The 70,908-nt window shown below is 38.3% G+C and overlaps 8 protein-coding genes across 8 annotated transcripts; 7 read left to right on the top strand and 1 right to left on the bottom strand.

Annotated features, from left to right (window-relative positions):
* The first annotated feature begins 4,386 nt into the window (after positions 1-4,386).
* Positions 4,387-5,731, top strand: LOC116204478 (polyubiquitin). Its single transcript, XM_031536589.1, has 2 exons — positions 4,387-4,544; positions 4,654-5,731. Exon 2 carries the CDS (start codon positions 4,654-4,656, stop codon positions 5,569-5,571), a length of 918 nt encoding a protein of 305 aa, XP_031392449.1. The 5' UTR covers positions 4,387-4,544; the 3' UTR covers positions 5,572-5,731.
* A 5,213-nt stretch (positions 5,732-10,944) lies between these two features.
* LOC116206132 (thiamine thiazole synthase 2, chloroplastic) lies at positions 10,945-12,538 on the top strand. Its single transcript, XM_031538906.1, has 3 exons — positions 10,945-11,553; positions 11,662-12,022; positions 12,131-12,538. Exons 1-3 carry the CDS (start codon positions 11,003-11,005, stop codon positions 12,296-12,298), a joined length of 1,080 nt encoding a protein of 359 aa, XP_031394766.1. The 5' UTR covers positions 10,945-11,002; the 3' UTR covers positions 12,299-12,538.
* An 11,377-nt stretch (positions 12,539-23,915) lies between these two features.
* LOC116204275 (pentatricopeptide repeat-containing protein At4g21170) lies at positions 23,916-25,619 on the top strand. The gene has a single exon (XM_031536353.1). The coding sequence runs from the start codon at positions 23,916-23,918 to the stop codon at positions 25,617-25,619; it is 1,704 nt and encodes a 567-aa protein (XP_031392213.1).
* Positions 25,620-25,822: 203 nt separating this feature from the next.
* Positions 25,823-28,421, top strand: LOC116204274 (pentatricopeptide repeat-containing protein At1g52620-like). Its single transcript, XM_031536352.1, has 4 exons — positions 25,823-25,882; positions 25,955-26,043; positions 27,943-28,000; positions 28,197-28,421. Exons 1-4 carry the CDS (start codon positions 25,823-25,825, stop codon positions 28,419-28,421), a joined length of 432 nt encoding a protein of 143 aa, XP_031392212.1.
* A 5,213-nt stretch (positions 28,422-33,634) lies between these two features.
* Positions 33,635-35,784, top strand: LOC116204762 (pectinesterase-like). Its single transcript, XM_031537035.1, has 3 exons — positions 33,635-34,143; positions 34,260-34,788; positions 34,924-35,784. The coding sequence occupies exons 1-3, from the start codon at positions 33,694-33,696 to the stop codon at positions 35,613-35,615; spliced, it is 1,671 nt and encodes a 556-aa protein (XP_031392895.1). The 5' UTR covers positions 33,635-33,693; the 3' UTR covers positions 35,616-35,784.
* Positions 35,785-51,303: 15,519 nt separating this feature from the next.
* Positions 51,304-53,266, top strand: LOC116203063 (CRIB domain-containing protein RIC10-like). The gene is made up of 5 exons (XM_031534729.1): positions 51,304-51,626; positions 51,839-51,957; positions 52,070-52,167; positions 52,400-52,505; positions 52,694-53,266. Exons 2-5 carry the CDS (start codon positions 51,900-51,902, stop codon positions 52,903-52,905), a joined length of 474 nt encoding a protein of 157 aa, XP_031390589.1. The 5' UTR covers positions 51,304-51,626; positions 51,839-51,899; the 3' UTR covers positions 52,906-53,266.
* A 127-nt stretch (positions 53,267-53,393) lies between these two features.
* On the top strand, positions 53,394-55,266 carry LOC116203062. The gene is made up of 2 exons (XM_031534728.1): positions 53,394-53,962; positions 54,086-55,266. Exons 1-2 carry the CDS (start codon positions 53,739-53,741, stop codon positions 54,411-54,413), a joined length of 552 nt encoding a protein of 183 aa, XP_031390588.1. The 5' UTR covers positions 53,394-53,738; the 3' UTR covers positions 54,414-55,266.
* A 1,297-nt stretch (positions 55,267-56,563) lies between these two features.
* Positions 56,564-64,393, bottom strand: LOC116203934 (polyadenylation and cleavage factor homolog 4). The gene is made up of 8 exons (XM_031535918.1): positions 63,871-64,393; positions 63,175-63,276; positions 62,787-63,041; positions 60,054-60,668; positions 59,139-59,310; positions 58,389-59,050; positions 57,523-58,068; positions 56,564-57,233 (listed from the first exon to the last, which is right to left on the bottom strand). Exons 1-8 carry the CDS (start codon positions 64,192-64,194, stop codon positions 57,186-57,188), a joined length of 2,724 nt encoding a protein of 907 aa, XP_031391778.1. The 5' UTR covers positions 64,195-64,393; the 3' UTR covers positions 56,564-57,185.
* Positions 64,394-70,908: the final 6,515 nt, after the last annotated feature.

Here is a 70,908-nt window from a genome sequence, read left to right as displayed (position 1 = left end):
AATATTTTATCTAGCCAGGATATGGAAATTGCCCAGTTAAGACAATCTTCTTATCAAATCTCTGAGAAATCTCCAAGAAATGCAATTCTCTATCCAAGAAAACACCTCTGGACGCTTAGTAAGGGTACCGGCTATGTTTCGCGTGCCTTGCACGCACATTTAAATCGCATAAAAAAGAAATCATCGCAATTTCCTTACATGAGCTCCCTTCCCTTGTGTGTCCATCTATTCCCATGTCCGATTTGATTCACTAAGGAAATAATCGCCAGCATGCATGTAGAATCGCTATCCTTCTTGTAGGTTGTTCAGGTTTGTGCATCGATCTCATCTTGGAAAGAATCATGATTCTTTCCTTTTGAGAGTTATTCAGCTAAAACTCTCAGTTAATTCAAATAGATCAGTCATGTTAGAAGTTACCATAATCTCTTCCTCAAATAGCCAACTCACCAACGGCTGTCCGGATTAGGTAATGCCATGGATCCTCGAGTCGGGTCATCAAGCGTTCGATCATGGGCCACCTTATAACAAGGGCCTCTTCGTGTATCAAAAAATGCGAATGTCGACTCATGGGCCTTAATTAATCCCAAAATTTGACCAACAAAGCTCGTCCAAATGTCAAATCAGTCATGATCTTGTAACGTCCGTTAGGTGTGAAAAACGAGCGTGAACCATACTTTTCAAATGCAATCAAGCACAATTAATTTTATCCCTTTCACACACTCCTATGTCTCATCCAGCCCATTGTTTTCCAGAGCAAACCAAACTAGCTAGATAACTGATCGATGGGAACCAGGCATATTGCATTCGGTCTCGGTCCAGTTCTTCATTTGAATTGTTTTGCAAATATATATATTAACTTCCGACATGAATTAGAAAAAAAAGTGAAATAATATGATTTCTCTACAACACAATGATTTTAAGGCAAAAGTAAGCTATCTTCATGTAAAATTACTTGAATTGTTAGTGCAGTACAAGTAAACTAAATGATCTTATAAGGGGAGATTAATCTCTTGGTCAAAGATTAAATTTAACTTCGGTAACTTACTGTATCTCCCCCATATCCTTTTTTGTAACAGATCAGTGATAATGATCTGATTAGCAGATCCAATCTTTCGGTTGCACTCTCATACATATAACTCAATAATGCACCTTGCTGATGATATTAACAAGGATAAATTATTCTCAATTCCTTTAGATCTCAAGTAAAACAGACGTTAATGTGCTACGCAAGATTTGTCGGAACTTTTTTTTTTGCCTATTTAAAATCTCTAAAAAGTATAATTATATTTTAATAATTTTGTAATATGTGTACATTTTCTATAATGATTTAAAAAGATATTCACTAATTTAGATATAATTAAATGAAATAATTATTAACAAAGAAATATACTTACATGCTAGTATTTTACTCGAGCATTGCACAGAATTTTGCCATGACTTGTTTTCTAAAATAAAAAAATAAATAATTTTTAAATATGTAAGTTTAGATTATATGTTTATTTGTACTTATAAAAGAATTATTTTATTAATTTTCTTCTTAGTTGCACATGCTTTCTATAAAAAATTTAAATTTACTATAAACATATGTATATATTACAAATGGTTTAATGTGACTGGTAAAATGCAAATATTTAAATTGGTATTGTAAGGTGTGCAGTTGCTCATACTCAAAGCCAGGCCGCTAACTTAAAACCGAATCCTGCCCCGGTGGACCCCCATGATTGGATTAATGACAATCCCAGCTGGAATTCAGGGAAAATATAACGGGGAAAGGAAGAGGATCGATGATTACGAAGCCGGTGTCACAGCTTTTTTTTTTTCCCATTTTCCACAGACGGAGCCAATGAAATAGTAATAATATAGGGGTGTTAATGACGGAAGGGAATGGATTCGAAATGATGAGGAGGCCCCCGACCTTTGGAGCAATTAGAAGGAGTCAGCCTGTCTCAATGTGTCTGTTCTCTTCACCCCCTATTCCTTTTATGTATCAGTTTGTTTTTTTATCGTTGGAGGTCCCCAGCCGTTTCCTCCAAGCTCGGGCCGGGGGGCGCTTTTTTTCGATGGGCTCGTGACCTTCAAGAGGCATGGGCTTTTTATATTTGGGCTCGATATAGGTTCTTATTTCCAGGCCCGTATGAGAGCTTCTTATAATTTTAGAGTAAGAAATATGAGATAATCGTTCTTGAAGGAAGTTATAAATTAAACTTATACATAGAAGAGTAAATAAAAAAGGAAGGCATCAATTAGAAGATAAAGGGAAATAATTGGCTAGTGAAATATCGGAGAGCTAAAGGAAGAAGTGTTCATAGTTCATGTAAAAATCTGAATAGTGAATACTAAATTATCAAAATAAATTCTTTCAATTTATTCTACCGAAAATAATTCTTCCAGTTTATAAGTTTGAGTAAACATACCTTTTGTAGTTTTCTTCTTTTTAGAAAAAATTTCCCAAAAAAAAATGTTGAGTTCTCCAAAAATAAATCGACCGCAAATAAAAATGGTTAAATCAAATTACCATCACTCCCTTCTTTTGCAAGTTTTAGTGCGTCTTGATACCGTCACTTCATTCTTTCCCAAGTTCTCTCCTTTTGGTCCTTATAGTCCTTGACAAAGAAGAAAATATCGACCAATATGACTTTATTCAAGCGATTCGTTATTTGTTCCGTTTAAGTTAGGTATTGGGTTCGAGTTATTGTAAATACAAAAAATTTATCATGTGAGAGCATTACTCTTTAATAGACCGACTCGCCTTGACTAAATTAATCGAAACCCACTTGAACTTTCGAATATTATTATTTACACCAAAAAAAAGAAAAAGAAAATCTTGGCTCATTACCTCACCAGTAAAGCAACTAATAGGAACTTGTCAACTCAAATAGAGGGGCCTCGTCAGCCTCCGCGTCCTTTAATGATGTTTATGATCAACGTTTGTGTTATTATGTCAGGAAAAATACGCACAAACTCTCTCTCTTCATTTATCGTTTGCGTTCTACGGATTCTTCCATTATTCATCTTCTCTCTCTTCCTCCTCTTCTTTCTCTTGCTCTTTACGTCTGTTCTCCTTCATCTTTCTCTCCCAACGAAATTGAGAGACACCATCTTGACGGCGTCCATGGAAGTCCGGTTTCGCTGTAAATAATGAAAGCATTGAAAGGTTTTGATCAACAAACCATTCTTCCTTCCTCCCCTAACTCTCCTTGCACAGAGCTCGAAAATTGCTCCACACAATGAGGATTAATTATCTTGTAATTGGACAGAACATCAGACATAAAAAAAAAAAATTGGATTTTTTTTCAGCAATTGTCCTCTTTCACGTTTTTGCCCGTCATCTCTGTCGGAAATAGAGCAATGGCTCTCTGGAGTATATAACGCCTAAAGGTTTAAAAGCTTCAATGGAACCGGAAGCTCCCCCATCGGCCATCACCCTGTGGAGGGAGGGAAGGATGAGGATGAAGCATTCGAAATCGACACTGTTCATCATCCTCTCCACTTGACTCTCTCTCCCCGCAACAGATCAGCTCTCTCTCTCTCTCTCTCTACAGTTGAACTCAGGCCACACCTTCGTGTATCTCCGACGACCTAGAACTACGTATAGGGCTCTGATTTCTGTGATGACGGGATACGTAGGCGCTCCAAATCGGAACTCGAGCCCTCATTGACACGACAATCCATTCCCAACCGGTCCATCAAAGATCTATTCTTCATCAAATTGGTGCTTTCGTTGAGAGTCTGGGGCCTCTGAGCTATGATCGAAGTTGAAATAGTCAATCAATCGAAGTTGATGGAAGCAGCAAAGAAGGTGATCAGAGTGACGAAGGGAGAAGCAACTTAGTTGAAAAGGCTGATCGGAGCAATCTTTAAGGGAGAAGGCTCAATCGAAGGTGGAGAATGCTCAGCTGAAAATGGAGCATGGGAGGAACAGCTTGGTGGAAGAAGGTGATCAGAAGCGACCAGTAAGCAATCGAAGATGGAGGAAAGCTGGAGGTAGACGAGCTTTCCGATCCCAATGGCGGTGAGGTCCAATGCTCGCCCGACTACCGAAGTCGGACGCACCGGCAACTGGGTTTGCGGCTTAGGATTTGGTCAGAGGCTGAGAGAGAAGGAAAGGCGGGGAGAGTAGACGAGACTGCTAGTATAAGATTTATGTTCCCACTGATGACATATCTAATCGAATCCAATCGAAGTAAAATGTATTGTCACGAATGGAACACAACCTCGGGTAGGTGCACCCAATCCGTAAAATCTTAACGGCCCTTTAGCTCCGTCATCAGCGTCTATTACAGAAGTAAAGAACGGAGGAGGAGAATCTATTCATTGGACCTACTTTACCAATCAAAAATTCCTTTTAATTAAAAAAGTTGCCGTATTAGACTAAGTGCAATACACGTCACACAAGACACTTGTCGAACCCTAATTGGCTTAGCTTTTCCTCCTCGTCCCTATAAGAAACCTCCTCCCCTGGCCTCGTATCTTCATCCCTGAAATTCCATCTCTCTGAAAACCCTAATTCTCGATCATCGCCGTCGCAATCTTCTGTCTCCAAGGTTAGTAATCCTTAATTCGGCATCGTGGTTTCGATTTCAATCCGTTTTGTTGGTGGTTGATTTTGTTGCTGATTTTGATTTGTCTGTGGCTATCCGTGAACGGATTCAGATGCAGATCTTCGTGAAAACCCTCACCGGCAAGACTATCACGCTCGAGGTCGAGAGCTCCGACACGATCGATAACGTCAAGGCGAAGATCCAGGACAAGGAGGGGATCCCGCCGGACCAGCAGCGGCTTATCTTCGCCGGTAAGCAGCTCGAGGACGGCCGGACCCTCGCCGACTATAACATCCAGAAGGAGTCAACCCTCCACCTTGTGCTCAGGCTCAGGGGAGGGATGCAGATCTTCGTGAAGACCCTCACCGGGAAGACGATCACCCTCGAGGTGGAGAGCTCCGACACCATCGACAACGTCAAGGCGAAGATCCAGGATAAGGAGGGAATCCCGCCGGACCAGCAGAGGCTGATCTTCGCCGGGAAGCAGCTTGAGGACGGCCGGACCCTCGCTGACTACAACATCCAAAAAGAGTCCACCCTCCACCTGGTGCTGCGCCTTCGTGGTGGTATGCAGATCTTCGTGAAGACCCTTACCGGGAAGACCATCACGCTCGAGGTGGAGAGCTCCGACACGATTGACAATGTCAAGGCGAAGATCCAGGACAAGGAAGGCATTCCCCCGGACCAGCAGAGGCTGATATTCGCCGGGAAGCAGCTCGAGGATGGCCGCACACTCGCGGACTATAACATCCAGAAGGAGTCGACCCTCCACCTCGTGCTCAGGCTGAGGGGAGGCATGCAGATCTTCGTGAAGACGCTGACCGGGAAGACCATAACCCTCGAGGTGGAGAGCTCCGACACGATCGATAACGTCAAGGCAAAGATCCAGGACAAGGAGGGGATTCCTCCGGACCAGCAGAGGCTGATCTTTGCCGGGAAGCAGCTCGAGGATGGCCGCACGCTTGCGGACTACAACATCCAGAAGGAGTCGACCCTTCACCTTGTGCTCCGTCTCCGTGGTGGGTTCTAAGCCCGATCAAGGTTTCTCCTTTACTGGGATGTGTGGGTTTGGTCTTGTAATGTCGAGGAAGATGAAAGATTGATTGGAAGCTTTGCTGTATCCAATCTGTGAATAAATTTCTGGCACAGTGTGAAGTTTCATTTGAATAAAAATTGGCGTAGTTTCTTTACATTCTGGGTCTAACCTAAATTCCCTTCCCAAACTCGACAAGAGGATTGTCGATATCTGTTCGAATTAAGACATGGATGATCATCCGGTTTTGCAATTTGATATGAGATTGGTACTGCATCTCTCCCGAAGATGCGTTCGGTTCTATGCGGGATCATCTGCTGTTAAGCTGAGCAGTTCGAAACATTTTTCATAACCTCGGAAAAGAAGATAACAAAGGCAAGAATTCCCGATCAAAACATGTCGGTGGTGTTTGGTTTCATAGTAGAATTTTAAAATCAGATTTTGATTTTGATTTTGAGTGGTATAAATGGAGTTCACCTTTGAATTTGTATGAGTTATATTGTTTTGTTCTGAGAAAAAGTAATAAAAATGGGACTCACTATTTGACTTTGTATGTGTTATTTTGTTTTGTAGTAGGTAGAATTAAGTTAGAATTGTGATTCTAAAATATAATTGCGAAACCAAACGGTCTCGTTTCTGTATCTAGGCCTGTGAAGTCTGTAGAATCATAGTTAATTTGGGGACTACAGACAATGTTTGTCACTCTTTACTAAGCCCGGCCGAAGGTAAGGATCAAGCTCATCACACTACTGACCGGCCAACGAGCCCATGATGAGGGGTATGCCTGCATTTATCGACTACCTTCGATCAGATCGCTTGTTCAATTGGAGTCAATTGGAGTTTTGTGGCCTGTACTCGGTCCGACTATGGAGGGACTGCACAACGATCAGATTACTTGTTCAACTGGAGTCAATCAGAGTTCTTTAGCCTATACGCGCAGTCCAAGTTGGGACTGCACGACATTTGGTTGGAAGTTCCGCACTAAGAAAATCGGTCGTCGAACATATTACATAAGGCACATTGTCGATTTTGTGATAGAGCAGCTTTTCCCAGAAGCCTTTGGCATTTCAAACTTGCAGCCTCGTTTCATGCATCTCTTTCGGCGGCTTGCTATTCATCCACTCAAATGCAGCCAACTTGTCTTCCCCTGTGGATATTAATCGTCATAATAGTAAGCTCGTTTCCTCTCGTCTACAAGGTTAACCTCCCCAATAAATGAGATTCTCCTTTATTGTTATTGCTGCTGTTATTATTATTATTACTATTTCCATTTTTCCGGAGTCCTACGACCTATATAGTAGTACCAAAATAATGAAAAACGAAATAAAGAGTATAAAGTCGTTAGCTTGTATCATTGCATCAACTCTCCTACTTTTAAGTCTCTTCATTGATAAACAAATCCTGTTCTTTGATCAATGAACTTAAAATTTCCTCTATACAACTAGACTCCTCAAAATCGTATCACTCAGAAAAATCTTCCAATTGTTTTCCTGCATTATTTTATGAACAATCAAGTGAATAACAAGAAGAATCAGTAAAAAAGATTAAAGTATTTGTTTGATAACAAAGTAAAGTTTGATTTAAAAAAAGTATGTGAGAGAATTTATCATTAAATTGAAGAAGATAAAAAAGTAATGATTCTGTTGTTGAATTGAATGAAAAATAATGAATAGTTAAAAGAATTTATTATTAAAAATTAATTGTAATGGTGAATAAGAAAAAGTACGTGAGGGAATTTATTATTTAATTTAAAAAATATAATGATTGTGTTTTTGAATTGAAGAAAAAGTTAAATGAAGTGAATTTAAGTTAAATTAAAGATGAGATGAGATGGAAATTTGTAAAAGCTAGCATAAAAATGAAAAAAAAAAGGATAAATGGGTATAATATAGTGATACACGCTTTCACTTAATAACTTAGAAGTTTCATGTTCAACTTTCACGGTAATTTTACCTGTGCTTTTCTTATTAGATTTTCTATTTCCCATATTAAACCCATGAACCTCCTTGTGTTTGGATTGAGACGAAATGGGGGGGGAGGGGAAGGGAAGGGAAGGGAAGGGAAGGGAATTTTTATCTATCTATCTAATACATTAAGTTAAATGAGAGTTCTTTAGCCACATGTAATCATATGGATTCCTACAATAAAATATTTTAAAATCCCATTCTCCTATTTCTTTTAAAGAAACTTTTCAACTGGTAAGATAATAGGATACATATGCAATAAAAAAAATTGGTTGTAAGCATTTTAATAACTTAGAAGTTTCATGTTCAACTTTCACGGTAATTTTACCTGTGCTTTTCTTATTAGATTTTCTATTTCCCATATTAAACCCATGAACCTCCTTGTGTTTGGATTGAGACGAAATGGGGGGGGGGGGGGGAGGGGAAGGGAAGGGAAGGGAAGGGAAGGGAATTTTTATCTATCTATCTAATACATTAAGTTAAATGAGAGTTCTTTAGCCACATGTAATCATATGGATTCCTACAATAAAATATTTTAAAATCCCATTCTCCTATTTCTTTTAAAGAAACTTTTCAACTGGTAAGATAATAGGATACATATGCAATAAAAAAAATTGGTTGTAAGCATTTTAAGAGGAATATGTTATTATTTTGTACTTAATTATATTTGTATTCGTTTCAATATATCTGTCATATTCTTAATAATACAAGTACATGAAATATATTTCAAGAGTTCTTAGAACTTTTTCACTAAAAATGAGTATTTTAAAAATCAAAATATTATTTTCAATTACGTACATTTAAGGATCATATATTACTTATAAAAGACTAAATACTAATTTTTTCTAAGTCTATATGTATGCTTTTTTTGTTTTCAATTTTCTAATTTTCACAATCTTTTATAACAAACTTTTTTTATAGAGAATTCTCTTTTACATTATCATATATTCATTAAATTTAATGTGTTAACATGCATTAATTACATTTCTTATATACGCATGGATTACTTAAAATTTTTATTAAAAGTAACTATGTCCTTGAATTTAACACGCATTTTACAGTTATAAGTTAATGTAACTTTTGAAATTAACGTTAACAAAAATAAATAAAATATAAAAATTATTGATTCAAAACTGTAGACTCGTGCATCACATGAGTGGAATAATCTAGCATAATCTTAAAGGTGGGTAAGCCAAATGGAAGTAAAAGTTTCACCTCCAAAGACTTATTTTCTTTCAACCCCTCGATTTGGAGTTGAATGGAGGTGAATCAATATTAAAAAAATCAGATTTATTTGAAAAGACAAAACAATTCAACTTTTTTAGCTAAAAAGTTCATGTATAGGGATAATATAGCAACTAAACTTAATATTCTTTCCCTTTCCCTCCACTTCCCTTATTAACATATATCCTAACGCGGTCAATTTCCCCTCCCTTCCCTTTCCCTTACTAAGTATATCCAAACATGGTTAAAAATTCCCATTCCTTCCCCTCCCCTTAATGAGTCATATCCAAACAAAGTGTTAATTAGGGGTGGCAATTCGTATCGTGTCATGTTTATATGTGTCGTGTCTAAACGGGTTCGTGTCATCGAAGTCATAACCCGTACACGACACGATTATTAAACGGGTCAGGTTTTGGAAACCCGTACACGACACGTTTATATTCGTGTCAACCCGTTTAGACACGTTTAAACCCATTTATCGAAACATGTCATAATAGGTATACGTATACACGACACGATTATAACCGTTATCCGAACACGTTAACACGACCTGTTTATCCGATCAACCCGATTACCCGGACACATTAACAGAACTTGTTTATTCGATTAACTCATTTACCCGAACACGTTAACACGGAGATTGAGATGGAGGGGAGGGGGATGTGGATGAGGAAGAGGCGGGAACCGCATCCGAGTGAGGCAGCTACAGCGAAGATGAGATCGAGCCGTGAGACGCATTGGCAGGAACGGGAGCCGGCGAAGCAGTGGGCTTCGAAGGGGAGATGGTGGGAGTGGAGTCGACGACGAGCTTGGGAGCAGGGGAGGGCAAGATTTAAGGCGGATCTGCGGATAACGCGAGGTGCACGAAGAGGAGAGCAATGAGAGCGAAGAAGCAGAACTTCGCCATTGATGAATGAGAAGAAGGAAATCAAATTGCAAATGAGATCTGAGGGAGGGTAGTAGAGAAGTAGAAGTAGAAGTGGAAGTGCGGTTGTGCTGTGTTGGATTGGGTGAAAGAAAGGAAAGGAAATTAGGTTAGGAACTTAGGAACTTAGGGTTACATAAGAATATTTTAGTAAATCCAAATACATAAATGGGTTTAATCGTGTATAATCGGGTTACAAGGGTTCAACCCAGTAAGACACGTTTATTAACCGTGTTTAAATGGGTTGGACCCGTTTAGACCGACTATCAAAAATGTCCAACCCAAACCCGTTTAACTCCGTGTCGTATCCGTGTCGTGTTATCGTGTCGTGTGAAATATTACCAGTCCTAGTGTTAATGTAATCAAAAGAAATAGAAAAGAAAGAAGCAAAAAAACAAAAACAATGTTCACGTTTGAACATTTTTTTTCCTGGTTATAAAAGCTGAAGTTAATAAATTGTGAGATAATATCTTATAAACATATTGGATTTTTCTTTACTTTTCCATGTAAGATGCCAAAATCTCAACAAGTATGAAATAAAGGTGCACGTTAGAAAATAAAAGCAAAAATAGGAAGTTAGAGACTCGAGATTACGTAGAGATTGTAAGGCCAAAACTATACATAGAAGTACAAAATATATTATCTACACTACTAATTTAAGAGAATACGTAGAATCATTTGTCTACTTATCAGCCTCAAATAAAGGAAAATTTAAGAAATATATAATTTCAAGACATCAACCTAATATCATTCGGATTTTTGAAAAATATAAAAAATATCAGCTCATCTAATTGATTAATACGATATTATTTCCAAATATCTATTTTTCAAGATAAAATACTATTCCTAATTAGTCTTAAATATTCTATGTATTATTAGGTACTATTTTTATCCACCGTGGAAGTCCCATCAGTAAATTTTAACCAAAAAAGAAATCATTTATTCAGGAAAAAAACTCATTATTCTGAACCCCTTTCTCCTGTCTGGATTTTAGACCTTGACAATTTCCATTTTCCATCTACTGTATAGGCAGTGATCACAACATCAAGGTGGGGCAAGCAAACAACTTGAAATGAAGCAAAACGCAAATATCTTGCTAGTGGAGAAAGATCTTAAAGTAGGATCCTCAAATTATCAACCATTCAATTTCTATCTTCTTCTCACGGGGTCTAACACTTTATGGATCTTTTTGCACGAAGCATTAGATACTTTCTGACCTCTCCATCCTTAAATAGACATCGGCTTCCCCTTCAATTCCTCATTCCCCTTAGAACAAACGAAATCCTTCAACAAACTAAGCATATAAAATATCCATATGGCATCAATGGCCACCACACTAGCTTCATCCCTCTCCTCTAACCCAAAATCTCCCTTCCTAGATCACAAATCCTCCTTCAACGGGACACCCGTCCCTCCCCGGGTCGCCACGATTAGATCCTCCCGGCAGAGCGACAACACCATTTCCGCATCCCTCAATGGTAATTCTTCGTACGACCTTAAGTCCTTCAAATTCGAGCCCATCAAGGAATCCGTCGTGTCTCGGGAGATGACCCGCCGGTACATGATGGACATGATAACCTACGCAGACACAGATGTCATCGTGGTTGGTGCCGGGTCTGCGGGGCTTTCTTGTGCCTATGAGCTTAGCAAGAACCCGTCGGTCCGAGTGGCCATCGTGGAGCAGTCTGTCAGCCCCGGTGGGGGTGCATGGCTTGGTGGGCAGCTCTTCTCGGCCATGGTCGTGAGGAAACCTGCCCACAGGTTCCTCGATGAGCTTGGGATCGAGTACGATGAGCAGGACAGCTATGTTGTCATCAAACACGCCGCCTTGTTCACATCAACAATCATGAGCAAGCTCTTGGCCAGGTAACTTGCAACAACTATATCTACCAAGAGATTTCCATATATAATCTTGCATTTACACAAACTTCATCGCCAATTAATAACCTGATCTCTTACGATTCGGTCTTACAGGCCTAATGTGAAGCTGTTCAACGCGGTCGCAGCAGAGGACCTAATTGTGAAGGGAAACCGAGTAGCCGGAGTGGTCACAAACTGGGCATTAGTCTCCATGAACCACGACACACAGTCCTGCATGGACCCGAATGTGATGGAGGCGAAGGTGGTGGTGAGTTCGTGCGGCCACGACGGGCCGTTCGGGGCCACCGGGGTGAAACGTCTCAAGAGCATCGGGATGATCGACAGCGTGCCCGGGATGAAGGCCCTTGACATGAATACCGCCGAGGACGCCATCGTCAGGCTCACTCGTGAGATCGTGCCAGGCATGATAGTCACCGGGATGGAGGTCGCTGAGATTGACGGAGCTCCCAGGATGGTAAGTAGCGCACTAGTGTTTCAACCAAAAAACCGGAAATTACAGCTCTCGAGGAAATCTCATCCTGATTCTTAGCAAATGCATGACAAATTGATGGGGTGTGTGCAGGGCCCGACGTTTGGGGCAATGATGATATCGGGACAGAAGGCGGCGCACTTGGCCTTGAAGGCGTTGGGGCAGCCCAATGCGATTGACGGCACATTCACTGAGGTTGGAGGCCTCCAACCGGAGCTTATCCTTGCTTCATCTGAGACAGGGGAGATTGTTAATGCTTAATCGAGATCAAAAACTGCGATGAGTCTTTTCTTATTTTCTTCATTTTCCTTTGGTATGATTAGGCATTGCTAAAATAATATAAAAATTATAGAAGTTACCATGCATTGAAGTACTTAATCGTATTGGTATGTATTAGCGAGTAACCGATGGACGAGATTTTCCATCGTGAGTGATGATTTTCTCTTGTACCATAGTTCCAATTATTTATCGGTTCATTTACCTAAAGTTACAAAAATCTAAGTGAATCTTGTCATTGGTCAATAAATACGATAAAAAGTATATTATGATATAACAAATCTGATGGTATATCTTCTACCAGAAAAAAAAAATCATATCGGGGAGAGTGTATGTACTATGTAGTCCATGCATAAATACATGCGTATTTATCTTCTCTAGTTACATCATTGTCTTCTGTTCTCAATATCCCCGGGAAACCCTTCTACAAATTGGCGGGCTGTTCATAGTTGCTATCTGAAAAATATTATGATTCTCGATAATATGCAAAGATATATGGACTTTTGACAGGATATTGAAGAGGAATAGATAATTATGAAAATTAAAATGCAATCAACATATAAATACACGTTAGTCTTTTACTGTTTGTTAAATTATACAAACAGTTCATCTGTGTGAATGAAACAACTTGATTTCTTAAGAACATGATATTTGACTAGCAAAATTTGGAGCCTGAAAAATGAAAATATATGTAACACCCTATAGTTTTCCACAAGGTTGTAAAGTTAAATCCCCTTGCATATGCAACCCTATATATACTGTTATCAGAACCGGACTGGATCGGCCGCTTCAACCAGTTCGAATGAAAACGGGCACCCTCACCGGTCCGGACTATGTAAAGACCCAATATGCAAGGTTGAGCCGTTGAACCCACGAAGCAGCCCAGTTGGGAAGGATTTGATCATGGGACCTCCCACTACCCACTAACATAGTAACTCACTCCTTAACCAACTATGCCATGCTGACTACTGGATTTATTTTCTCAACTATTAAACTTGTTTTTTTTATTATTACGAAGGAAGCTCAAGACCTAAATATATTGAAAGAAAAATTCTAAATAACTAATAAAGGGGCACGGGTAGTCCCACTAAGTATCGAACCTGCGATTTTTAGGTAAACAAACAATGACCTGTGCTATTGCATTACACTTTCTTTTGATTCAACTTTTGAACTTTTATTATAAGGCATACAATAATTATTTTTGAGAGAGAAGTGTTGCATGAATGTATTTTCTTGTATTTCTTAGAGCTATATTTGTTTATATCAATTTTCTTTATAATATAATTATAATCTAATTTATAATTAAACTTGCGGTTTAACCCATCGAACCCAAGTTTGACCAAAAAAATCCTGAATCCAAGTCTCGATTGGTTCGATATTTAGTTTGATTCTGAAGACACTGCTATATATAAAAAGAAAAACTTGTAATTGACGTACGTACTAATACAAGAATCAAAAGAGAATAACAAATCAAGGAACTCTGCCACAACTGACAGAAAGCAACTGAAACATATAGTGGGTTACGAATGCCACTTCAGCAACGAACCTTGAAATTGATCACTGACAAAATGAAGCTCTATTACTTGATCAGGTTTCAACCAACCACATCAATGAAGAGGACTATTCACATCACTTCAATATGTTTACCGTAAAGTAACTATCAACTCTGAATCCCAAATCAAAGGGCAAGTTCGTAGAATTGAGACAAGTGGAATATCCCCAAAGAAAAGGAAAACGAAAAGACAATGAGTTTTCAAGAGCATATACTTAACATCCATAAGTTTTGAGATCAATGAAGCAACTAAACTACAAAGCACATGTCACCTTATGTAGAACTAACAAACGATATATATCTAATAACCTTAATATTAATAAATTTTGAGATCAATGAAGCAAATAAATTTAAAACCAGGCACATGTTGCAAGAATTCTTTCTCAGGGTTTGAGGTAGTCAAAAGAGGATTCAAGTAACTTTTTTACAGTGATATTAACTCCTTGTTTGCCCAAAGCAAAAATGCACTTAACTGTAGATACGTAAACTAACAAATTAATCAGGAACAGGGGCGGAGCCAAGATTTTCATTTGGGGGGGGGGAATTCAAAAAAAATTCAAAGTTCGAGGGGGGGTAAAATACTAATTTTACATTAAAAAAACTCATACTTTTGGGGATAAAACTTTAAAAATTCAAAGTTCGGGGGGCAATTGCCTCCCATGACAGTACATTAAAAAAAATGTAGTAGAAGCTACATTGAGATTGTGGTGTATATAGATCACAATAATAAAGAATCGAGATGAGAAATTGTTGCTCACTTGATATGAAATTAAAAACTCATAACGCAAAGATGTGGGAAGGAGCTTCTTCAGTTCAAAAGCTTGATTCCAAAAAAGGAGTGACTCTTTATATATCCACCGTCATAAATCTTAAAATAAAAATTTGGGTAGAAACATAAAAATATCCAAATTGTTACCTCTCGTAGTGTTTCAAGAAGTCGCTAATGGCTAGTTTATTGAGCTGAAAATCTCCTTGGTCATAGTTTCATCTAGATAGGCATACACTTGGGGGGGGGGGGGGGGGAAGAGAAACCGTTAACTCGGTGTTCTGACAATAGAATTAAGGGAAAAAAGAACACAGATCGTCATCAATACCTTCAGTTACAATGATGAAACCCTTCCCTAGCCGAAAAGTACCAGAAAAGCAATGGACTATCTATCATCACCAAATACATGCCACACACTCACGCTTTGTGATTGTCCAAAAGCAATGGACTTTTTCAATCATTTATGTGGGGAGGAACTGAGAATTAAAGGAACCAGGAACAAATTTTCTGCGAATAATACATAGCAATGAAACCAGACCACATTGGAAGTGGAAGGAAACCACGTGAGATTATTTTCTTTGATGGATAAAATAGCCCCGGTGAAAGTTTAAACATTACCTGTTTCAGGGTCCTACGCATAATTCAATGGAGAAAGGATGACTGCAAATTCAATGTTGATCCAGGGGTGCCAAAATATAATGGTGCGTTTTGTTTTACAGTTAAAGTAACTTTGATTTTGATTGTGAAAAAGAACAAATGATTGTATAGTGTGTTGAGTTAAAGTTAAAGTTAAAATTTTTGATTTGGAAAATGTGTATTTTTGTTGTGTAGTGTGTTGAGTTGAAGTTAAAGTTAATATTTTTGTGATTTTAACTGCGAAATTAAACGGAACATAAAATTGCAAGAGAGATGTGTATGAGCCCCTATCATATATAGGAAAGGGGTATTTGTGGAATTTTATCTAAATTAGAAGGGGTATTTTTGGAATACAAATGTGGAGAAACACCAACAGGAGCTTCACACATTTATATATTGTATAAATTATGAATTTTATTTTATCGTACTATACCTACGTGCTCACTTGTTACAAGAAAAAAAAATTCCTAAGGTATATTCACTGAATATTTGGGTAAGACAAAAGGATTAGTCCCCAACTTTTAGCATGTTCGGTTATTGGTCCCCAAAGTTTCAAATAGAAGAGTTACTTTTTAAATCATCACCCAATATATATAGGCATTTCTCTCCTAGAGATACCTTTCTTCTTTATCCAAAAGAAGGTTGTCTAGATGTCTGCATGGATTTTTCCCACTTATATGACTCAAATCTAAAACCTTACTCACGGGAAATAAACATCGAATTGCTTGAACTTGGTTAACAAACATATAAAATACTAAATACTTAAATTAAATTACTGCACATTTCAACTAAAAAAAATACTAAATGTATTACCATGATATCATCACTATAGACAGAGACACAACTCAATTTATGAGTATCAAATCAGAAAGAGATAACATATATTTATAGGTTTCAATCGTATTTGGAGTTTTTTTTCCTCGAACGGTAATGAGGATCCTTCGTAAATTCATAGGAAAAATGGACACGAGGGAAACCGTCCTACCGAATATTAAAAGAGCGGAATACAACAATTTATCCCGTTGAGAAAACTACAAAGGATAATAATGTGAAAAAATCACAACGGAATATATTATATTCAATTGCATATTGCCATCTTGAAACTGTTAATCCCCGATCACAACCTGCTAGTACATTTCAACATGGACCCCAGTCAAAACCGGGAAGGGGAATCCTCATCCAGTCCATAATTCCATGGTAAAATTCTACTCCACTCAGGAATTTAAAGGAATTCTACAACAAAATAGAGTAGACGTGGTGTCTTGGGCTCGTATTCGAGTGCAAGATCCCCCACAAATCACTACCCCCAGACAGTGACCATTCAACCTAACCCCAAACAGCCCGATCCTAAGGTAGTCAAATCAAAGCAATTAGTGCCTCCTTTAATGGTTCGAACCAGTAAACCCCACCAGGGGATTCGAGACCTATCAGAAAATAAAAAAAATGGACAATTACTAGAAAGGTCGATTTCAGCAGGCGGGAGGTGGGACGAGTCTGACTAGAGACATAATCTTTTCTGGTGATGCGCGAGGATGTTGTCGCAGGGGAGGAGGCGGGGAAATCGCAAAGAAGAGACTGCCACCAGAGGGGACGAGGAGAGCCGGACAGAAGGGAAGTTGGCAAGGAGGAGGGCGCTGCCACTGCACCGCCACCGCCGCCACAGCACTGCTGCCATCGCTGTCAGTTAGAGGATGCCACTACTGTTGCCGCATGCCACATGTCTGACCGAAGAGGAAGAAGTTTACAATCACCGTAGGGGAGGGGGAGACCACACCACAAGCCCCACAACGGAACAGAGAGGAGAAGTAGGAGGAGGGACATTGCAATCACCGGGACGCTGTCAACACCGTCTCTGCCATAGATCTGAGAGCGGGGATGTCAGAGACGACCAAGGACTGCTTCAGTTCAGCTCCGGGAGGAACAGAGACTGATCCACATCAGCAACCAAAGTTGTCAGCAACGGGAGGTGTTAAAACCACGAGAGCCCATGGGACGCGCTAAGCCTGAGTACTGAGGGCAACCTACGACTAAGACGCACCGATGGTGACCAGAACTGATGACGACTCCACTTGCGGCCCCATCAATGTCCATCCGGGGAGTGTGTATGTGTGTCTATTTTTGTCAGGATAAAACCTTGGTTCGATCCAAGCCGTTGGAATCTAAATTACCGGTTTTGTTCATGGTGATATTCTTGGGAAATCATACCTGATTTTGATAAAAATTGATTTTAGCTTGTGAAACCGATTCATTTTAGGAAAACCAACTTAAAATTCCAAAAACCACTAGGAAGTACCCGAGATGTAGCTGGACCTCTAAGGAAGGAAGAGGAGTAGCCGCCTCAGGTGCCGCTTGAGGATGATTATCCAGCCCCTCGCAAGATAATTTTCCAAATGAATTACTCTCATATCCTTGGAAAGCATAGCTTCTTCGTAAAAGAAATGGGTACCCGATCGAAAAGGTAAGCTTGCCATAGCACCCTGATCAGGCCGGAGTTAAGACGGCCTCACTATTCCCTAGCTCATGATTTCTTGAGAATTGTCCAAAATAAATGTATAGACCCTAAATTGCGTATGCATTCACTCAACATTCAATTGCAATCATCTTAGTTAGGTGCAGGAAAGAAAAGCAGTTTATAGCCATCCTCATTACCCATAGACCGAAGCACGATGCTATCTCTGGCTTCATCCTAGTCTAGACAATCAGCACGAAATTTTATCCATTCTACTGAAACCTGAAAGTAAACATAAAACTGGCCCCACATCCGCGAAGGCACCTCACTATGGTACCTTTCCCGGTGCGTGACATGTGAAGCCTCATGACCTGCAAAACAAAAAATCATAAGCGTAAAGAGAGCTGACACCGCAATTGCCAGTCGACTGAGTTTGCAGGATCAATTTTTGGAAAACAATGATAGAATTATAGGATATTTTAGAAAAGTGTAAAGAGAGCTTACAGGCGTAGATTACGGCGGTCGCCTCTGCCAACAGCGCCAGTTGGCTCAGTTTGTAAGAATTCGAAAAATTCAATTGGATTTTTAATCTTTCTGGTTGTCGTTTAAATTCCAGAGATCTACGAAAGGCAACAAATTGTCAAAAACGATTTAAAGTCTCCGTGCTTCCGGATGGTCAACAGCTCTGACCGGTACAATCGGTGTCGTTCACTTCTGTTGACAAGGCCGATTGGCCTTAGTTACCGCCCTTCATCTCTTAGGTCCTCAAAAAATACCGGGTTTACGAAAACATCTTTTAGTCTTTTCTGAAATTAAAGGAGGATATGAGTAAAAGATATGGATTGTCGACAAGGAATTTCAGAATTTTATAAGAACGAGAGTTGGGGTAAAGTGAGGCACATTCCACACATAACAATGGCGGCCGATGCAATTTGCGCCGACTAGCGCTGTCTGCGTGTGGCCGAATGCCGACCAAAAGAAAACTGGAATATTTGCAAACAAGGGAACAATTGGTGTTATGTGAGGCGATAGCTGCAGACGTCAGGGCTGGCACTATTTGCACGGACCGGGCACTGTTTGCCAGAAGAACATAACAGCACTGTTTGCCAGAAGAACATAACAGCACTGGTTGCTACGAGAAATGAGAGAACCTAAGCTTTTCGTCCCAGAACCGGAGTCCTGAACATTACAAAAGCGTATGAAATGAAATGATGATGAAATATCCTGCAAGAAAATAGCGTTAGAATGACAAGAAGGTTTCCTAGCTTCGCTGATTTTCCCTTATGTTATGGACTTGTCATCTTCGGTACCTGCAATTAAAGAGATTTATACAATGTCTATGACCGATGATTGATCAGGATGTTTCACCCTTCAGAACGTTCTCAAGCACTAGGGCTCTCTTAGGACCTATTTTGTGGTATTTCGGGACTTTACTCTCAATTTTCAACGTTCTCTCAGCCTCGAGGGCGTCGACGAGAACCTAAAATCTCTCTCTCTCTTCATATTCTCTCATCCAGGCTGTGTCGATGAGAGGATGTTGACACTGCCCACTCTCAAAATTGTTGCCCCGAGACCAGAGAAATGGCCTCTATTTATAAAATTTCGGGCACAAATTACGACGGTCGCTGCTGTCACTGGCGGCGGTCAACGCTGTCATTAGCGGCGGTCTGCTGAAATGCATGCTCCCGCAAATTTCAAACTGGATTTCCCAACTTAGTATCAAACCGTTTTAATGCCCGGGCTTGATCTGATTGACCAGCTGTCACAACTGCAGCGGTCGGTGCAAACAAGAGCGGTGACCACCCGTAAACTATGCCGGTTACCGCAGTTTGCACGTAACCTAGAAATTCAAATTAGTTTTCCCGCCAACTTAGCAAGAATAGGGTCAAACCGACTCGATATCCGGTCTTGACACCCGGATCCGGATAAGGCTAACTATGAAGGTCAATTGCGCTAACTGGCACTGTCAACAAGGGCGACCGCTGCAATCTACGCCGACCGCCTTTGTTGTTGAGCTAGGCTTTCTCATTCTAACTGGGCTGATTCTGACTTGAGAATGGTCCATTTGGTGAGAACATCCGATCAATCAATCATCATACATGTATGCACGCTCGATATTCAACTGAGATGAGTTCTTCATATCATAGGAGAAACCAGTTGGAACCTGCCGATCCGGTTTGTGAAAACCTGCCAAAAATTGAGTGTCAATTGGGAGGGAGAAGTAGAAGAAGAGGAGAGGATGGAGGGACCTAATTCTTTTTATTTTAAAAAACAGACCCTCATTCAAATCCCGACCTTTTATGTTTTTCAGACTTGCTCCTCTTTGGAGGGGACTCCTCCGAATGAACCATTCCCTCTCTCCAACCGAAAAAGATAGTCACCCTCCATCAGGGGTAGGGGTTGGCGGCTAATCTTATTGCATAGTGAGGTTGTCGTGAACTCCCCTGACACCGGACAAGGCTAATCTTATTGCATAGTGAGGTTGTCGTGAACTCCCCTGACACCGGACAAGGAAGAAGAAACATATACATTATGGTTCCGTCATCGTGTGGCACCTAAAAATTCTGTTGCTCCTATGAATGTCAGTCCCTCCGCATCACTCAAGACATCTAAAAGGCCGATGACTTTCGGAGGCAAGGACATCATGTTGCTGGTAAATCGAGAGTAAAAAAAATGACTAATGATATTGTAAGACCAAGTAGAAAAGTTTCTTTTTGTATGACAAGTTTCTTATAAAAAATGAAGTTTAATTTTTCCTGGTTTGGTTTTTGTAACTTTCTTGCCTCGAAAGCAATGGTTTACAAAGGAGCTACTCAGGCTTTGGTAAAGCTGAGAAACCCAAAACTTCCTAGAAATGCGAACCCTTGAGTTGTGGAGGACGAGGGGGAAGAACCAAGTACGTTACAGTTCCGGCGTCGCACAGCACTTGCGGATTTTGTTGCTCCTATGGATGTCAGACCCTCAACATCACTCAAGACATCTGAAAGGCTGATGACTTTTGGAGGCAAGGACACTGTCCTTGTCGATAAACCGAGAGTCATGAAAATGACTAATGATACGTAAGAACCAAGTAGAAAAGTGTCTTTTTTGTATTTTTGTATGGAAAGTTTCTTATAAAAAATGAAGGTTTATTTTTCATGGTTTGGTTTTCACAACTTTCTCGGCGAGAAAGCAAAGGTTTGCAATGGAGCTGCTTGGGCTTTGGTGAAGCCGGGAACACTATAACTTCTCGTGAAGGTGAACCCTGAGACTCTAGAGGACGGGGAGGAAGAGCCAACTATATTACGATTCCGTCCAAGTGGTACCTGCAGATTCTGCTATTCCTAAGGACGTGAGGCCCTTGACATCAATTGTACCATCTGAAAGGCCAAGGACTGTTGGAGACAAGGAGAATTTCATTTTTGATAAACCGGGAGTCACGAAAATGACTAATGTTAGTGTAAGAACTAAGTTGAGAAGTGTCTTTTTATTCGGCAACTTTCTTTAAAAAATATGAAATTTAATTTTTCCTAATTTGGCTTCTGTAATATTCTCTCCAGGAAAGCACAGCTTTACAATGGAGCTGCTTGAGCTAATAATGAACTCCAACTCAGAAAAATTAAACCGGACAATGTATTTAAAAAACTTGCGAACAGATCAATAATTGGGTCCTGGAGCAAACTCGATATGAAAAGTATTAAATGTTACATCTTTCTCTCCATTTTTCTCCACTTGCATTTATATATCTGTAGATGAAGCTTTTTCCTCTAATCTCCAAATCTTCTCCCGCTTGTGTTGATTTTTTTTTTTAATAGGATCCCTCTTGTATTGATCTTTACCACAAACCTAGCCTGATAGGAGGAGCAATCAAGCAGGCACTGGAGTTGCAAAAGGAATTAAACCAAATGCAGCATTCAAAAAGCCGGTAAACATGATGAATGTAATTGAATTAGATTTTAAGGAGAAAAACATTCGACTGTCCAATTACATATATCGTACTGCTTGAGTATATTGTTTTCCTCTCTAATGCTTCTTGTGCTTGAAGGCTAAGGGTATTCTGGGATCAGCTCCTACCGCTCAAGCAAGATATGAGACTTCAAATGAGATATCACCAGTGTCCAAAGTGCTGCACGCAGTCGCTGATGAGGCGAAATTACCTGAGAAACCCCGGTCATGGTAAAGTATGGACCATACAAAGATGACATGGATGACATCATGACATGAAGCTTTCTTAGTGGCAAATTACGCCGTCTTTGTGCTTCTTGATTTCTTCTCAAGTAATAGCAAGCAATCACATGAAGTTTTTTTAGTGGCGAATTGCTCTTCTTTTATACTTAGACAACCGGTGCAACGCAAGCCAAACTTGAAGCTATTGCGAAGAGGCTAAGAGAAGCATATGACAAGGCTGAAGGCGGTTCTTTCTCTCTTTTCGTCATCCCAATGTCTTAGCTCTATGAATTTCTTCATCTGTTCCGACTTCTACTTCCTATTTCTTTGGTGGGGTTGGATCTTCGAGAATTTAAACAGAAAAGAAGATGCAGAAGATGCAGATCGTAGAATCGTTCCTCAGAGAAAGGGCACCTCCATGTTGATCCAAAACGGAAGTATATGAAATGGCACCCAGGGCCCAAAGTGAATATTTGTTCCAAGCTATCATGAATCTTTTTTTTTTTTTTGGTCATTACAAGAGAGGCCCATGGCCGAGAGCCCCGTATCATGAATCTCTTTTGTTTAATGGACTGTAGAGTAAAAGTCAGGTTACGATATGCATGTATTGCTCTATCATCCCTGGACCATTTTTATCAATTTAGGCATTATCAATCCGTTATGAGTCCTTGGACCATGTTCAATAAAATTCCTTTGAAATGAATCGCAGATTATGAGTAAAAATACCAATGCTGCTTATATGCACGTTAGTTATCATCAAAGGTTGAATGAATTGCAGATTATGAATGTTCTCTCCTTCACTCTCTCTAACCCGCCTCCGCCTTTTCTTCTTCCCCCTCAAGCCCAAGTCTGCCTAGTCCAACATCGGTCCCATCCTCGATTCTCCTCCGCCAAAACCAAGGACTGGTTCCTCAACGCCCTCAATCGGGGCTTCTTTGACTCCGCTACGGTGGACAACTTCACCTCCTGGAAACTTCATCTGAGCAGTCGTTGGGAGCAATATACCAGCCTGCGTCTTCTCCTCCACAGTTTTGATCGTAACCTGAACCCTATCCCCCAGGGGCTTAAATGAAGTATACTGTAAAAATAAGTTTAGCTCAGATTATTAGCTTAACATGCACGAAAACAGAAAAGAAGCAACAGGCCAACAGGGTCAAGCTTGCTGCCCACAAGCTCCAAAATTTAAGGAATATAGTGATATTTCCCAGCATTCAACGTCATTCGTATACCAATGCAGGTCTAGACAATCGGGGCTTCTCTGACTCCGCTCCAGTGAACTGCCTACTCGGCCTCGACGACGATGCGGCTATAATCCAGGCAAACAGCGCCGATTCAGGAAGAGATGAGAAGGGACTGAAACCGGGCAGGACGTCCTTTCTGTCCCCGATTCACCAATGCACGAGATGACCACATCCTTCGGATCAACCTCCTCATCACCCTCAATTGCAAACCTGCCTTCAATTCGGTTCCGAGTTGAGGATGGTGGCAACATGAAATTGGGCATTGAGGGTCAGTTCGCAAACATGGTTGTCGGGGATGGCATGCGGCTGAAGCAGGACGAGGGCTTCATCATCTTGTCCTCGCCTCTCCCACAGAGCTTGAGTCAAGGATTTAGATCCGGTGGGGCGACCCCATTAGATGAAATTTGACGTGTCATCAGCCACGTCAGCGGAATCTAACGGCGTTAGAGGGACAGTTGATGGAGTGTATCTAATTTCAACTGATTCGAATGTTTTGTACCGAATCTTAAGAAAAAATTCTTTTTGTATCAAAATGTTACATTTTGCAAACCTTTTTATCCCTGATGTAATTAACCCAAATTAAAATGAATCAAATCTAGGGACTAAACTGTAATTATACTAAAGTTGAAGCCAATGAGCAAACGCCACCACCCGACCACCTCGTCCTTCCAAACTTTCCCTGCCTTTGCTCCGCCGGAAGAACGCAACGCTGCTGATGCTCTGCATCACCTTCTACAACCCTAGACTTCCCTTCAATGGCGGATTCGCTTCTCCTATAGTAGTCACAGACGAAATGAGATGCTTTTTGACGAATGCAGCCAATGTTCACCCGAACCCTTTTGACTTCATCCTCGAATGCCCTCTCGTGGAGGTCCCAAATCAAACAGAGCCAACTAGTCTCGCAGATCTCCTCCCTCCTCTTGCAGAGGCACAACTGGGCTCCACTGCTCGAAACCCTCGGCCTCACTCCCCAGCTGCTCACCCCCTCCGTGTTCCACCAAATCTTGAAGAACACCCAGAACGATCCCCAGCTGTCCCTGAATTTCCTCAACTGGGCAAGAACAAGACTGGGGTTCGAGCCTGACCTGAGGTCCCACTGCCGGGTTGCCGTGGTCTTGCTGAAAGGTTCGCAGCCTGCAAAGCCCATTTTGGATTCTCTAGTAAAAACTCACCCCGTGCCTTCAATTGTGAGCTCAATGATTAGGGAGTGTGGAATATGTGGCTTTGACTTTGAATGCTCTGCTGCTGCTTTGAGCTCTGTTCTTCAGAGCTATGCTTACAATGAGTTGTACAGAGAAGGCGTGGAGGCGTTCGGGTTGATGGGAGTTCACGGGCTTGTGCCTTCTCTTTGTGCCTGTAATTCTTTGCTTGATGCATTACTGAGAAAGAACGAGGTGAAGTTGGCTTGGTGTCTTTATGGGGCCATGATTAGGGTTGGGGTCTCGCAAGATCGGTCGACATGGAGTTTAGTTGCTCAGATTTTGAGTAAAGATGGAAAATTTGAGAGAATAAAGGTATTGTTAGGTGCAGGTTTTGATAGTTCTATGATGTATAATCTCGTTATAGATTGGTACAGCAAAAGAGGGGATTTTGGGGCTGCGCTGAATCTTCTGAGTCAGATGACCGATCGAAGAACCAAGGCTGGATTTATTACTTATAGCTCGATTCTTGATGGAGCTTGTAAATATAAAGACATCATGATAATAGAGGATATTTTGAAGATGATGGAAGAGAAAGAATTGGTTCCTGTGGGGTATGATTCAGTCATTCAGAAGCTCTGTGACTCGGGCAAGTCATATGCAGCAGAGTTGTTTTTGGAAAGAGCACGAAAAGAAGAGGTTGAACTGGAAAATGCTACTTATGGTTGTATATTGAGGGCATTATCCAAGGAAGGTAGAACGAATGAGGCTACTGATGTCTATAGAATGATTGTAGGAAGAGGTGTAAAAGTGAAGGATAGTTGTTATCAGGCCTTTTCAGATGCTCTTTGTCGGGCAGATGTTTCGAAAGAGATAAGTGGGTCAATAGTCGAGGTAATCCTGAGAGGTTTTAGTCCGAATGCAATTGATTTGTCCAGATATTTAGCATTGATATGTAAAAGAAGGAGGTGGAAGGAAGCAGAGGACGTTCTGAATGTGGTATTTGAAAAGGGTATGCCATTAGATTTCCAATGTTGTAGCTTGTTGGCTATGCACTATTGCTCCACTAGACAAATCCATAAAGCAATTGGGTTGCACGATAGGATAGATAAATTAGAGGGGAATTTGGATGTAACTGCCTACCATGCTCTTCTTAAAGAGCTGCTGAAAGGAAGGAGCACTGAAGATGCAGACAGAATTTTTGATCTCATGAAAAGACGGGATTTAGTGGATACCGCGAGTTTTGTGGTAATGATTAATGGGCTGTGTCAGCTGAAGGAACTGAGAAGAGCAATGAAGTATCATGATGAGATGCTGCAGCTGAGCCTTAAGCCAGATCAGAAAACTTATAAACGTTTGATAGCTGGATTTGGTTGACAGGCATTGAGGATTAGGTTTACGCTGACCTATACAGACTCGAAGATCAAGGTGGATCCATCATCCAATTCTTATCACTTATATAACAGTTTTGTGGCAGTCAGATCAAATGGACAGGGCTTTTACTTTGTCATAATGTTAAATGTATCAATTAGAAATACTATAAACGATCGATGGTATAGCGAAAGGAATTACAAGTGAAAATGCAGACTGCTGAAAGGCTCTTTGCTGTGGAGACCTCCAGGGGATGTCTCGTGGAAATGGTGATAGAGAATATGGATCCCACTAGTTGAAATGGTTGTAGCATCTAATTCTTGAGCTGTATTTTGCTCCAGATGTGCCTGATAGTTTTCGCCATGGCAGTACTTAAAAGTAACGAACCATTTGGTGATTGTTTCAAGGGGAAATTGATGAATATACCCTTGTAGAGAAAGAGAAGCTGTCGGCTTAGAAACAAAAATCTTTTGGATACTTCTTTCCTCCCTCTGTTTGCCCTTTCCCAACCCTTGTCATTTGACAAACGATGAAGTGTGTGCAGTGTCGCCGTTGATGAGTCGGGGATGTATTTGTTCAGTTCCCGCCTAAGGTTTCTGTTTGGGTGATGATTTGCTGTAACGGAGAAGTTGTTTCAGGGTTAAGGTGGCTGCACCGGTGGAGGGGCTCGTATGATCTGTAGGGATCCCTTTTCTTGGAAGCCCATGCTGGCGAGAAAGTCTTATATGTGACGGTTATACATAATGGAGTTCACGTGGCAAAGTCACAATCCTCTAGGAATTCCATTGAATTTTAGAAATATCACAAAAATATAAATTTTTAAGTGTTCTGTGATTTTGTCACATGAATTTCCTTACATATATCCGTTATAAACAAGACTAGACTTTCTAAGGCTGGCTGGTGCATTGTCCACTCTGGAGCTTCCTCAAGAGTCCCCATGATGGTTCTTATTGCTATCATGGTGGAACTGTCAAGTTGCTGCATTCTGATGTAGATTAAGCTAGGCTTGCCAGTCGGAACTCGGGAATGAAACTAAATCCTGTTAATCGACTGTGTTTATTGTGCTCAATAGATGAAGGGAACTAGTGTCTTCTGGGTGACCGTTGGCGAAGTGAAAATATAAGGTAATGTAATAATTTTTTGATTTGACAAATTAAATTACTTCCTTAATATATTGGTCGAGTCAGGGTGTAATGTGTATTGGTGTTTGCGGTCCTTATCTGAAATTGTTCGTCTCCTAGTCGTGAGATGCCATTTGCAATACATGTGGATGTTTATATGATTTCTGTCTGCTATTTGTAGTCGTTTTTAACCATCTTCTCTATTCTAAATTACGCTAGCGAACATGTTTATATGTTTTCTTTATGAAATTAATTTTTGGATTTTTAGGTGATTGAATACTCTGTAATGAACACCAAGGAGTCGTATATTAACCTCTTGTTATGGCCCCTCACAACTTGAATAGCCATTCATGCATTTTCAATTACAAAATTTACACTCGTGTGCATTTCTTCTTCTTCTTCTTCTTCTTCATCATCATTATTGTTGTTCTTGTTATTGTAATTGTTATTGTTATTGTTATTATTATTGTTGTTGTTACTGCTATTGTTATAATTATTGCAAGCTATATTCTCATTGATTATCATAAAATAGATCCATCTTCAAAATGAAATCTTAGTGATTGGAAAAGTTGAGAAATATTTTATTGAGTTTTCTACTTTTATAATTGTTATAAACTGAAAGTATAGGGCTGTTTTTTAAGTGCATATTTTTTATTTTTTTCACACCATACATAACTAATTTGAGCCATTATATTTTCTTCAATCTAATATGAACCGTCCATTTTTATAAGTTTTAAAATTTCAAATCACGATCTTGTCCCCTTGTTATATAAAATGTGGTTTTTGTCTACAATTCTTTCCTTCGGTCTTTAATCCCATGACAAATCCGGATTGATGGCGTGGATTTGTATTATTGTGCCACGTGTAATATTAAACCTAATCAGCTAAGGAAATCAGTTAAATGAGAAGCTCAATCAAACGGTTTAATAAAATGGTTTTTCACTCTCTCGACCATACGGTTTAATCGCAATCAGAGAAGAGGGAGCGAGTGACTGTTAGGTCACAGTGGTACTCCGTAAGATCAACCTCGTACGTAATTGCTCGTGAGTCTATCTGTTCTTAATAGATCATCCCTCGAAGCCGGTTGAGTTCCTTGCTATTGCTTTGAAATTTGCCCAGCCGGTTTCTCCGACAATTGAAGGGATGGTCGAACGAGGATGTGAGCCTGATACAGTGACATAAAATACTTTGATTGATGCTTCCTGTAGGAATAGGAAGATTGAGGAAGCTGAAGGGCTTCTGGAGCAGGCAGTGGACAGGGGATTGGTCCCAAGTAAATTAACCTATACGCCAATAATACACGCTGTGCAGGAAAGGGCAATATGACCGAGTTCAAGATTTGCTTGTCGAGGCGGTGGACCGGGGACAAAGTCCCGATTTGGTCAGTTATGGAGCCTTAATTCATGGACTTGTTGCTAGCGGAGAGGTAGATGATTGAAAGGGGGTTTTCCCCGATGCACAGGTTTATAATGCTCTGATGAGGGGACTCTGCAAGAAGATGAGGTTCTCTAGTGCAAGGGATCTTCTTGCAGAGATGCTCAGCCACAATATTGCCCTCGACCAATATGTTTACGCCTCTTTGATCGATGGGTCCATAAGAAATGAAAATTTTGATGAAGCAAAGGACCTCTTTGAGTCCTCGATCATCAAATCTGAGGGCCCTGTGTCGTCGGGTACAATGCCATGATCAAGGGTTATTGCAAGTTTGGCATGATGAAGGACGCAATCTCCTTTTCTGATCAGATGGTTAAGGAAAATCCTGCTCCCGACAAGTTCCCATATTCCACAATTATTGATGGGTTTGGGAAGCAGAATGACGTGAATAACGCGCTTAGGATGTACCAAGAGATGGTCAAACAAATTTTGAAGCCAAATGTGGTCGTTTTTACCTCCCTTATTGATAGTCTCTGCCGTACATGAAACCCCGCTAGGGAAAGTCTACTGAGAGAAATGGAATCGTTTAGTGTAGAGCCCAATGTGGTTACGTACAGTGTTCTGATTTATGAATTAGCAAAATTGGCTGTAACTTTTGAAGAAATGCTAAGAAATAAATGCAGCCCAAATTATGTAACATACAAATACTTAATCAACGGATTTTCTAGCAGTGAGTTAAACAATGAATCTCAAGAGGAGAAGTCTCTGTTCCGCAAACTGTAGAGGGAAATGGTGAGGGATGGGGGGCAAGGACGTCAGCTGCTTACAATTCTACATGGCGGGCATCGTAATTGCTTGTGAGTCTACGTGGCAGGATACATAAATGGAATTTTATTGAATGTGTAAAAAGTAATTAGATTCATCGAATTAATATAATATAAATTAAAATATGTCTAGATTAATTCAAATGGTGAAATTAAAATTAAAAAAATTGAGAAATACTTTATCTAACTCTGTATTTTTATGATGGTAATAATAATAACAATAATAATACTAATATATTAATTTTGAGTTGATGATGTATAAACAAATCACAATATAATAAAATATATATATTCATCACTATCTAAATTAGGGATGTGCCACGAAAAGCTAGTTGTCCGTGTGAGGGCACAGATTCATCAAGTACTTATCTTGGGCCCACCACGCTCCGCGCTAGGTGAACTCCAGCGGACGACCCCCACATTGTTTTTCGGAGTTTCGAACTCGGGACCTCCAAGAATTTCCTGGGCTCTGATACCATCTCACCATGAAAAGCTAGCTGTTCGTGTGAGAGCACAGATTCATCAAGTACTCATCTTTATCGAGTATACCTGAAACTAACCTACCGGGGGTAGAGTCTGAAAATAGGATAGGGCTTAGGTATTAAAATAAGGAACATGTGAAAATCGATTTTGGTTTCAGTTTCTACCTACAGGGTACTCGAAACCGGAATCGATACCCGGAATTAAATGATACTTACTAATTAAAAAAATAGAGAGTAAAGTTACTGAATGCAGAAAGCAGAATAGGACAAAAGCAAGGATTTCTCTATACTTTGTGGGAGAGATCTTCTAGCAGGAAGAAGCCTCTCTCAAGATTTCACGGCCCGGGTGAGACAGGGAAAAACATAAACCTAAATCTCCATTCTCCTTCTTCTTTTCTTTGTCTCTTCTCTAATCTGAGTAATCACTATTCCCTTTCTCAATTTCTCTCAACCCAAATATCTGTGATTCTCCAATTTCCATATGCTCTCTCTCTCTCGCTCTCTATTTTCGTCTCCGACTCTCCAGAGACTCCCCTCCGTTTCCGACTCTCTACCAAGGTAAAGTTTCTTTTTTTTTTTATTGGTTTTTCGTTTTCCGGTGTCATGGTGCAACGGCTGGTGAAGAACCCAACAAAGCAATTGGGTCTTGGTTAAAATAGGGCCGGATTACTCAGGAACCCATCTTTGTCCTTGAATGATTCGTATACTGATTTCGTCAAACTCGCTGCATATCAAAGAGTGTATAAATCCTAAAGGTTCATATATCATTACAGAAAAAAGTTAAATACTCTACTCTCATGGCAACTTCTACCTATTTGTGGCAAAGTGTTTTTTACGAAAATTTCGGGCACTTTATTTGCATGATTACTAATTATGGATAAGACATTTTCGATTTTATTTACCAAGACAAAAAAATTTGCAGGTTCGAATGAGGTATCCGGAATCTATAGTATAATACGGGTTCCAAGTAGGTTATGGTTTCAAGATTCAACAGGGTAGGATCTAGATATCGTAAAAAAGACAAGGTATCCGGAACCGATCACCCTAATTTAAATTATTACAAGATATCACTTTTTTCCTAATAGGCATTATTACAAAGGGTCATATTTTATCATAATTGAAATATTAATAGAAAATATGTCTAACTATATAGAAAGAATTGATAAAGTTTTTAGGATGTTTAGATATATCGAATGGACGAAACAAAAATTATAACAATTATTTATGCACATTGGAGGATAAAATGGAAAATATGAAAAATTGAAAACATAATATTGAGCTTCACCTGTAAATAAACAATTTAAAGGTTACTCTCTCATGGTCATGATTCATACCAACTTAACTTTGTCAGGCATATATGTTATGTCGGTTGTCTAGTCCTTAATGAATATCTTTGGCCGGATATAAATTACATTAATTCTTCTGTTTTTTGTCGGGAGATCAATATTATCATATCCATTTGTTGCAAGGTGTACATAGATATCATCAACGAATGAAATTAGTACCATATTTTTTTTTCCTCGAATAAATCAATGTGTATTCATTGATATCAAAAACGGATATAAAGTAAAATATCCAAATGTCTACAATATAGAAACGGATCGGATCCAGCCATTAATTTCCGGTCTTCTCTTTGTCGTAATCACTTTAAGTAAAAATATTTTTCATCTATCTCTTCCTCTTGGCCTGACACAGATGCTTAACGCGTTCCATAATATATCAACACCTATAAGTGAAAGTTCTCGCCTATCACTAATATATAAGACCGAATACAGCAAGGTTATACGATAATTTTACTTCCACTTCGATGTTGTGATCCACCGAATTCCTATTTATTCTTGTGAAAGATCAATAGCAAATGGATATCAGACATGAATATCCACATGCGACCAAAGTATTCCCCACACGGAGACAAAATGTCGCCCACATTCTTATCCGCTTACCCTTTCTTTCTTTCTCACTATGGCATTTAGAAAAGAAACCAATTTTATTCTTTCTCAGTGGGTCTCATGATTATATTCACAGTCCAGGAAACAAATAAGTAAATCCGCACTAAGGCATATTAACAACGTCTTCAATTATTAAAAAAAGAAAAAAATGGAACCATGCTAGGTAGCATCATTAGCACAACGTCCATTTATTTTTATTTTTTCGTTATTTTCTGTTTTCTCTTTGTTTTCTTTTTATTTTTCGATTACAAGAGAAATCTCGAGACCTAATAACATAAAATAAAATTTCAAATAGCTAATTAAACGGCTTTCTTCGTTGTCTTTTATTATTTTGAACAAGGTGTTATTTATGGTCCTGGAGGTAGTGGCAAGGACGGGAAGGGATGATATGATTTTTAGCATGAACCATAATTTTTTCAAATTATTTTTTGGGTGAATTGTTTCAAATTATATGCCAGAATAGAAATTTAGCAAATCCAATCGTACTTTAACTGTAATCTAATTAAGAAAATAAAATTATCTAAGAAAAAATTTGGTTTTTCGGTTCTATTAATTGTTCTGCCCTGAATTCAAGGCTTTGACAAAAATGCGGAATCTACATAAAATTTTTAGGACATAATTTTATTCGATCGAAATGAGACAAAATATAGTCCAAATGGGACATGTTTGATATTCCTAATCCCTCATTATCATTACAAGAAGCAAATGGGAATGAGATGGTTAATTTTCAATAGACGATATAAGATATTAATATGGTGAGATATATCAATACAAATAATATTTCTTCTTTTTTTTTTTGCTGGGTAATACAAAAAATATTTCAAAAATATAAAATAAAATATAGAAATAAATTAGAATGATGTTAACTGCTAATTCTTATATGAAAAACTGAAACCGTCCCAAAACTGAATATATTTACCATTTCCGAACCAAAAATTTTCCGGAAATGATTAATTCAATTCTTTTATTTGTCTATAATTTATCTTTTAGTGACCTGTGCAAGTAGTGATAACAAGAGAATGGGGAGTTTGCCTTGTATGCTTTGAGCAGCTATAAAATTCCTTTTTTTTTTCCAATTACAAAGGAGGCATAAAATCTAGTATAATGAAAAAAAATCTTAAATAACTAATAAAGATGCACGAGTAATCCCACTATGTATCCAACCTGATTAACATATGAAATGTGCGCCACTGCGTTATATCCTCTTTTATTAAAAAATCCATTTTTAACCTTGTGGTTTGGGTCAGATTAATTGACACCCAAATAGAATTAGTTTAAATCAATAAATTAAGAATATTTGTGATTCCACTTGAAAAAAAAAACTTGGAGAAGGAAGCACCGCTTCATATAGAGCGAAATTCTTGTAGTGGGAGATAAAATGAACAAATAAGGTAGATATGCAATATTCCATATCTTACTAATAAAAACTGAACTGACAACTCTTAGTTTCAGGTCAAGAAGTACCCTATATCAAAATGAGAAAGTGGATCTAATGCGGTGATACCACCTTGGCTATCAATAACAACAATGTCCAACCCGTATATGCACAAATTTTTGCCGATCAGACCAATACATATCTATTGATCACCAATGTGGATTGATTCAATTGATAGTTTGATGCATGTTTTCTTAATCAAGGTCTTGGGTTCGAGTCTTATAACGAGAGAAAATTGAAGATGGTAGAGCTTTACTCCAATGGGCTGGCCCGTATTAAACTGACCTAGTCGGGATTCATTGGACTTTCAAATATTAAAGTATAAAAAAAAGAAGCAAATAATCAAAAGAGAGTATAGCGCAGTGGCACAGGTCATCGCTTGTTGACCTAGAGGTCACATGTTTAATATTTACTGGGACTACCCGTGTTCCTATATTAGTTATTTAGAATTTATCTTTTCATTGTACTAGACATTGCATATTTTTTGTAACCGAAAAAAAAAGTTGGATGTACTAGACCTTGGATCTTCTTCATAACGAAAAAAAGTGAGAAATTAGCTAACGTCTTGATTGGTTTTTACTTATTTAAAGTGAATGAGTAATACATATTTAATAAAAAGAAAACTATAGCAAGAGTCAAAAGCTGCCCACAACGGCACAGGGTCAGGTTTATCCCTCAAAATTAATCCAACACTCCTTCCCGAGTTTTATTAATAGAAAAAGTTGAAAAGCTAGCCCTCCACTAATCTCCATTACTTTACCGTTCTTTAATTAAAGAAAAGATCAGAGCACTATAGCCCTTTCCCTGCCTATTTAAGCACCCCTCCAAGAACAGTGATCACTTCACATACCCTGTGAGCTCTCAGTCTCACTCCGCTATTAACAATCATCCAACCATGTCCACCAGCAATCACCACCCATTACTTCACACTCCCTCTCACAAGCCTTCCCACCATAAGACCCTCTGTCTGATCCTCTGTGCAGCGGCGATAATCCTTGGCTCCTCTGCCCTGCTTGCTGTCCATTTCATCAAGACCGGCCCTCCCAGTATTCCTAGTCCTCTTAGAAATGTATGCCACAAGGCAGTGGACCAGGGGTCGTGCCTGGCTCTTATCTCGGAAGTGGTGCCGTACGGTGCAGCGTTGTTTGAGAATGATCCCAGGAGTTTACTTGAGGTGTTCGTGAAGAAGTCGTTACTGCAGACCCAGAAGGCTGTGGAGGAGGCCAGGGATGCCGGTCGGAAGATCAATGACCCCAGAGAGCAGGCTGCTCTAGGGGACTGCGTGGTACTGCTGGAGATGTCCATGGACCGGATGCGCGATGCCATCACCAGCCTCACGAAGTCGGTAGGTTATACTATATCCATGTCAATTAGCATCCTACTCTGTCCAATACAAAACAAAAATTTGCGTTCTAATAATGTCGAACATGTTTAATCTGTTTCACATTGTACATCAAACAGGATGCAGAGTCCCAAGCCGATGCCCACACGTGGCTGAGCAGCTTGTTGACAAACTATGTCACTTGCTCAGATGGCCTGCAAGACTCGTCAGTAGCAATGAAGCCTATATTGGAAGACTTGATTTCCCGAGCCAAAGCCTCTCTGGTTATGTTCGCTACAACGTTGCCTCCAAAGCCCTCTGAGACTTTAATTGAGCACTTGGCAGGGCAGTTCCCGTCATGGGTCACCAGCGGCGATAGGCGACTTCTTTCCGCCAGTTCTGTGGAAGCAGCTGTCAAGGCCAACGTGGTGGTGGCCAAGGATGGAAGCGGAAACTACAAGACTGTGAAGGAAGCAATAGCCTCGGCTCCCGACAAAGGGACAAACCGGTATGTTATATATATCAAGAAAGGCACATACAAGGAGAAGGTTGAGGTGGGGAAGAAGAAGACCAACGTCATGCTGGTCGGTGACGGGATGGATCAGACGATTATCACTGGCAGCCTCAATGTTGTTGATGGGGCAACGACATTCAATTCCGCAACTGTTGGTAAAGATGATTTCCCATTTGTAACATTTAAATCTCGGCTATACAGTCTCAAATTACATACTTCACTGAATGTCTCTGATCCAAATTTCTAAAGCAACTATCTTGATACTAAACCTGATTAATATTTACATGTAGCTGTTGGTGGAGACGGGTTCATTGCGCAAGACATATGGTTCCAGAACACAGCCGGGCCAGAGAAACACCAAGCAGTTGCTCTTCGGGTAAGTGCAGACAAGTCCGTCATCCATCGCTGCAAGGTAGACGCTTACCAAGACACTTTATATACGCACACTCTTCGCCAGTTCTACCGGGATTGCAGCATCACTGGAACTGTTGATTTCATATTTGGCGATGCTGGCGTCGTCTTGCAAAATTGCAAGCTTATTGCCAGGAAGCCCATGAGCAAGCAGTCCAACATGGTAACTGCCCAGGGCAGGACTGATCCCAACCAGAACACAGGCACATCGATCCAGAATTGCCAGATTATTGCAAGCTCCGACCTAGAGCCAGTGAAGGCCTCAATCAAATCTTACCTAGGGCGGCCATGGAAGGAATACTCAAGGACCATTGTAATGCAGTCCAATATCGGTGATCATATCGACCCTGCTGGATGGTCGGTTTGGCAGGGAGACTTCGCACTCAAGACGTTGTACTATGGGGAATACATGAACAAGGGGCCTGGCGCCGGGACTAGCAAACGAGTCAACTGGCCCGGGTATCATGTTATCAAGAGTGCAACTGAGGCGAAGAAGTTCACAGTGGCTGAGCTAATCCAAGGAGGGCAGTGGCTGAAGTCCACCGGAGTGACTTACACGGAAGGGTTGTGATTTATGAATGTGGAATTAGGGTCGTAGGTGGAGGAATTAATTTTCAAGTCTTGAATCCGAATTTTGCTTTAAATAAATTCTAGTATGTGGCACTCTTTCATGTAAGAAACAGTCTGTGTTCGAAGTTTCTAATTTGAGTAAAATTATGCACATGTTTTCGGTTAACATATATCTATTGCAGACTTCATCGTCACTTTCATATTTTTTCCAATGGTTCTGTAATTACTTCACCAGTTCACCCTACTGTTGCATTATATTAAATCCTATCCTAGAAACATTGAAATGGATCTGCAATGGTTGCTTCTGCGGACTAAGGATGCACATGAGTGTAAAACTTTGGAGCAACTGACATCGCGGATAGAATCGATTGAAATGCACATGTCCTTTTGAATCTCTGGATATGGCATTCTAAAATTCTTATTTCCCTTTCAAAAAGAAGGCATTTGTAAAAGCAAACCGGTAACCTTAAGTAGCGATGCTTCAAAACTAATAGAGGAAGAGCGAAAGGAGATTTGTTATAGTGGCATTGCTTTCAAATTGAAACTGACATTTGAAATTTTGCACTACACCACCCAAACTATTTAGAAAGAAGCAAAGTGCACCCCAGACACATGTTATGATCACTTTTCTGGCCAAGATTTAATTATTATTGTTTTATTAATTTCAGATTTTAAAAATGATTTCAATTATTAAAAACCCGAAAATTGAAAAGAAAAGGAGCCTAAAAGATCGTAGGTTCTTTTTTTTTAAAATTTTTGAAGCCGTCGTTCTTGAAGATCTTCACCTCCGAGCTTCTTGATTGGCGTCAATAGATGACTGCTTGAATAAATTCGCCCCTCTGCTTCATTTTAATTTGTGTTTTGTGGATCTATGTTTTGCATTTGCTGCTCTGTCAGGCATATTTCTGCATGGTTATGGAGACCGGTGATGTTATCAATCTCTGCGTTATCTATCCGAAGCTTCCTTCCGATAAAGGAAGTGAACTGAAGATGTCCTAATCGATACTGAGATCCTCCGCCGATCGCTATATCTTATGCCGATTTATTGGAGATTTCGATACTTTAGGGAAGTCTTTGACGGATTAGAGAATAGCTCATTTGCCCGATATGTTTTCATTCAATTATTATCTTGCACCATGATTTTCTCTTCTTCTTTCCTCTTGTACGACCTCCCTTTGTACACCATGAGATGTATATATATATGATCAGGATGTACCAGTAGAGCAAGGAAGAATAAATAATAATTTTTCTCCATTCAATTATTTGTTCATCTCTTTCTCTATTTTCTAATTTAAGATGGTATCAAAGCTTTAAGATTCATAAAGTGAGAGAGATCATGAGTACCTCCAAATCAATCGATGTGACATCGCCATACTTCCTCAGCACCTCGAATAATTCGGGGACGGCCCTTGTCACTATAGTGCTCAATGGTGAAAACTACCAGATGTGGTCGAAGGCAATGCTCAGGGCGCTTGAAACAAAGAGCAAGATTGTCTTCATAGACGGGACACTCAAACAACCAGATCCATCAAGCCCTGACTATCCGCTATGGAGGATCAATAATTCCATGATTACATCGTGGATCATCAATTCACTCGACCGGTTAAATTTCCATTTGAGCTTATACGGGATTAGGTTCATATCCACTTAAAAGCTCAAACTTATAAGTGGTGGTACCCAAATCTCATATAAACCAATGGATTTTGATTCATCTTTTCTATGTGGGATTAATATTCTCAACATCCGCCCTCACGTGTAACGTGTGATCTATTTTTGTCTACACGTTGTCACATACCCTTAAACACCCGCCCTCAACAATTGACCTCGAGTCAAGTTTTTCTTTCGTACTCGAGCGAGGGGAGACTAATACGAGGCGCACTTTGGCTGCACTCGACATACTAGGCCTAGCGTGGTGCGGGTGCGCACACGCACGTAGGCATGCATACGCGTAACCTAGACTCTGATACTATATTAAATTTTCATTCGGCTTATACGGGTCTGAGCCCAATGAAAATTTAGTACGATTGATTGTTATGTTGTTCAGGCTAGAGATTGATAGCTCGTAGCGCCATAGACGAGGGTTCACGAAAGAGTTCCTCACGCATGTAATCTTCTTGATTCAAATATGCCATTGTCGCTTGAGTTTTGGAAAGGAGTTGTGGTGGGTCACAAATGGTCTCAGAACACTAAGCTTCTTAATAGAATTATCTCGGATTTTTTAGTTTTTATTTTTAAGTCAATTTTTAATAAAAAATTATTTTTTAACTTTTAAAAGATCATGATAAGATCCAACTTTCTCCATTTTTTTGAAACTTTCTCGATTTATTGAACTTTTTTCTTAAAATGATAATTTTAATTTTTTAAATATATAGACATAGATTTATAGGACCAATCATTATTTTCTCAATTTTTTGAACTTTCTATAAAAAAATTAAATTTTGAACTTTAAATTGTAAATTTTTTAAAATACATAAATATAGATTAGCAGGATCAATTATTATTTTCCAAGTTCATCGAACTTTTTCAGAAGAAGATTTTATTTTAAAAATTTTCAAAACATATAGATATGGATTTGTAAAATCAGTCATTATTTTCTTGATTTTCAAACTACGTTTATAAAATGACTGTTTTGGAACACATTTTATGTATAGATTTATGGGATAGATCGTCGCTTTCTTGATTTTTGAGTTTTTCTAAATATAAATTTGATTTGCTACTAAAAAAGTAAATCAAATTTTTTAATAGATATAGATATTATATATGTTATATAATGTTGTATTATGTATGATACGTGATAAATAGTGGTAGTACCATACAAAAATTGTGTCCAATTTGGGTTTGAAAAAGTATTCCTGACACAGGACACAAGTTGTTCAATTTTTCATATGCAGGTGAGTTTATATTAATACATCTACCACTAGAGGTGAATGTGAGTTCTTCAATGTTTTGCTTTTTTTCTCGAGTAAACTTTTGTAGAATTTTTGGGTTCTCTAATTTGATGTATGTCGTTAACGTAAGACACGATATCAACACCATATGAATCTCCCGGCAATGATGAGACAAAAAATCATCCTGTTTTGGTTGGATTTTTAATTTTTTATGCATAATAATTGGTGGATATGGGTTGTTTTTCGTTTTTAACCAAAGATCGACGTGAATTCTTCAATTTTTCAACATGATTTTTTTTTCAAAATTTTGCCTCTTTTATAACTTATATAGTGAAATATTAATTTGTATCTCGGTAGAAATATTGTCTACTGAGGGATTTTTCTTGACTTATAAGAAATCTTTTCTTATATGTAATTTTTTTCGGTAATATTATTCGTGAAATTAAATTATATTAGTCTTATATATTCAATAATATATCGTCATTGATCGTAAATTATTATTTTCAACAATTTATAACATATATTTCATATAGTATAAAATCAGTAAAAAAATAAAAAAGATCGCGTTTTATCAGTGCAATGCAGGAGCTTCACGACTAGTATATATATATATATATATATATATATATATATATATATATATATATGGAGCATAAAGGAGAAGACTAACTCCCTAACTACTCATCTTGCTAGACACATTGACAACTCGAATTGGCATTCATATGTCCATTTGTTTTCCATGGCAGCATCTGGAAGCTCATATACTTCTGTTCTAGGAATAATTGTGCAAAAAATTCCAACGTCAGTCTCTTTTAAATATCAATTCATTCCAACATTTCATTTGGGGCAAAAAAGTCCAACGTCAAATTTTACCAATTCTCACGACCTTCAAAAATACAAAATCGGATATATATTAAAAAGAAATTATGATAATTACAAATATTTTAAAATTGGAATTGCAGAACATGAGAACATGATTGCATTGGATTAATACACCACTTGTAGGATTAATCATTTGCCCCAATAACGAGCGGAAAAGGCCACACAGTAAACCTTGACAACCTTCGGACAATATCAGCCCTTCTATTAGGTCAAAGGAAGCTGTAAACGATATAAGAGAGTTCCATTTTAGTAAAAATTTGAAATCACAATTTTTTTATCGCAATAATTGATATGTTGGTGTAAATTTTCAATTTGATGTAAATTAAAGGGAAAATAGCCTAAAAATTCACATAATTTTACTAAATTTTTCAATTTATCAACTTTTCAATTTTAGCATGAACAAACAAAACAATTCTCTCCATTCTCCCATTTATTGATTCGTTAACTTGGGCTTTAATGGTGCTGATATAGCCGTTAACTCCGTCTATATGGCGGACGGAAGTTTACGTGGAAAAAGAGAGAGGCCCTTTGAACCTAAAAAATCAAATAGTATGAAAATTTTCCTCGATCCACTAACATATCAAAAATTCTCTCCTTTCTCTCTCTCTCCCCCTCCTCTCTGTCATCTCCCACTCTCTTTCCTCTCTCTCTCATCTCTCCGTCCTCTCTCTCGACTCTCTCCCCTCGCTCTCATCTCTCTCCGAACTTTCTCTATCCTCATTCTCATATCTCTCCCAGCTCTCCCTCATCTTTCTCTTCCCTCTCTCGACTCCCTCTCCTCTCTGTCATCTCCCACTCTCTTTCCTCTCTCTCTTATCTCTCTGTCCTCTCTCTCGACTCTCTCCCCTCGCTCTCATCTCTCTCCGAACTTTCTCTATCCTCATTCTCATATCTCTCCCAGCTCTCCCTCATCTTTCTCTTCCCTCTCTCGACTCCCTCTCCTCTCTTCCTCTCTCTGCTTTCTTTCTCTCACATCTCTCTCTCTCTCGACTCTCCTTTCTCTCACATCTCTCTCTCCTCTTTTTCTCTCTCCTCTCTCGACTCACTCTCCTCGCTCTCTCATCTCTCTCCCGACTCTTTCTCTACTCTCTCATATCTCTTCTCACTCTCCTCTCACTCGACTCTCTCTCCTCTCTTTCTCTCTCCTCTCTCCCCTTTCTCTCCTCTCTCCGGACTCTCTCTCCCCTCTCTCATCTCTCTCCCCTCTTTCTCTCTCTCCTCTTTCATGTCTCTCATCTCTCTCAAAGAGGACAAAGAGTCGGAACAAGAGGGGGAGTCGAGAGAGTAGAGAGAAAGAGAGGGGAGAGAGAGATGAGAGAGATGAGAGAAAGAAGAGAGTGAGTTGAAGGAGAGGAGAGAGAAATGAAAGAGTGGAGAGAGAGGATAGTGAGTGAAGAGGGAGGGAGATGAGAGAGGAAAGAAAGGAGAGAGAGAGGAGAGAGAGCCGACAAAGAGACAAGAGCAAAGAGAGCCGAGAGAGAAGAAAGAGAGTTAGGAAATAGGAAAGTCGTGAAAGAGAGATGAGAGAGAGAGGAGAGAAAGAGGAAAGAGAGGAGAGAGAGTGAAAGAGGAAAGAGAGCCAAGAGAGAGGAGAGAGAGTCGAGAAAGGGAGGAAAGAGAAGAGAGAGAGAGAGAGAGAGAGAGGGAGAGAGAGAGAGAGAGAGAGAGAAGGAGAGCAAGGAGAAGAGAGAGAGAGAGAGAGAGTTGAGAGAGAGATGAGAATGAGGAGAGAGAATGAGAGAGAAATGAGAGAGAGAGATGAGAGAATTTTTCATATGTTGCCAGACTAAAAAAAAATTTAAACTATTTGATTTTTTAGGTAAAAAAAAAACTCTTTCCTTTTCCTCGAGGACTTCCATCTGCCACGTAGACGAAATTAACGGTCACGTCAGCACCGTTAAAGTCAAAGTTAATGGATTGGTAGATGGGCGAAACGAAAGAAAATGTTTTGATTTTTCATTCTAAAATTTGAAAAATTGGTATATTGTGGAATTTAAAGAAGCTATTTGAATTTTGAGGTTATTTCCCCTAAATTAAACTCAGGAATCTTTTTTTTTAATCCCTATGTTCCAGTATTGGTTTCTATACCATGATATCCTAGGGTTTTTAAAAATTTAATACGCAGTGGAATTGCCTAGGATCATCAATTATATGAACATGCAGCAACGCACTCAACCGGTTCATTAGGATACATCATTTCACGGGTTGTGACCTCCGCAAGGTGGTTGATGTAGCAACTAGTGGCACGGGCTGATCGGGGTTGTCCCAAATCTCTGGAGGAACTGAATATGATGGCTGGTCGTTGGCCTCATCATGCCTTACTCGACTATGTGTTCATAATGGCGTGCACAAGTCCGATTGTCGCTGGCCTCTACCTGATCTTCTCTTCTACTCCTTTCTCGCTCTCTCTATGTCTTCGACTGTGCGAGTAGTCGATCATGTGTGTCTGATCAATTCTTACGCACATCTAAAAGTCTCTTCTCATATGTTATATATAAGAATAAACTAGTCAAGCCGAAGTGAGCCTTACTTAAGCCCATGTCTAGACTTATCATTGGGCTGAACCAGCCACATAGAGAGTAGGTACCAACGTACCGGTTGAGAATGAGGCTAGAGGAGAGACCTAGGACATGTCTAATCCGCCTCCTAGAATGACCATAATGCTCTTGCAAACAAATAGCACACTAAGGCCACTCTAATTATGGTTATTACCACTATGTAAATAGAGTCACACTCCAGAGTTAAACACTGTGTTAATTACAGAGGTCTGTCGTGTCCAGCACAACCACTATCCTTGACCTATAAGTATCTCTACGTGTTATCCCTCTATGTAACACCCGTAATCGAGGTCGGATCCCAATAGCCATATATATATATGTACATATCCATACTGTCATCATCTCCAGCCATTCCATTTGTGCTTCTATATATAAGCACATGAATGGAAGGCTTATGATGCATGGCATCCATGCATATGGACACATGAAAGGCACTTGGCCTCCATGAAAAATTCCACATGTGGCTTTGCATGTGTGTGCAACGTAGCCCCTGATTCGGGCATCGTGTGTCTTTGTTTCGTGTATAAATCAGGTCCAATTAATCGGTAAATTTAATCTCATTAAATATCTATTAGACAGTTTTAGTGTTCCAAAACCATCCCATCAATTTGGTCATAGTGTGTGACCCTGTAAATTTTCGATTACGTTAACAGTAATATTGAAATCCCTATTTCAATATTACAAATAGTGAGCAGCATCTAGCAATGCATCACTGCTACTCAAATAATCAGAAAGTCAATTTCTCGACGAACCTATGACCTATGTTACCGTGCAATATAATCCATTTGTCCTCTATATCTCTATTGAGCCTAAGGCATGGTCGTTGTCATCCTTATAGGGCTCAATCTCTCTTTCTTGGTTTATCGGGTAAGTCTATCAGAACAAATGAGCTTGATATCCCTATATCGACTCATTTGGGTATGCATACACTTATAGACTTTGCCCACCAAGCGGCCGTGAAATATCACTCCCATTACGTAGGAGCGACAAATCCTATCTTGGTCACTTACATTCCTCTCCATGCTTAATAGCTGTCTTTATAACCAGCTTGTTACGGTAGCGTTTGACAACATCAAAGCATACAACATTACATGTAAGAAACTATAATGACCTCAAGTCAAAGGACCATTGCACCATAGTCATTATGAGATCTGCAAATGACAGTCATGTAATAACTCATGTAGCAGTCTCATGACGGGTCAGTCCAGTACACGTTACTCCTAATGTATACTTGCGGTGTGACTTGATGTCTCCACATCCATGACCTGTGAGACTTGGTCATCAATCTACACCCACACTAGTCTAACCGCATTATCGTTGTTCTAATTAACAATAATACTTTGACTATGGACATTTAGGAATAATGTTCAGTCATTATAAGATCTCACAATCAAGTCATACTTGATACTTGTTGAACCTACTATTTCAAGGACGTTATTGTGTAAAATTTATATGTAATGCAACCCGCACAATAACATAAATGCCTCGTATTATAATAAAATATATGTCATATTACAGAATTGATGACAAATTGCCTCTAGGGCATACACCAGTTCCCAACACGCCCGACATAGTAATAGGAAACCTGAGATGGGGACACCCATTTGTAATTACAACACTTATTGTCCCTGATTAACATATACATAAAACATATATATATATATATTGCTCAACTTATGTACGATAAATTGATGAACCAAATATATACAATGGAATATATGAGATATATTATATATCAGAGATAATTGCGAGAGAAGAAAACCAAGAAGAGCATGACTAATAGAAGAATGGAGGAAAGGCATGTTCCACAGGCATGTGAGCTTTTGTTACTCCTCTTAGGCACTTGCAAGCACTCTTGACGAAGATGAACTGGCCGATCTGAAGGATTAGTTTGATGTTATTGCTGTGGACAAAAGTGGTTACATAAGTCTCGAGGAAATGAAATAGGTGAATTTTTACTCCAAACTTGTAATGTTGATTCTTTCTCATTAAAGCTTCTTCTTGGTAGCATATTTTGATAGTTTTCGTGCAGGCCTTGCTAAGGATCTTCCCTGGAAGTTGAATGAATCCTGTGTCTTAGAAATTCTTCAAGCGGTAAGCTTCCTCTTCTCTGTCCATATAAATCATTTTTGTTATGATCGATGAAAATCTTTGCAAGACATTATGGTTTATATTTTTTGAAATGAAATGACACCATTTGATGTTTCGATACAGATTGATATAAACACATGCAGGTTGGCGGATTTTGGTAGTATTGTTGAAAGTTTGTTGGAGGAAAATGGGAATGTAAAGAATAGAAATACTTAAAAAAAATTATGTATAATGGACTATCCATATTAAATGGAAGGGATCTAAGCATTCATATTAATTTTGTAAGGTATGGAAGATTTAAAATTCCGGACCGAAGAAGCAGCCGTGTCAAATTATATATGGGAGTATTTTTTCAGTCCCTTATGTGTCAATACTTCTAGAAATTATGTCATCTTATGATTTAATTAGGCTATTGAGTGAATTACCTGTTGAGTCCCCAAACAATCTTGAAAAAAATATGATTAAAAATGTATATCATGATCATCATTATCCAACTTTATAATGTATCATGCATGGTGGTGATGCTCAGGGTGGATTGAGAGGAGATTGGTGGTGGCAGTAGTTCCCCTAAAATTTTGATTACATGTGAAAAATTATAAATTTTTCTTCCATTATTAATGAAATTACTTATATTCACCTCATAACTCGGTAAAATTACTTTTCATTTCGCCTCTTAAGGACTGGCCCCCTCGACTAAAATCCTAGATCGGTTCTGGTGATGTTCACGTATCATTCCCTCGTGTTTCCATGGAGTTTTGGCCGCACATGTCGAAGCACTGCAAAATATCGAAACCAACATGGCATGATAAGATATTGTCTTTTTGGGTTAATATCTATTGATGGAATGTCCTCGGATTTCCGAATTTTGGGTACTGCTTTGACTAATCTTGGACAAGTTATGCGAAGGCCATATTTAGAACGAAAGGATAATTTCAACCAAAAAAAACAAAACAAAACCTTTTCATCAGCTAAAAAATGTATATATTCTACCCAAAACAAAAGAAATTAAAAATGTATATCAATATTTCAATTATTGTGATATAAGGCCTGTAGTTTGAAAACGGGACTCTCAGGTATTATTTGCCTTCCTTGATCTTATTTCCTGACAGTATAAGTTCTTATCATATAGAATAATAATAATAATATTTACCAGTAAAGAAAGGTTATATATATTTAACAAATAATATGAAAAGGAAAAGAACAGTGTCGGGAATATAGTTAATTTATATATACGTCAAACTTACAAAGACGAAATGTAAATTCTCATATATTGCATAAACTTGACCATCTATAACTTTTGAATTAACATATGGTAATATAGTCGAAATAAAAATAACTCATCATATCATTATGATTTCTGTAAAAATATACCATAAGCCAGTCATTACAATGACTGTTATGATAATATAAAATTGGGTAAAAAACAGAAACTTCCCTCGAGATTGGTGAAATTGCGCCCACCCTCATTTGCTGGATAAACATGCACAAAATCCTATTTGACCATTTTGACCAAAAGAAAGTTAAATGGACGTCAGCCTCCCCTTCATTTATTCAGTCTCTGAGAGTAAATTTCTTTGCAAAAAAACAAAAGTACATCTTTTTGAGATCAAGAAAACACAGTCATAATAAAAAAAAATACAGTCATACCAAAAATAATTTTTTAGGAAAAATTATAATTTAGTCATGTGCTTTTCGTTACTTTTTTGTTTTTATCCTTTTCTTTATTATTTTTTTCTATTTTTGTACCCTACCTTTAATGACGTTTCTATTTTAGCCCTTCAGTAACTTTTCTGTTACATGTGCTGAGGTGTAATATTTTAATGTTCCATGTCAGATTTTTAATTGAACCGTACCGAACCAATTAAGTGAAACGAACAGGTTCAATTAATTATTATGCCGTTCAGATCAACCTTGACCATAACATCTGTTTGTTAAAGATGAACGATTTCTCTAATGGCCAAAAGAAAAGATCGTTCTTCTCCGTCTCTTTCTCCACTTCTCCTCTCATTGTTTCTCCTCTTGCTTGCCTTCTTGCTTCTCATTTCATTCGATTTGTCCTTCAAAGAACCCTAAAGTCGAGGTAGAAGAAGTATGTGAAGATCGAGATTTCGGCAAAATTGTGGTTTCGTTGGCCGAACTATGAAAAGATTGTGGTTTTGTACGATGAATTTGGTACAAAATTAATCATTGCTTGGATGATATAATGTTTTTCTATTGCTGCAACTCTCATACTGCTGAGGCTTATGGGTTTATATCATTACAATGACTGTTATGAGAATTGGTTGTGCTTATTCTCCTGCTGGGTTTTTGTTGATGATTCTTTGTCGATGCTCATTCTAGGGATGCTGAATTTCTCATAACCCATATTTTTGGTAACTTCTAAGCATATTAAACGGGCTGTGCTTGTTTTACATGTGCTTATATTCAACTGTCATTAGCAGAATCAATTGACTGAGTCATTCCCTATCACAAAAAGGAGCAACAGACTTGAATTTTGGTTCAATGTGCTTTGGTGTTAGCATAAGTTAAGTGAATTAGGCATATGAGCTTCAACTTTCAAAGGTAGGCTATTGGACACCACCCCAGGAGCATTTTTCTAAAATCGACAAATTTCAAGAGTTCTGCTAAACATTGCTGAGATCCTTTATAATCCAAGCTTCAAGAGTCTAAAATTGCTTCTTGTGCTTTGTCTTTTTCATTTTTTTGTTTATATGATACTTGAATTTAGGACTTGAATTGGATCTTGAATTGTAAATCTTGTTGTGACCTTGTGTGTTTTGAGGTGGCCACTTGGATAACTGGGTAGGATATTTCCCCTTTAAATACCTGTTGTAAATATATGTATGATGATCAATAAAATTATCACATACCTAAAAAATAGATTAGGTTCAATTTATTTATAATTTCTTTTAGTTTTGCTAAAGATGTTATTTTCTCATGTCCTGTGATGGGGATAAGAAAGAAAATCGGCTGGAGTTGAATCCGTAGAGGGCTGTAGAGAATTGGAGTGGTGAGCTCAATTTCGCTGCAAGGAATGATTAGGATGCCATCTTGATGAAACTTTTTGCTCAAATTATTGATATTTCAACAAGAAGAATCGTGGGCGTGTTCAAGGGGAAGAAGGATAGCTTGAAGACTTTTTTGCTCATATTATTGAGATGTCTAGGCTTAGATATAGTTCTTTGCTTAAGTTTGATTGTAAATTGCATCAGAATTAGATTTCCTTTCACTTCCTTTTTTCATGGTCCGATGCGAAAAAGATTGAGAGGTAAAGTGATTGGATATATTAATGGAATATATATATAAAAAATGTGTTATTTTCCAATTTGTGTACAAAGATAAATTTCAAAAAGCAATAATTCTAGTGAAATGCATAAAATTTCACAACCATAAGTGTCAAAAAGCAAGCACTCAAATGATAATGTTGTCCCCGTGAAGCCACAATAAAAAAACAATAATAAAGTAAGTTTGTCTTAATATGAGCATAAATTCATGATATATCCAAGAAATTAACATGCTTCCAGTCATCATTCAAAAACTAACCAGACATAAAAATAAAATAACATGTTTCTAGTCATCATTCCAAAACTAAGCAAACATCAACGTTTAGCTTGCAAAAACCACATGTAATCTAATTCATGGGATGCAAAATTAATCCTTCACTTGCATGACGTCCTTATTCTTTTCCACTAAAGTCTTTTGTCCATGGTGACACTTTCTCGTGTACTTTTACCACCATTTCTTTTTTAAAGGACTTTCTCCCATGGTGTCCCAGGCTGCATAAACAATGAATTATATAACTTACTAAAAATGAAAAGAAAAAAACAACCACCATAATACAAGTTATTATATTTTTCAATTTTAAATGTAGGTGCTTACATTCATTTTGTATGAACCAGTTTTAGTGTCATAATAAGCCCCATAGCCACGCTCGGGCTTTTCTTTCTTGCCTGCACCTCTTCCTCGACTTGTACCCCTACTTGCACCACTTCTTATAGCCATACTTGGTCCTGCATCTATGCTCTTACTCCTTCCTTGACCCCTTACTACTTCTTTGGAGTGTAGATCGATCCATGACACTTCCTTTAACTTCAGCTTGTATGTTATCACTACCTACACTTTTGGCCTGTAAATTGAGAAGAAAGGTCTTATGTCACCTTGCAACATCTTCAAACATCTTACATAACTCAATAATTCAAATAATAAAAATCCACATCTATGTGGCATAATTGTGGACATTTTCTTATGTTGTGACCCTTTTGCTTGCAATTCGAGCATCTTGTGGTCATACTAAGTTTGGACATCTTTGTTGGCTATTGTCCTTCACCTTCCTCCCTTCGTCTCTAAAGTTTAAGTTTACCTGGCATAACTCGAGGCTCTGGAGGTTCAATAGGCTCATTCCCACTCTTTGGCAACATCAAATCCCCTGCATATATTTAAATGGAAGAAAAACCTTATTCCGATTAACATAATAGTTAAAAAAAATGTAAGAAAAATAGCTATACTAACCATCCACAGGATGCATGAAAAATGAATAAATGTGTTCATGTATGCCTCTTTCTTATACAACTTGCATATGTAATTTTATGCGTGTTTTTCTATATCATTGATAGCACAATTGCATGAGGACATGGGATGCCAAAGATGTCCCATGCTCATAACCATCTTTATTGTTCTAATCTAAGCGACAAAAGGAACATTGGTTAATCAGATCATGTAATTTTTAAAAAATTCTCGGGCAAGTCTCCCTCCATCTCTCCCCTTTCCTTATGTTATCCTGAATTCTATTCATAATTTTTACTCATATCTCCTCGAGTGATGTTGGGCTTGTGCATTGCCTCTAAGATCAATCCATTGAATGACTCTAGGATACTATTATCAATCATGTCGCACTTTATATCAGAATTAAAATATGCCCTACACCAATGTTTTGGATGGGTATTCACTAAGTCTTCTGCACCTTCCTTGGTGATCTTCTCAAGTTCATTCAAAGCACTCTCCAAATGCGAATGATAGTTGACCTTGCACGTTGCCAAAATTTTCTTTGCAACGCTTTAGGTTTGTTTGTCTTCCTCCAATTTGCATATATGTGCCTTGCACACATCCTACGTTCAACATTCGGCATCAACACTTCGAAAGCTTGCAACAGCCCCTATGTCAAAGAAACAACCAAATATCAAATCGCATGTCCAATTCTCCATAATTACAACATCGACATCAAGCAGACTGAACAACTAAAGTTATGTTTTTGGCATCAAAATTGAATGACAAATTCAACATCACAGTTCACCCTAAGACCCTAAACCATATTACGATATAGTAATTGAATAAAAAATATAAAAGAAGAAAATGTTAAAACCTTTTGTTGATCACTCATAATAGTCCAATTGTGACCATCATCGAGTCCTAAAGCATATACTATTATGGAAAGATCTATTTTCCATTGTAACTTATGTACATATCTTTAGATGCCATACTTAGGACCCTCTAGTTTAGCCGAAGATATCACTTTCCTTTTATTTAATGGACCTACGTGTATACATACCGATCGAATGAATGAAACAAATTATCGTTCCGCCCATCCTCATCAGGTCTGTCACTTGCGAAAATCTTTATATGGCCTTCATCAAGCCTCTCGTAACTGATATTCCAAGTTCGCCGTAACTCTTATTCATTATAGATACACTCTTTGGATTAATGGAATTAAGCTTTTGAGCTCAAATCGAAATTTACGAGGATCATCACAAAATGTTCGGGGCAACTGACATCTGGACGGGATAATTGATAAAATCTTTTATTTTATTTTTTTTGAATAAGTAGAAAAACTGAAATATCGTTTCTTGTCCCCGATTTGGAATTTAGGTTATGGCTACTATCGCATTCTAAATTGCTATTTTTTTTTCCTTCTGAAAAGAAGAAAACAGAAAAGACAAGAAAAAAATGAAAATGAAAACACAAAGATTCACGGATCAGATAAATATTAAGTTGCAGAGGAAGGGGGCGTAGAACAGTGACACACACGCTCACATGATAGTCGAGAGGTTTCAAATTGGATTCTCATTGTGGGAGACCACCTATGCCCCTTTATTTGTTTTTTTTTTTGGGTTGGAGCCTATGGACCTATCGTATAAGTCAAAAATAGTAAATATTAGGTTGTAAACATTTTGGTAAATTAATTCTATGAGCCAATGAATAAAAGTGACTGTATATATAATGTAATTACATACATCACTAAAATTTAAGAGTCCCTCAAAATTCATGCAATTTATTAATAATTTTAGTAAATTCCTTCCAATTCTGCTTAATTTACTTTAATTACAAGTAATTTACTTGGAATTGAAGTAATCTAGTCTGACTGATTTTGTTAAAATACGATTATTTACTCAAAATATTGTATTATTTACTAAAAATTTAAGTAATTAATTATGGTTGCATAGTGCAACTATTTTAAATTGATCGTACCATACACTTTTCCAATCATTTGGAAAGTTTTACGTAAAAAAAAAAATCCAATCCTAGCGTGTGTAGAAATAGACCATATTTAAAATGTAAAAATAAGAACGAAAGGATAAAATATTCTTCTTTCAGTTTACACTTTCTGTTTTTCGACAAAATCCATACATTCCGTGATCAATTTAGCCACACCTTTATGCATTTTTTATAGCTAAGACTCTTTAAGTACTTCAATGGATCGTCCATTGGATTAATATGCCCAAAGCCTTGAAGCATTGAATTTCAATTGTTACTGGAAACACATCAATTTTTACCACCCTTGATAAAGGAAAACTATGCTACGTATTATATGAATTACTCACATATTACAGGAAAAAGATGTTAGAACCTTTCAATTATTATTGGAAACACATCAAGTGTTCACGTGAACCGTAGAGATTATTCGGACAAAGCCCGGACACTCCTTCGTTATAAAAAAAAATGCTAGCTTTATTATAAGAATTACTCACATATCCTTCTGAATTATATGTATTTGGGGGATTAATTTAGAAAATCAGTAGGAATATGGAAGAAGAACTATTCTCTTATACATTCTATAAATTATCCGAGATGATCGGCCAACAGAAGAGTCATCCATCCTAACCTCAATTGAGCTGACACTCAAACGACACATTTAGAAGCAAACCCCTTTTCCCTAGTTTCTTGTTGGGATATTAATTTATATGAGAAGAAAAAGAAGAAAGAAATTTGTAATAAGAATTCCAATTTTCAAAACCTTTCCCTCAACCTCTCATTTTGAGGAGGATTTTATGGTTCTCTCTCTGTCCCTCTCTCTCTCTCTCTCTCTCTCTCTCTCTCTCTCTCTCTCTCTAACCAATTCTCTCAGCCAAAAACATTCCTTTGAGACAAAAGACAATCCATTCTCACCCATTTTTTTCATTTTGTGGAATCTAAGGAAAATCTTCCCCTTCTTCTTGCTTGCCTGAAATTTAATCCTGGCGATGGGCATTAGACCCTCTTCATCATCCCTATGAGGCTCTTCTTCATCCTCCCTTTTCTCTTGTTCTGATTAGATGAAGAGATTTTGCAGGAAGATGGGGAATGGCTTTCATCCCTTTTCACCATCCACATTGTTGTAAGGTAAATTAAATTGCAATCCCACAATTATTGACGTCATTCATTTGTCTCTTCTTGGGGTGAAAGTTTTATTCTTTGCTACAACTTTTGGGTTATTCCATTCTTCATCCACAGGGAAACTTTCATATGCAATGTGTCAAAACATTTTTCTTTTTTAATGTATAATCACTTTTGAGGCAAAAGGGTCAACAATTGAGAGACTTTGCATCGGTCAGGTGCTTTTCTTCCCATTTGATTTTCCATTTGAGGTCTTGGTAGCAACAACATTGAGGTGCAATGACAACAAAGATCAAAGGGCTCTACAAGGGCATCAAGTACATCTCCCACATATTTGGTAAAATACAAAACAAAGCCTTCTCTAATTTTTATTTATTTATTTATTTTTGCATTTTATATCCTTTTGTTTCTCTCCCATTTTTATATATATTGGGGGCTGATTTTTGTAGTTGTGAAGGAGAGGGAGATGGAAATCGGGTACCCCACAGATGTTAAGCATGTAGCTCATATTGGTTGGGATGGTCCATCAAGCAGTGGTCCCGCTTGGGTATGACTTCTTCATCTCCTCACCCTCCTCTCCTTTTGTTATTTAAATAATCAATCAATCGAGATCTCATTCATCTGAAAGTTACCGTAAAATCGCCCTGTACTCAACTGGAAGGAGTGAACTTTATTTGACAATAAATAAAAACACCCTTGTCAGGAACTTGTCGATTATAGACTATGTCAGCTTTGTTGGTACTAGAGTTCTGTTCAATTGGATATGTTATGTGATGCAGATGAATGAGTTCAAGGCAGCACCCGAATTTTCAAGCTCTCTAGGTACTATCAGTGAGCCCAGAGATTCTAAACCACCTTCTGTTTGTTCCTCATGGGCTTCTGAAGGTACTACTACAGTATCTCATCCCCGTTTTTATTAAGTTCACAAACACTTTTTCTTGCCGGCATTCCAAAAGAAAGGGTCTTAATTATGTTTTTCGGCACGTTGGAATAGAAAGAGAATGATGCAATTCCGTGACTTCATGATTTGTACATTGCTCATTGATCTTGATGCTTTCTCGATTGCCAAGCAGAGTTAGGACAGTCCATTGGACACCAAACCTCAGACACGCTAAGAGACCTTCCGCCTACAGACCTTCCCAAGGCTCCAAAGAAACACAGACGCAGAAAGGCCAAATCCACGTCGTCTCCCAAGTCCACATCCACATCAAGATCTTCCCGAGCTGGAAAGTCAAAGCTCAAACTATCCGAGGCCGAGAAACCTTCGAACTTGCAGCAAGTCTAACTTTAGTTTCGAGTATTTGCCATGTGCTTGATTGAGAATGAATGGGCAGAGAAAAAGGCTCTTTACAACTTTTAGCTCTCCTTATTACATAGATGTCCATAGTCTGAACAAAACTGGTGTAGATTCTAAATTTGAATAGGGTATTCTACGCAAGGATGGTCCGGAAGAGATAGTGATCAACGTCCTATTCGGGATCGGTGAATTTGGAAAGGAAGTTTATTATTTTTCTTTTCTTTTCTTTTCTTTTCTTTTCTTTATTTTTCCATTTTTTGGTGGGTTTACACTGTAGAGGGTGATGGACTAATTGTTGAACTTAAAATTCGTCTTTTGCCAATGGATGCTCCAATATGTGATTATGAGATATACCTCGCAATCAGAATTCACTCAGGACATACATCGTAAGATATCTGAGGAATTTTACAGGGTTTTTATATTCAAAATATTCAATTGTACGTTGAATCCGCATCCGTGATATTAGGAAAGGCATAATTGTAACATTGAGTGAGTAATCAACATAAAGATTGGAGATTGAGATTGTAAAATAACAAAAACATATGAATGGTTTGGTTTTCTTGTGCATAAAAAGAAGTGGAAGAAGAGGAAACGTCTTCTTCTCTTTGGAAGTATTATGATCAATTAGCTCCAATCCTCCAACCTTAGTTTCTCAGACAGAAAATTGTTTTTAAAGCATTTACATTGAAACAATCCCTCTCTTCAACTCTTCTTTTCGTTCGTAATGAGCAGTTCACATCTGATCTTCTGTAGCTGGTTATAAATTCTGCCAAGTCACTCTATCCCCTTTCCGGGTCTTCAGAAAATCGGATATCTAAGAAATGGGACGGCGCCTGAAAATCTGTTGCGGGGTGTTTGCTGTTTTGCTCCTGATAATCACGGTGACCATCCTAGTTCTCTATTTCACCATCCTGAAGCCCAAGCAGCCTATAATGACCTCTCAGCCCGTCATGCTCGAGCACTTCACGGGAAATTTGCAGGGACAGATAAATGTGACACTGGGGATCACTGTCACAGTCTATAACCGGAACTATGGGAGCTTCAGGTATTCAGGACATCGGAACTATGGAACTTATCATATGTTGCAATTTATGTACTGCATGTTTCTGATCTGCTTGACATAACACATCGTCTGTGACTTACCGTACATGCTTTTCTACTCTCATAGATATAACGATTCCACCACTCACATAACTTACCGGGCAACAGAGGTCGCGGATGCCCCAATAAAGAAAGACAACATTCCGGCTCGGGCGAGGCATAACATAAGCACGTCTGTGAACGTGTTTGTAGATAAGCTGGCACTGGTTCCGGGTTTCGGGTTTGATTTGCTTAGCGGGGTTGTGAATGTGACCGCATCGACAACCTTGCATGGCCGTGTGAAGGTGCTCAAGCTCTTTAAGACTAAGGCAACAACTGAGAGTACATGTGACGTCTCCATCTTCCTGATCCAACAGAGAGCCGAGTCTGTTTGCATAGTTAAAGTCAAGTTCTGAAGGCCTTCCGACACTTTGATTTTTCTTTGGAAAAAGGTTCAGTTTGGTCCTCAACATTTTATGTTTCTTCTATTTTCACTCTTTTTTGGGATAAAACAAAACTTGTGCTCAACCTACTCCAATGGTGTCACTATTAATCCTCCGGTAAATTTTCCGTCAATTCTTTTAACCTTTTCATCCAAAAATCACTTTTAACTTAAAAATTATTTTTAAAAATGAAAAGAAAAACAAAATGTAAAAGAAAATGAAAACTTCAAAAACCGAAAAGGGGTGGAGCAACAAAGCCACGATAATACCAGCTACCACCCCGTTGATGTCACAGGCAACCTCGATGGGGATGGTGGGCTCTGACGAGGCCCCAACTCCTACAAAATCAAAAATCAAATGTGATCTCGATTTTGTAGAGCTGGGTCCTTGCCAGCAGCCTCGACCACTGGCGACTACGAATTTGGAGGGTGGGGACGTGAGTGGCTGGTGGTGGCCGCGGGCAAAGCCCCACCTCCGCCCTTCCCCTTCTCCATCCGCTCTTGTTTTATCGTCTTCCTTTTTTCTCTTTTTTGGGTTTTATTTAAAAGATAGATTTTATTGAAAAAAAAAAATTGTTTATTTCCACAGAAAAGTCAACGTGATTGACTGGAGAATTGAAAGGTTGAGGAAAAAGTTTCGACCCTAAGAAAAAGATATATGACAAAATTGCAAAAAACTTTAAAGATTGAGGACCAAAACTTACTTTTTTTCGTTTTCGATTTTTTTTTTCCCTGTTTTTTCTTCGGAGCAGATTGTTATGCTGTTGTTACTGCAATAAAGATTGGTCAGGAGTTTCACTCAGGAGCATTTGCTGATTTCGGATGCGACCGACTCTAGACCAATGATGATGATGCATAGTAATGATTTTTTATTTCTATAGTCGGATTCCTCTACGATGAAATATATTCTTACTTGTAATTAATTCATTATGAATTTGCAGAAAAAAAAACTATCAAATTACGAAGGTCAAGTCCATGTTATAGAGAGTCAGGATCGGAGGCAGAAGACTCAAGACAGATTTAGACAAGGACATAGCTCGGAATTTATTCATAAGCAAAATGGAAATAGAGCATAGTATTCACTCTACATAAGCATTATCATGCATGTGGACCAGGACCAGTACCCAAGCCAAGTCACGGTATCGAACACAATGATCGGGAAATCCGGAATACAAGTACATCAGTAAAACTAATTGGTCTTTAGTACAAAAGCGTTCATCCATCCTATTCTACAATAAGAACGTATTTTCCTTTGTTTCTTCTATATCACGTATTTCATCGATAGGGAAAAACTGATGCACCAGACCGACTTGAAACATTTGCCTTCATTACCTGCAAAAGTAAGCAGAAACGAGAGCGCGACACAGAGAGAGAGAGAGCAACTCTATTTTCATTCTAATCGGTTCAGATCGTTCAAAAATACAGCAGTGGACAATAGTTCCTAATTGATCTCCAGATGTGATGGCAAAGTTTGAGAAGAGCGGCGGAACGAATCGTCATGAGGGAATGTGTAAAGCCGCTTTTCTCTCGAACTGATGTTGCATTTTATGATGCTCAAGTATTACATGTACAAAGGCATAGGTTCCAGGCTGACAATATCGAGCTCCGTACTCTCAGTGAAGGATGAGATCAGGAGATTTACCGCCAGTAATGGGGCTCGGAGCCCTGTGAAACATATTGTTATGCTGTTGTTAACAGCAACAAAAGATTGGTCGGTATGGGGTAACCGAACTCTCGGTGAAGGATGAGATCGGGAGATTTACCGCCAGTAATGGGGCTCGCGAGCCCTGAGAAACATATTGTTATGCTGTTGTCGACAGCAACAAAAGATTGGTCGGCATAGTTTTAACCCCAGCAGCAACATATGCCGGTCTCCAACGGGACTAATCGACCTCTAGGCCAATGATTATAACACATGGTGACGTGTTTTAGATTTCTATCATTGATTCCTTACGACGAAATATATTCACATATGTAATTGTCGTCAGTATATTTTGCAGAAACTATAAAATTTACAAAGATCGAGTTCATCAAGTCTCCGTTATAAGTCGGGATCAGAGCCAGAAGACTGATTAGACAGAGAAATATTTCAGAATTTATTCATAACCAAAGAGGGGGAAGATATAGTATTCACTCTACATTAAGCATTATCATGCGGTCTAAAAACAGTCCACAGCTAAAACTCAGTGTTGAAAGAGAAATGGTTTTTAAGTAAGACAAGCGTACATCCTTCCTCATCTAACAGGAGAATCCATGTCTTCATTTCTTCTTGTCACGCGTCGGATCGACTGGGATTAGAAATGCGCATGAGACCAACTCGAAACATTTGCCTTCATTACCTGCACAGTATGCAGAAAAAAGAGGGGGAGAGAGAAGAAGGTGGGGGTAGGGAGGGAGAGAGCAACTCCACTTTCATTTCCTATTAGTTCAGAATTCAGATCATTGAAAAAAATACACTTAACAGTTGACAACAGTTCCTAATTTATCTCCAGATGCGGCCGTAAACATTGGGAAGAGCCGCAGAACGAATCGTCATAAGGGAGGGAGATGTGTAAAGCCCCTTTTTTCCTCTCAAACTGATGTTGCATTTTATGATGCTCAAGTATTACATGTACAAAGATTATGGGCTCAAGGCTGGCAAATGTCGAGCTCCAAACTCTTGGTGAAAGATGAGGTCGGGAGATTTACCGCCAGTACTGAGGAGATGAACAAATTTTACAGGGAAGGGAGCATTGACAATTGATAATTAACTCAACCGCAACCGTTTTCTTTGACTGCTCTCTTCAATGCTTCCCTGCAGATCAAGAAGACAGTAAAGAGTTTTCCATGAATGTAAGCCCCTTGCATAATGCGGAACATATGCAAACAGTATTGAAACTACTAGAAAGCAGATACGAGGTCACGAGGCTACAGACAATATGCCCAACTTAATCGTGCACTAAAAAATTGATGCCTATAAGGTGGATCTTCTGAACAAGAACAAGAAGCATAAATAACTGAAAATATAGAGCAAAAAAGATGGGACATTTCAGTAGAAAGCACTCAGAAGAAAATGTATCATCAAACGAGAAAAGAGTACATACCCCTTGTCCAAAATTTTCGGGGGGTGCACCACTTGATTCTGACCTGCACTTAGCATGAACTATAGGACCTAACTGAGACCTATCTAATCCCGCTGTTGAACCATCAAGAGGCGCATTCAAGTAAACTGCTCCTTTATACATCCACTCCTCTGTCTCATCATTAAAAAAATCTTCGAATGACTCTCCGCAGAGAGCACATACATTCTGATCTTCATCGGCCGGAACAGCCATTTCCTCATCGCTCTTCTTCTCTTCAACCGTCTCCGTGGGCAAGAACCCAGGAACTGCCTCAGCACCCAATGCCTCCGCACCACTAAGCCACATGCTCGTGCTGACAAACCATTTCCGAGAAGATTTGTGTTTACGATTCTTTGCAGTCCGATTCTTGGTCACATGCCAGTCCATGTGACTGCTGTGCTCATCTTGGCTTCTAAACCGGAGCCCACATGTTGTGCATTGCCTGGGCAAATCAGCATACAGAGCTCTAACAGCAGATTCATGTCGAACCTTAAGACGGTCCACATCGAACTCAAGTCCAACAGAGTCCTGGAGAAATAAAAGTTCGAATTAGGTTTAGATAGTTAAAATTTTAGATGAGAAACTAAGCTCAGCTTAGTTTAAGAAATAGTCCCAGCTGCCCATAATCCATGAGATAATAAATAAAACCAATTCCAATATTTTCTCCAACTTTCTTTAAAAAAAGAAAAGGACAAGTTTTTATGATTTCATCTTTAAAAATAAAAAAATGAAACTAAAAGATCCATCCCATGCGAATTGTCTTCTTTTGTATCTTTCAAGATGAAGAGATCGAAAAGCTGGGGCACATTTTCACAATCCATTAGACATTGTTTGAATTTGCCTCCTACCTGTACAGGGGCTTGATTTGCCAGCGAGATCAAACCTTGAGCCATGAGAGAACTTATCAAACCAGAGTATGCGACTCCAGGACCTTGTGAAATTGGTAAAGCTGGCAAAGAAGGGGCAGCTGTAGGCAGGGAAGGCATGGATCCCCTGGGAAGATGAAAGGAGCTGCTCGGAATGTTCGAGATTGGTAAAGAAGGGTGCACCCCAGGCGCTGGAGGCATTGCACGAAGGGGACCCTGCGGAAAAGATACATAATTCAAGGAAGGTGCAGGTCCATGGTATGACGTTGAAACAGGAGGCTGAAGGAAATTTTCTTGAGCCTTCTGATGGAGAAACTGTGAAGGTAAGGGAGTGGCCTGTGCTTGACTGCACTGACTCAGAGGCAATAGAACTTGTTGCTGGTTCGGGAAAATTGCAGGGTTCTTCGGAATCATCTCCCTGCTATCTAAATTATTTAAAGCCTGATTTGGCTCTCGATCTGTTACAGTATTAGCAACTGGGGGGTGGAATGAACCCCTAATCTGCATCATGCTTGGAGGTATAGAGTTCACAAGGGGCAGCTGAGACTTGTGCTGATTAATAGAGGGAAACAAGTCTAATGATGAAGTTGGATTGGCAAACTGTGCCTCGACATTCAGAGGTTCTTCTGCAGATGAGTGCATACCTGAAAAGACAGGCAGAGCAGAAAACAATTACAGACATTCTTTCATTTGAATGCTTCTACAGAATATGGACCTTTACTTTAGACTTACCACTGGAAGAAAATGCCGCTGCGAAATTCCTTGTGGTTCCTCTGTTAACAATGTACCGTGAAGTCTGAGGAAGATTGTTGGGCCCGGTCCTTGCTTCCTGAGAATAGCGAGAAGCCATGCTCTGATTTGTGTCGCTTCTTAATGCTGATAGCTTCTTCAATCCACGGTCACCCTGCATGAAACCATATGAAAAATTCAATCAACAAATCACATTAAAACGCACCTGTATGCGTGTATATGCATACTAATATACTAATATATAAAAGGAAAGCAAATTGGGAGTCAGACAACAAAGAAAGGAGGTGAAATATGATCCCATTCTCATTTGCTCCTTTGGTTTAAACAAGTACCATTATCACATAAAGCCATGTGCTTCCAAATTAATACATACAAAAGAGAAAGAATAGATCATAACAATATCTCAAACACACCATAAAATCCACACAGAGATACTCACCCTCACTGTACTACATTAAAACTGCCAAACGCCATGCTTTTATCTCAATTACTTGGTCATAATTTTTCAACTTAATAATGGCACCATTGAACTCGGAACCATGTCGTTACCCCTTGAGAATTCAACTTTTGGTTACTTAAAGACTGCCTTTTCTTTCGAAGTGGGCATTTCGGGCCTTATTCCTTCCCGATCGCACTCAAAAGTTTTCCCAGAATGGGATTAGGATTTGCATCAATCAACCATATTTTAAATTTAAGTTGAAATGCAAGTGGAATTCCACTTGCCACTTGAAATCACAAGATTCATATCAGACACTTGTAATTATATATTCTTCTTTGTTTTCATGGCCTAAGAGGAGTTCAACTAATATTAAATCCTCTCCTCTGTGTTATGCAAAAAATAGTACAACCATAGCAGAGGAAAATTATTTTATCCGAGGGGAAAAAAGGGTAACGTACATCGAGCAGCATGATTGCATTTCCAGCAGAATGTTTGGATTCATCAACAGAAGGAAACCGAGGCTGACTGGACCATTTCCGATGAATATCAGTTTCTGAAGGAACTCCATGCCGTCCAAAAGGCATAGTCTCATTCCTCCGACTCCCATCTGCTAATGTTGGGTTCATATTTTCCCAGTCAAACTCCTGTTCTTCAGTATCTTGCCAAGAGATCGCAGCTACCTTGTTATTGCCCACACGATCAACAGCTAAAGGCCTACTTTTCAAGGAACTTTCCCTTTCATCATTCCCATAGGCATCAATTAAAGCTCTAAGATTCTGATGCCCGCGCCCATTGACGACATTAGAAGATGTAGATGCGTCGAGCCGATTGCGAGCGTCTTCAGAATAGTATTTCATTCGAGTATTCAATCTTCCATGGCCATACTCAAAGGCTGGATGAGATGGAGAGGACTTCTCATATTTCCTTGGAGAATTTTTGACTGAGAATTCATCAAACTCTGAAGAAAAGGGCTTTTCAGGAGCAATTCTAGAGGATGCTTGCAGCTTCTCAGCAGTCAAAGAAGGTGATGGACCTAAATATTGTCCAGGTGATGTCAACCTCTGGGTTCCTACCTGCAAAGTTGCAAAAGCTTTGATGTACATTATAAAAGTGGAGAACCAGACTTTTGAATCTTTCAAATTTAAAAAAGCACATCTAATAACTGAACATTCGGATGAGCGCCGAAATTCCACTGAGAGGTCTTAATCTGCATTATCTTTGGCTATATAAGGTCTCACATCCAAATCGGCAGCACATGCACAACCATACCACCCACAAAACAGTCAAGAATGTCACAGCCTACATTCCAATATGCCCACAAGCAGTATATAAGATTGTTTAAGAAGTATCCACACTAAGCCAATTACTACTTTTCCAGGTATCAGCTTTCAAATGAGCTTGTAAATAACCCACCTCTGCATTCCACCACCACAACTTTCAAATCGGGGTTGGTTACACAGCACGAAACTTTAGAAATTAAGAGGGGAAATTCAGACTGAGCAAAGGAAGAGAATTACAGCAAATAATTTAACTGCAGAATATAATTCTACATTATGAAAGGAAAAACTCTCTGTCTAAGTACGGAAATGCTTTAGCAATCAAGTGGAATCTTCCTAGTCAAACTACAGTGATAGGACAACGCACGGAAACTTTAGGTGCCAAGCATGATTTTCCAATTTCTTATTAATCAGTAAAAAAGAGAGATTTCATAAATTAGCACAAAGGGAGTCCTATGCTGTTCAGAGAATATATCAAACCTGCACACATACCATCAGATCACATTACAAGAAAAAGGCCACTCAAAAATCCTGTAGCTGTCACAGTTTTAAAAAGATTAATCACAAACAATTCCATGATTATTCGACCGTCCAAGTACCTATTGCATGGTCTGCCTCTGAAGCTGGTGCCATACAACCTTTTACACTTTGTTTGGATAGCATCTTATGAAAGGTTATTGAAGGGTGGGGTGAGGTGGGTTATGAAGGGATGGAATGGGTTATGGAGGTCCATAATCTATGTTTAGATAAACTTCATTAAAGGGTGGGGTGGGATGGCGTGAGAATTTGGAAATGACCTTTGACCCTGGATTATTTATTGGGAATTGCTAGCATCAGGAGTGTCCTTAAAAGGTGAATTTTAAGGATGCCCAAAAAAGACCATTCATTTGTTTTCCAAATCATGATTTTACTCAACTCAACTCAACTTTATTTTTCCCTCAATTCAATAACACAATTATTACTTTTTTATCCAGTTGTCTCACATACTTTTTTCTAACTATTTTCATAATCAATTTTTTAATAATAAATTCCTCATTTACTTTCACATTTATATATACATATCAATTTTTTAATAATAAATTTCTCATCTACTTTCGCATCTATATATGCATACATATATATATTCTTACACATCCATATATTTGTCAACACTTGCAATCATTGCACAAAATCAAGTTGAGTTAGATTATTGTCCAACTCAAAAACCAAACGCAAGCTAAGTTTCTTGCTAAATGCAAGAAATTTGTTATTTAACAAGTCTTGTTGTATTCAAAATAAAGTTTCCGACGAGATAAGTTTCTTATTATTTAGTAGGTATCTTATTATATTAAAAAACAATAAGTTTCTCGTTAAACAACAAGTTTCTTGCTATTTACCAAGTTTCTTATTATTTTGTTACCGGCAATTATCCAACAAATTACAACGTGGCAGTCCCGATCGGGTCTGTAAAATCCTCCTTTTAAGGAGCATCCAAACTGAAGTTAATCCCTTATTTATTATAATATTGTTTCGATGATTGATCATCCTATCCCTTCATAACACCCAAAATTGACAGGATTAAAATATAAAGGTTCTATGAAGGGTTATAGTGCGATTAGTTATCCCTCCTTAACCCTCCCCCTCTTACAAATTTTAAAAGCCAAACATGGATTATTACAACCCCTCCATAACCCATCCCTTCATAACCCTTCATAACCATCAATCCAAACAAGCACTTAAAGTCTAAGTTGAAGGATTCCAACAGCATAAGAACATGGTAGACTTCCAGTTCAAATTTTGCCAGCACATAAATGATGGCACAAAGTTTGCCCGCGAAGCTATCTAAAACTAAGCCGGCTCAATTCCACAACTTGAATTTTGCAAACTATTTATTCTGTGAAGAAGTCTGAGAAAGAGATATCATCAAAATCTTACACTATCTACTGCTGAATGATCCAACTGGCGCACATACTTTGGATTGACATGGATGCCATGAGATGGACGAGGAGACTCAGGAGACCTCAGAGAAGTCACCCCACCAGTCTGATTACGTTCCTGAGTTGAGAATCGCAGCTCTGTCTCAATCTTCCGAAGAACTTGAGGAGGGAAATATGTTGACCAAGTCCCAAAAAGGTGCCGCATAGACCCATACATGCTGGGATCCACTTGTCGATATGCCTCACAGAAAACCTTGCAAGAGATAAAGCACAAAGCCCCATTAATAGAATAGCTTTGGCGAATCATTCCAAACTATTTTTATGATCTGAAAAATGAAAATACTACTGGCATATTACACCAAAAGCCAGTTCAACAGTTCGCTCACCTCCGGCAGTCGGGAAGAAAAGTGCCTAACATATTCCTTCCCGATATTCTTGACAATGCTATCCAACAGATACAGTGATGGCAGTTTCTGGTCGACAGGGGCCTGCAAAACACCAGTCCTTTGTAAATATACGATATCCTCTGCTAAGCTTCTCCTATGACAACAATTAAGCATCAACTCTACCAGAAGAAATGTTCAAAAGCATTTTACGACATCGAAATTTCTGTCGCTGCAGAGCCCAAGAGCATGTAATATCAATTAAAAATCAAAATTTTATCCTGCTTCCCACATTTTATCTCAGCGCCAGCGAAATTATTTGATACACCCAGCATTCCACATCTATCTGCTCAACGCAATTCGATTGGCGTATCAGAACATCCAACCTTCGGAATAGTTTCCACGTGCTGATGAATTAATCTTTTAAATGGTATGCTGGGAGCACCCAATAACAGCTATTAGCGCACTGACGAGATTGTTCTGAAGATATCGTACAATTCGAAAGCACGGTGTTGATTTGCAGAATCAAGAACAAAAAGAAAACCGAAGCAAACGATAAAAACGCCCAAAATTTCTCGCACTAAGTTTTTATACTCCATAATTTACAAAGAAGAAGATACAACATTACACAGAGGCCAAACAAAACCCCTCAAGACACTCTCAACGGAGGAACGAATGACCGCCGGAGCAAACACGGACCTCAATAATCCTAGCACAGATAGCATCCGCGATGCCCTCTCCGTTGGCCTTCTGCTCGCCGGCGATAATCGTGAGGTCGGTGATGATGGGCTTGGAATTGAACGTCAGCTCGGTGAGCATGGACTCGTAGATGCGGACGATCTCGTCGGAGCCGGGAGGGGAGAGCCCCTCATCGTCGCGGAGCTTCAGCAGGGCCCTGAAGCGGTCGAGGATCGAGGGAGGTGCCTTCTGGGGCGGCAGCTCGGCGGGCATTGGCTTGAGGAAGGGAGGGAGGTTCCTAGGGTTTGGTCGGGGGAGCGTCGCGGCGAGCTTGTCGCGGTCCATGCAGCGGGGGGTGTGGGGATATCAGTGAAGGCGATAGCGTGGGGGAGTGAGGGTTTTAGCCCGCCATTGGAGGGACGAGATTGCTCTAGGGTTTGCTCGCAGCATCGGAACCCGATTTGATCGACACAGAGAGGGAATGGGAGAGACAGAGAAAGAGAGAGAGAGAGAGTACTGAATAAAATTCGGTTTATGTTTCGAAGGCTTTATTTAATAATTATTTAATTATTTGAAATTTTTTAAAGCGTTATTCGAGCATTGGAGAAACCGAAAAAGGAAACCGGAAAGATGAGGCGGCTTCGGGTGTTGGGCTAAATATGGGCCTAACGGTCAGGCTCGTCGGTAGGCCTTCACCGTGAATGGGCCCTTCAAAGGCTTGGTGCAAAATCATGGGCTATCAAAGGTAGCAGGCCCAACTTTATACTCCTTTTGTCGCAACGGAGGCCCATGGGCTGGCCCAACTCCTCAAAACTCATAATTAAGTGCTACAAAAATAAGTACTTTATATAATCTATAATCTATAATCTATAATACATATATTTACATATAATGTAAATGGGAATTGGTAGATCAATTATGCATTAAATGTATCAATATCAATATAATATAATAAATATCAATAAGTATTGTAAATTCGGTACATCAATCGTACATTAAACATATCAATATGTACAAGTAATTTTATTTTCACTAAAATAAACCAATTTTTATATTAATCGTTTCGTGGTTATAATTTTTTCTGTAAATAAGTATAAATGGATCAATATATATGAGTTAATCAATTCTATCCCAAGTAAAAATATTTTTTTGCAATAAAATTTACGCTCTAAATTAATTTAAGGAAATGTTGCATGCATGTTTTATGCTTTTATGCATTATAACTTATTTTATTTTGTCTTTATTATCATAAAAAGTTTAATATATTAATAATTTTCCAAGAAAAAATTTTAGTATGAGAGGTTGTTTAATTATTTATTGCAATTAACCAAGATGTGATGTCAGGTCCCTATGGGACCACAGGTGGCGAGTTGGGTAATTTTCCCCACTCGCACCATCCATTTTTTCCCTTAATTTTTAATTTTTTTATAATTTTCTATTTTAAGTATAAAAAATTAATTTTAAGCCTATCATCAACTAAATTAACCCCTATCTACACTTGCTTTTAAAAAAGTATAAAAAATTTATATTTTTTATTTTAAGTATAAAAAATCATTTTAAGTCTATTATCAATTAAATTAACCCCTTTCTATTTGTGACATTAAGAATATCTTAATTTTATTTTCGAGAAAACACAAAGTTATGCTAGACCACTTGGGCTTTGGCTTGGCGATGGCAATACATGAATTTCAAACTTCTATATTAACCAAGATGTGATTTTAGGTCCCTATGGGACCACAAGTGGCGTGTGGGGTGATTTTCCCTACTTGCACCGTCCATTTTTTTTCTTAATTTTTAATTTTTTTATAATTTTCCATTTTTAGTATAAAAATCAATTTTAAGCCTATCATCAACTAAATTAACCCCTATCTACAATTGCTTTTAAAAAAATATAATTTACTTTAAGTGTAAAAAATCATTTTATAATTTTCTAAAAGAAACTATGACCAACGTATCCAAACCTGCGCAACAAAACCAAGAAGACAGATTCGGAATTGAATAATGACGTTTGGTTTCCCATGTCACTAAATGTTTTTGAATTATATATCCCTGGGAAGCATTGGTAGTCTAGTTTTCAACCCAACAAAGCATGAATTCAAACTTTATTTTGCATGTAAAGTTCTCCACTTAAAATTAACAAGTTTTTATTTAATAATTTGTTTATTCGTTAGTGAGCGTGATTCCCATCACCCAAACAACCCACTATTTTATTTTAATATTTTTTTTAGTTAAGTATAAAGAGCTTATTTCAACTAATCACCAATTTAAATACCCTTCTCTTACTTGTGACGTTAGAAATGTCCTAATTTTATTTCGATGAAATGCAAGGTTATCCACCTTATTAGCTAAGACTAATCATTGCTTAGACTTTGACTTGGCCATGTCTCCGTAATGAATTTCAAACTCCTGCACTACAAGTAAAGTTTATCACTTAAAATTAGTCGAACCGTTTATTTATTTATTTATCACAAATATTAATATCTTTAAATTTTTTATTTAGTACATAAAAACCTATGTCAATTGATCACTAGTTTAAATAGTTTCTCTTTATTTGTGACACTAAAAACGTTCATTTTTTTAGGTGAAACGTCAAGGTATGACGTCATCTTGACTGAGACTAATTTATTTTTGGCTTTAACTTGGCCATAACCATGATATACTTCCAATCAATATCGAACCTCAATACTCCAAATATAGTCCATCCACTTAAAATTAGTTGCCTATTATTACGATCATGGCTTTATAATTAGCAATATTGCTATAGTTTTTGAACCTAGACACTGCTTTCCCACAGGGAATTAGTAGGGTTTTTCCACCTGTGGATACCATCCTAGCTATTATCCTAAGTACAACTGCTAGCAGCTAATCCAAATTCGAGCTCGGTTAGCCCACTAAAGGGTAAATCTCCCAGTCGTGGATTTTCAAGGCTCGAACTCGACACTTTATTTAAAGAGAAATAATGTTGAATCATTTATAATAAGCTACTTTGGCAATATTTGTTTCTATTTAAGCATAGAAAACATATTTCAATTGACAACCAATTTAACTAGCCTCTATTGATTAGATTAATACTCGCTTTGGGAATTTACTTGATCGTGACAAGGAGATACTTTAAATAAATTTCAAACATGTGCACTACAAGTAAAATTCGTCACATAAAATTTCTTAGGTCACTTAAGATCTACTATATGGTAATTAAAAATATTGAAAATTCAAATGAAATTTAGCGACAGCAATGTCAACTGTTATACCATATGACTTATTAATTAGTATAATTTTAGAAATCTAAATCATATGTTGACAATTGGAAAATCATAATTTTATACATAAATCATCAAGAAATTATTATTTCATATAGATGTAATATCAAGAAATTTTTATTTCTTATACTTGGTTACTTTTTAGTGATTACAATATTTTAAGACAATAAATTTAGAGTGTCCATGGGTCTTTGAAGAATAGACACCTCGTTATAAATTAACTATCATTATTATCATCAACTGATCTTATTATGTAAATTTAAATATTCGAAACAATAGATGTAGAAATGATTAAAAGATAATGTGGTACTTTTTTAATGCAAACATCCTATACTTTATTGTGAGTCCTTTTCTTTCTTACGGTTACAAAAAATTTTACAAATTATATATTTAGGCAATACATAAAAAAATTATATCTATAATTCTATATTATCTTTAAATGCGTTCTTTTTATATAGACTCATCCAAATTTATGAAACTTTTTCGATATTATTAATGTCATGATCATTATTTAGTCATTCTCTTTATTGACCTTTTTTATTGAACTAAACTTGACTGTAAGACATTTCTATTTATTGAAATTTATCATGTCAATTCAATTAAGTTTATTTATATGTTTTTATATAAGAGATTTAATGAGGGATAAATCTTTTGATATATGTTTTCAATTAAGTTTATTTTATATGTTTTTGATATGTCAATTTTGCATTAGATGAGAAACCCTCTAGCTTCGACAGCAGTTGGGGTTTACTTTCCAGTGATCGTCAAGGTCATTCTTCGAAGGTGATCACATTTCGAGTTAGAAAAGCAGTTGCGATTGGATTCCTACGAATGTCGGTCTCTCTTAATGCAATTAACCTCATCAATCCTTTATCCCAATTTATATTTCTTTGCTTTGATTTATATTCCCACTATTATCAGCCCATTCTCTCACCATTTTCTGATTCGATCCTATTGTTAGAGCGAGCAATCGGGTTTCGATTTCATCTGATCGTTGTCATCTCTCTGTCCGGGTAAGCTCTTCATTTGGTTATCTCCAAATTGAATCATATGTTCAAATTTTAGGATTTCATATGATCGTCACCATCTCACTGTTGTTCATGGCCAGGGCTCCTGGACGTGATAAGGCCTCAAGTACTTCTCATCTCTATCCCATGGACACTTCGGTGTTGCGAAACATTACAACGGAACTCATCCTTTGAACTTACGATTTCTTATGCGAAAAATGTAGTGAAGGTCAGCCTGAACAATTCGTTGTCTCAGTCGTAGTGGTAGTGAAGGACACCATTGCTGGAGGAGTAGGCAAGAGGGAGATAGTCACGGAAGTAGGGAGGTTGCCAATATCACCGATGCAGAAGGGGAAACTCCTATTAGCCAGCTACACCCATCTTTCTTCCCTGTCTTCCGTCTCTCCCTCTCTCCTCCCTTGATGTCTCTTTGTAGATAAATTTTTTCTATCTTCACCTTTCTGATTTCTTCTGCAGCATTTACAGATTCTTTGCGTTTCTGGGCAGATTTTAGTATATCAGGGACCGAAGCCCTTAAAAATTGGCCTTTGGACTTTGTTGGATGACCTGTTGTTTGTCTTCTAATTCTAATTCAATGTTGTTGATGAACTTATTCAATGTCCTTTTTGCTACTTGCAATGCAAGTCCTAAGAAATAAACCTGACTTTCGACGCAAGCCATTATAGCTCAGGCCATTTGTATGTAATATCTGTTCTTTTGTATGACACATATGTGTATTTTGGCAGACCAAAAAAAAGAATAAAAAGACATATTAGGATGGTAGGGATGTGGACATGTCGAATGTGATTATGAGGAGTCAATCAAGTAATAAACTACATGTTCATTGAACTAGGTGAACTTTCAGATCATTTGGCTATGTAATATGTCAGCACTGCCTCAGCTTGATCTTGATATTTTGCTGATGGAAAATTTTCATTTTTTCATTTATTTAATTTTTCAACTTTTCAGCACATCCTTGGGTTAGAGATGGTGGAAATGCACTGCATCCCCACTGATATATCTGTTCTGAGTAATTTGAGGCAATTCGTTTAAGTACAGCCATTTGAAGCAGTTTGCTGTAAGGGTAAACCATTTCTGTTAGTCGGTACATTCTTTAAGAAAGGACCGGATTTTTCATTGTAGTTCATGAGCAATAACCCATTTTTATTAGTCGGTACATTCTTTAAAAAAGGACTGGATTTTTCATTGTAGTTCATGAGCAATTGAATATTCAAGCTCTCATGAGCACACTTAATAAAGTGCAGTTTGCCAACTTGAAGGATTAGTTCGATGCAATTGATGTGGATAAAAATGGCTCCATCCGTCTCCAGGAGATGAGACAAGTACACCATTCCATAACCTTCTAATTTGAATGAACATGGAATCTAGGAATACATTTTTCTTAAACCTCATTCATGTGAATTTGGCCCTACTATACTTTGAGCAAAGCTTTCATTCATGATTTAAGGCCATAATGTGTTACCTTCCTTTTGATATGATGACCATAATTAATATCATACTAACAAATAGTTGTTGACTTTGAGATTCCAAAATCAACAACATTTACAAGAGATTCTAGCCCTCATCTTCTTTGTCCCCCTTAGGTTTCTTATGTGGAGTGAACCATGGATGTATTCATGGTTACTGCAATTTAACTAATTTCACAGTTCATTAAGGCTTGAAAAAAACTTTCCTTCAATGGACTCAACTGTTATTCTCCTTCTATTTATGCCGCTCTAAATAGATATAGTTAATGCTTTTCCTCATGTTATGCTCACTAAGGTTTATTTCATGCCCTCAGGATATAATAAATTTTTTTATGCAATTAATTATTCACATGTTTTATTTCTTTGCTTTCGATTGTTCACCGTTTGATGCTTTCAAATTTAACTTACTGATCTCTTCCTTTTTGTGATGCAAGTGGTTGATGATTTTGAATTACATTCCATCTAACCAATTAAAACAAATGGTTTTTTTTTAGTGTGTTGAAGCTGAATAAACAATGGTTTTATAAGTGTATAATATCCCTCTTTTTCTGCTCTATTATACCAAAGGAGGTAAAGCAAAATTTATGCCTCAACCAGTCATGATCTATTCTCCCGGTTTATGATTGCATGGATTTCATGACATTATTTTCCTTCACATTTTTTGGGAGTTCTGCTGAATTTAATGAAGTGGATGCTAGGTGTCTTGCGCCCATAGATAGAAGCTAAGTTCAAGACATATAGTAACTATTTAAGAATCAGTATCCATTGCATCTTAAGAACGAAAGGTTTAGTTTCATGCATTGCAGAATTATACTACTTCTGCTTTTGTTTCCTTTTCAATGATCTCCAACTCAAATTTATGGCGTTAAAGTGTCTAGGCAAGAAAAAACGAGCATGGATATTGGACCTCAGTAATTGACCAATACATGATACTAAATCTAAACTATGATATATACAGAAAGATAAAGGAAAATATTAAAAGCCACCATTGAATCGTCGTAGTTAGACAATCATGACATTTGTGTTACCCCGCTAGATGTTTCATAGCATCTTTAGCTTTCTTATGTTGGGTGTCGGTCCGAAGATTTCTAAAATCTAAGTGGTCGAAGGCACTAACTGTTTTTGTACTCGGATTTGTAGGTAAAGGATTACTGCAAGCTGACTTTGAAGGATAATATTGTCACTGCTGTTTACCAACTATTTGTAAGCATTTAGCATAGTCTTCAAAAATGTAACATATTCAATGTAATTTTCAATATTTGTTTGCCAGAGTGGTGATGTTGGGTTTATTTTTATTGTATCCTC

The sequence above is a fragment of the Punica granatum genome, chromosome 4 (genome assembly GCF_007655135.1).
Source record: "Punica granatum isolate Tunisia-2019 chromosome 4, ASM765513v2, whole genome shotgun sequence".
NCBI lineage: Eukaryota > Viridiplantae > Streptophyta > Magnoliopsida > Myrtales > Lythraceae > Punica > Punica granatum.
Note: the sequence above shows the minus strand (reverse complement) of the source record. Positions and strands in the feature narration are given on the sequence as shown.

Coding starts and splice junctions, on each gene's coding strand:
- LOC116204478 (XM_031536589.1), top strand. CDS start 4,654: ATGCAGATCTTCGTGAAAACCCTCACCGGCAAGACTATCACGCTCGAG.
- LOC116206132 (XM_031538906.1), top strand. CDS start 11,003: ATGGCATCAATGGCCACCACACTAGCTTCATCCCTCTCCTCTAACCCA. Junction 11,554..11,661: donor ATGAGCAAGCTCTTGGCCAG/GTAACTTGCAAC, acceptor TCGGTCTTACAG/GCCTAATGTGAAGCTGTTCA. Junction 12,023..12,130: donor TTGACGGAGCTCCCAGGATG/GTAAGTAGCGCA, acceptor GGGTGTGTGCAG/GGCCCGACGTTTGGGGCAAT.
- LOC116204275 (XM_031536353.1), top strand. CDS start 23,916: ATGCAGCCAATGTTCACCCGAACCCTTTTGACTTCATCCTCGAATGCC.
- LOC116204274 (XM_031536352.1), top strand. CDS start 25,823: ATGCAGACTGCTGAAAGGCTCTTTGCTGTGGAGACCTCCAGGGGATGT. Junction 25,883..25,954: donor GGGGATGTCTCGTGGAAATG/GTGATAGAGAAT, acceptor ATTTTGCTCCAG/ATGTGCCTGATAGTTTTCGC. Junction 28,001..28,196: donor AGGCAGTGGACAGGGGATTG/GTCCCAAGTAAA, acceptor CCCGATGCACAG/GTTTATAATGCTCTGATGAG.
- LOC116204762 (XM_031537035.1), top strand. CDS start 33,694: ATGTCCACCAGCAATCACCACCCATTACTTCACACTCCCTCTCACAAG. Junction 34,144..34,259: donor TCACCAGCCTCACGAAGTCG/GTAGGTTATACT, acceptor TACATCAAACAG/GATGCAGAGTCCCAAGCCGA. Junction 34,789..34,923: donor ATTCAATTCCGCAACTGTTG/GTAAAGATGATT, acceptor ATTTACATGTAG/CTGTTGGTGGAGACGGGTTC.
- LOC116203063 (XM_031534729.1), top strand. CDS start 51,900: ATGACAACAAAGATCAAAGGGCTCTACAAGGGCATCAAGTACATCTCC. Junction 51,958..52,069: donor GTACATCTCCCACATATTTG/GTAAAATACAAA, acceptor TGATTTTTGTAG/TTGTGAAGGAGAGGGAGATG. Junction 52,168..52,399: donor CAAGCAGTGGTCCCGCTTGG/GTATGACTTCTT, acceptor TATGTGATGCAG/ATGAATGAGTTCAAGGCAGC.
- LOC116203062 (XM_031534728.1), top strand. CDS start 53,739: ATGGGACGGCGCCTGAAAATCTGTTGCGGGGTGTTTGCTGTTTTGCTC. Junction 53,963..54,085: donor CGGAACTATGGGAGCTTCAG/GTATTCAGGACA, acceptor CTACTCTCATAG/ATATAACGATTCCACCACTC.
- LOC116203934 (XM_031535918.1), bottom strand. CDS start 64,194: ATGGACCGCGACAAGCTCGCCGCGACGCTCCCCCGACCAAACCCTAGG. Junction 59,051..59,138: donor AGCGGCATTTTCTTCCAGTG/GTAAGTCTAAAG, acceptor CTGTCTTTTCAG/GTATGCACTCATCTGCAGAA. Junction 58,069..58,388: donor CAAATCAAGCCCCTGTACAG/GTAGGAGGCAAA, acceptor TTATTTCTCCAG/GACTCTGTTGGACTTGAGTT.